Consider the following 56,956-nt stretch of genomic DNA (forward strand, 5'->3'; position numbering starts at 1 on the left):
TGTACACGTTACTGAAAAATAGTAAGGAATTACATTTACAATTACTCGAGGCTAAATTGTAATTTATTACAATTAGAATTACCCTCCCATAAAAAGTAAGTGACCGTTACCCCAAAAAGTAATCCGTTACTTTCGTGGCGTTACTTTCAAATATATTGTCTTCAGTTAAGAAACAAAGGGGAAAGGGTTATTCAAGTTCTTATGGTTGCAAACTGTCCCATTTAATGACCCTGAGTATTTTGAGCAACAGCTGACTTTCGGAAGTCTCGTCAGACATTTTGCGTTATTTCTTACTCAGTCCTGTTTTCTAAGAGAAGATGACAAGTGTGCAGCAACGAACGAGGATGCTTGTGACAATAACACCTTCACATATTATCACATCTCATTTAGCGGATTTTAGGGTAGACGGAGTGTTCTCTCGTGTTGTGGCATTATGAAAATGGTCGTAGTCACTATAACCGAGAAGGGCATTGTGAGTTATTGTCTGTGCACCTACCTCCTCGAGCTTCTTGAAGAGGCACACAGTCACTTGGTGTCCTCCTCTCCCCGTCTTCGATCGCAGAAAAAAAAAGGACTACAAAAGCGGATATAACTTGTCCCCCCCCCCCCCCCTTTTTTTTTTTTCTTTTTCTTTTTGTAGAGATGTTTATTTGAACTTTTTGACATTGTTTTTAGAGTCTAAAAAAATAGATTCAGGGGCTTCGTGCTGGAAAAAAAAAGGCTTCGCGGAACTGAAGAGTGCCAAGCCTGCCTTTTCGCAGGTCAATTCGCATGACAGTGTCACTGTGCCTCGGCTTTACCAAACCAAAAAAAAAATGCTTTAGAAGCGGGGTGGGGGGGTTGGTCCTGTAAAATATGTAACGGATTACAAGGAATCCGTTACGTAAAAAATGTAAGGTAATTACTTTAAAATTACTCTAGAAAATATGTAATTATTCTGTTACTAAATTACTCAATAAATTTAAGGGATTACAGGTAATTTTGTTACTTGTAACGGACTACGTACAAGTCTGGGTAGGTTGGCCACGAGCTTCTTAGTGCACGGCGGAGTGCTAACATTACAGGGGCAAAAAGCGGGCCGAATTTGAAAGTCTCGAGGAATAAAAATTATTAATTAAAATACCGAAATTTCAACTGCGGTGTGTGCTATGAGTCGGCAGCTATTATATTCCTAGGGAACTTTACGATTCTTCAATTCAGTGAGAAGAAATTTAAAATGTTGTCAAAGCGGCCCATAGGACCCAATGCAACAATATTATATCGGGCCCAGGAATAAAAAGTATACAATCCTGAGGTTAAGTAGGTATAAAATAAGAGTGTATTAGTGCCCTTTTTATATATCCCGAGGACCTTAAGGGTTTCTGCAGGAGTTTCGCTGAAATTATCATTTTAGTGCGATTGGCTGAGAATAGCCAAGAGAGGGCGCAAGGAGACCGTGTCCAGCAGAGCCGTATATTGGGAGAGTTTGGCCAGTGGGTGTGGCGACGAAGGCGCTGGAGACGAGAAAAGTAAATGAGAGGGAGGGGAGCGCCGAAGGAGCGAGAGAGAAAGAAGGGAGCAGAGAGGAGACGACCGCCATTTTTTCGCAACCTTGTCGGAGACTGGGCGGAGAAGAGCACTGCTGAGGCTACGCGTCGTCTGCTACGGGCCGACTTCTTTTTCGCCTGAATAAACGTTTGTGGTCATACGTCGAGAAAACATCATTTATTAGCTTTTTAACCCACCGAGGGATAACAGTATATCATTTTCTTGCCAGAGCCAGCGATATAAAAGGAAATAATCGAGATTTAGATGCCGATCCCATGCATTCCGCCGGGGGAATGAACGAAAATGGCGGCCCTCCCCGCTCAGCTGGGAACAGCCGGGAGTTCACGCGCATGCGCTCAAGCCTTTCGCTCTGCGTCGCGTGTTGATTGGCTCACTCGGGAGGAGAGCGTTACGGCGGCGAGATCATAGACTGACCAAACTCTCCCCATATACGGCTCTGGTGTCCAGGAATGCTGGGGATGAGTCCTCGAGTGCGGGCCGGAGCGCTTGGGGGATTTAGTAAGTGGTCTGTAAGCACTCGGAATTCTGAGATCATCGCAACCCCTGTGCAAGAAGCAGGCGAAATTTCACTCCGCATTGAAACCATGGCCGCAATCACGACGGGTGCACAATTCACAGAGCAGCGAAGCCGTTATTGCGGAAAGCAACATCTTTATTCTGCATCAACAAGCGCAAACGAATAAATCGAACCGGATCAAAGAAAATAGTTGGCGTGGGAAATTAGACTTCGACCAGTCCCGCTACAAAGCACGTGCACAGCGCTTCATGAAGGCGCGTAGTTGCGACAGTTGTTTGCTGCAAACTACGTCGGTTTAAGAGATCTTCCCCTAAACACCTTGCAATCATAAAACCAGACAAGCTGAACAAGCTGCGTTTCTTGAGCATGCCGGAAAAGCCGGCAGCCGGGTTTGTTATCGTTTCAAACCAAAACGGAAAAGGCAAGCTCGGGATATTTTTTAAACAACAATGACTCTGTCAAGATTATTTGTTTTTCAAACATTAGAAAAGAAAATATTTTTGGGAACAATACTATGACGGCCACGAAGAACCATTTTTTTCTGGTTCTTCGTGGCCATCCGACCGAGAATTTCCGGTGCCCGCAATTATGACGCGGAAAAGCAAAATCCAGAAAATTCTCATAAAGATCGGTGCTTTTCTCCATATATGTAGTCCATTTTTAAGAAGATATAGACCGAAACGCGTTTGAGTATTGTTCAATCGCCATTTTATTGGCTAGATTGAGTTAATTTAAAATGGTTTCTTGGGCGGAACGTACGGATGGATGTCGAGGGAACCATAAGGAAGGTGCTCCTTGATCCAATCTTGACGGTTATAACAGACGCCATTGACGCAAAACTGCAATAGTGCAAATAGAGTAGCACGCGTTAAAGGCTGCACAAACAGGACACGCTCTCTGGCGTGCAAGGCAGAAAGAGCGTGCAGGCTTTCCAAGAGCGTTGAGGGCTGCACAAACAGGACGTGCTTTCAAGTGTAGACGGCAAAAAGAGCGTGCAGGCTTGCCAATGGCGTTGACGGCTGCACAAACAAGACGCGCTCTCTTGTGTGCATGGCGAAAAGAGTGGGCAGGCTTGCGAAGAAATGAGAACGTTACGGAGCGCGCGTTCGTTTTGAACCGTGCAAACAGAACGACTTCCTTCTCGCTTTGTCGCTGTAGTTCTCTCCCCTTTCGTTTTTTCAGGATGCTGGGGACTGACAACAACAGCGGAGACCTTGACGACGGCAGGCAGAGCATAGGGGAGGCTACGTCCTGGTCCTAAGGACACTGACCTCCCACAAAATATTTTAAAAGCCCCTCCCCCACCCACCCCCCCCCCCCCAAAAAAAATAAAATAAATAAATAAAAGGTTATAGATGGGGGACTGTAGGCACTGTGTGATACATCAAGATTTCCCATTTAATTAAACAATTGATAATACGGTTTGCTTGAGTTTAATCCGAACAAAATTTCTTCTGAAAGAGAGTTAAACTTAGATGTGTGCCGTCTTCACCGTAGATGAGGGGATAATCGTCGTGGTAAGCTGGCTAATTAACTGAAATATGTTAAAGGACTTCTTAATTATTGGTTTTAGGGTTCACATTACAATTGCAGTATTGACAGCAATTACTGTTAGAGGTCAGATCAGTTGAAAATATAATATTGTGAAAATTTGTTTTTAAGATATGAATCGACCTTTTTTAACGTTTTTTCGCTCTATTAAAAAAATGAGCTCTAAAAGAGTGCCGCAAGCCCTGCCCACAATGACGGTTAGAAGAGTGACGTAGTCGTTTCAATCATGACGTCACTATGTCGACAGCGTCTCCTTGGGGATTGCTCCGACGACACAAGCGAAGCTGTGTCTGAAACAACAACGTGCCTCTCTAAGCGTCACTGTAAGAAGGGTTTGTGGAGCCTTTTTTTTCTATATTTTTGCGCAATTATTAAATCGGGTGGGGAAAAACAGAAATAGTCCGATTATTGGGGCCTTTTAGCAAACCGTTACCGCGTACCGCACTACCGGAGCCTTTGAAGCACGCTTTAAAGCGCATGCTTCGCGGTCCCAGTATATCACCCGGGCGCGCGCTTCAATGGCTACGGTAGTGCGGTAAGCGGAACACGGTAACGGTTTGCTAAAGTTCCTAATAGAGACTTTTAGCAAGTCGTTTTTCGGTCCCACGGTTCCGAAATCATGGACCTTGCAGCTGGTTCGTTCGGTGAAACCGTACTTGAAATTTGACATATTTTAGCCAATCGCCAAACTGGCGCAACCGTGTAAACGAGGATGATGATTGTGTTTGACCGTGGCGCCATCTTCTAGTCAACATGTGAAACATTCTGCAACGTGCAAGTCCGTGGCGACTCGTTTTTCCGGCGTAAGGCTGATGCAAACAAGACGGCCGACGTAACATTTGCCGGTCGGAATTTCAAGAACCGCGAAGCTAGATAGAGTAAAGGCCGGTTGGTTCTCACATGCAGCGAAACGCTGATGTAGCGCTGCTTACGTGTGTCAGCTACTTATGGCCTGCCATGATCAACAGTGTTGACGGTGCGATGCAAAGCCGGTGAACGCTCCCGTCAGCACGCGCTCAGCGTGAAGTCAGCGCAATGCTTGTAGCGCTCTGCTGCGTGTGTGAACAGGCCTTAAAACGTATCTGAACGACCGTAAAGGTATGTGGCCTGTCTCCGTCATTTCGAACTTGAACGATCGTTCACGTTGTGTGCCGTCGAACCAAATCATTTCGTCTGCTCGCGGTCGCCACAGCAGCTAGTCTGCCCGCAGATCGCAAACATTTACTAGCATGCGCAGTTTACACCATTCACGATCGCTTACCATTATGAAAAGTCCTCGAAATGATTTGGTTCAGCCTCTCAAATGAAGCAGACTAACAGGATGGCAAATTTTCTCCCGCTGTACTAAGCCTAACGCTCGGCTGAGTCGGCGAAGTCACACGCCACACCGACCGCCATGGTTTTTTGTTGTTTTTTTTACCGAAGTTGTGAACGGTGCTGGCTGCGTTGCGCTGACGACTTCATGGCGGCCGAAATGGGAGAAACGAACGAGAAGAGCCTCCCGACGCCCCGAACGACTCGCGCGCGTATGCGCTATAACGAATACTAGCTATAGACCAGGGGTGGTCAAAGAGCGATTCGCCAGCCGCATGCGGCTTTTGGCGGGTTCTAGTGTGGCTCGCGGCTTCCTGGTAAGCGTGTCCCCCTTCTCCTCCCGTGTTGCAAAGACGAAAAGAGTTCTAGAATTAAAAGAAAAAAGCTCGCAAACTTGGCAGCCTTGTACTACTCAAAGTACATACAGCTGTACTGCTCTTTAACACATAGATGTGTACATACAGTACCCATCCATGTACAGTCTCCGACGATATGAAAGACCCACTGGGAGCGCGTGGCCGAGGCAGCGGCTGGCGGGGGCGCTGCGAGCCCTCCGGGCAATTCCATTCTGCTTCGAGGGGAGGACGCTCACTCGGGGCTCAGCACAAACTGATAAGCGCGCGCTTTAGCTGAGCCCCGAGTGAGCGTCCTCCCCTCGAAGCAGAACGGAACTGCCGGGAGCGCTCGCAGCGCTCCCGCCAGCCACCGCCTCGGCCACGCGCTCCCAGTGGGTCTTTCATATCGTCGAAGACTGTACATACAGCTAAGTACATACAGCTGTACTGCTCTTTAACAGATGGATGTGTCCTGTCACCGTTTTCTTTATTGTTCTAGAATAAAGTTCGAGCCGTATAGGCATAAAGGGCGTCAGAAACACTGGCTGGCTACGAAGCATGCATTCGTTTTTGCTTAGCGTTTCAAGAAACCTTCTGCTGCCTGGTGTTATTTGTTCTAGTGTACGATTCTCCTTGTCGCCACTGGAGAGAACTGTTCCGTCCATTCGTTTCTTGTTAAAAGAGTCCACCCTCCCCCCCCCCCCCCTTTTCTTTTCCTTTTTTTCTTTTTTGTGGCTCTTTGAATTTTTGAATTATTTTTTCTGTGGCTCTAACCGGATGTCACTCTGGCCACCCCTGCTATATACGCTTTAAAGCAGCTGAGCATGGACACCGCCATTACCGACCTTCACGTTTTGTTTTCTCGTATTCCGTTTACTTCACTTGATCACTATCATAGAAGGCCAAGTTATCTAAATTCTACTGTGTCATTATTCTCCCCAGCATTTTTCTTTGTGGAAGCCCGTCAACGCCCATTTCAGTGGCTCGCGGTATCTCGGTAAAACAAGAGAGGGACAGCGATGGCGGCTGTAATCTGGGGCGTAAAAAAGCATCAATAAAATCCGTGTTTTGTGCAGTTTTTCTATGCACCAACACTAACACACCACTACAAGCAAACCCGCGTTGGCCAGCACTTTGTGTGGGCACTGCACCTGTGCAGAAACCAGACTCGCGTAACGCGAATCTCCTGCGCATGCGCAGTCCACAACACCAGCGCCACTACAATGGCTTTACGTTGAACAGTTAAAGGGGCGACGCAACAATTTTCGTACTTTGCGCAAATACCGCTATGAACAGATCCCTGAAGATAATGAACGGTGAAACATCTGGTTCGTTTCTTCCCACACGCAATCGAAGTCGCAGAAAAAATATTAAGCCTTTCCACTCTGGTGAAGAAGGAAGAGCAGCGGAGCTGTACTATCTGCCACCATCTATGAGCCTCAACCGCAGGAACCAGACAACCGGCAAGCCGATTGTCTGGTTGCCGCCGTCACTCATAGATATCGGTAGCTGTCCAGAGTGTTGTGTCGAGATTTATTCATCCCCAGAGGCGAAACTGGGGAAACTAACCCTGAACAACTCCGCTGTAAAAATGAAATAAAAACGAGCAGCGTTCACCCCCTCAACTTGCAGCCAGAGCAAGCGGCCGCATGATCTGGAGCCGATTATAGACGTTTCCACTGTTTACAAAAATCACAGTCCACACGAACTAAATCACAGTCCAGCCAGCGCTCGCGCGCAATCGCGACCAGCCAGAAAGTGCGCGTGCATAACACACAAACACAGCAATGAACGCGCCCTCGAACGCTTTTATGGAAAGGTGTATTAGATGCGGAGCATCTCTTGCTCGGGTCTATGTCCCGCGGCGTCGTAGTCCGCACTCACGCTACGCATGCGCAACTCTCCTCCTTCCCTCTCTCCAACAGCTGCGCGTTACTCTTTCCGCTCTCTCTACCAGCTGCGTGCACTTCGCGTGCGTTCGCTTCTACTCACACCGCGCGCGCATGCGCAACTCTCCTCCTCTAGTCTCCTCTCCTTCAAGTGTGAATATAAGCGGCGGTAGCGCGCTGCGCGCGTTCCTCCTTTGATTTCCTTGCTCTCAAGACTCTGACTGACTGACTGCGCGCGTTCAGTTCACCGCTGTTGACTCCACTTTGTTCTTCCGATGAAGTGGGATGGAAGCAACAGTCCCGTCAGTTAGTGGGTTGGCGCAAGCAAGCGTCAGCACCACCCCACAAACTAACGTAATAACACGCAAGTTAACAACGTTACTAAGACCGTTAATAACACCGTTAATAACGATCCGCGATGCTCCGCATCACCCCATGGTTCCCCTCGGGAAGATGGTGCAATTTTTTGCCGCCAATACTGATCATAGACACGGGCTGGGGTTGGCAAGGCACAGGACACGCGCCAAGTTCCAGACATTGCTATGGTTCGGCTATTGTCGATATTGCAGTGATTGGACACTGGCCACTACCCGAATGCTTCTCGAGCTACGATAATTACGAGACCAAATCGAGTGCCCACGCAATGCTCGGGTCCAATCTATGAACCGCACTCAAATATCGTCACTGAAGGATACTGTAATCCCCCAGTTACACCATCAAGTTTCGCGGTAATTGAATGAAAACACTCGCGTTCGTCCTTGAAATTACACCGCACCAACGTGAAATTACACGGTACCGAGTTCTCCCGATCTCTTCCGACGAGAGAGCACACCGGCATGCTGGCGCCATCTGTTAGATGAGCCTGAAATAGCACTTCGCGACGACGAAGTTTTTGCGGTATTTGCGAGATTAGATGTACGCATTCTCAATGAGATAGGGTCATTTATTACATTATCAAACGTTCGCATGACAAAAGCAGAAAGAATGATGCGCTTAAAAAAAAGTAAATACGTGAGAATACGAGTGTTGCATCCGATAGATGGCGCCAGTGCGTTCTCTCGTCTAGAGTGCCTTCATACACACGCGCGCTTTTGCTTGAGTGGTGACATCTCAGCCATTTTTCCGCCCAATGTCTTTTTTATGCATTTTGAAGTGCGCGCAATCTGGTGTCACTCAGCTCGAGCGCATAGCTTTGGCTAATCCATAGACTCCATTTTACCGCCCAAGTCACGCACCGACTGCACGAGAGCGTCACGCGCTGGCACATTCAGGGCAACAATGGATGTCTTCACCCTGAGACAGACAGACATGCAGGCACCCTACTCTCGTCTAGAGTGCCTTCATACACACGCGCGCCTTTGCTTGAGTGGTGACATCTCAGCCATTTTTCCGCTCAATTGTTTTTCATGCCTTTTGAAGTGCGCGCAATCCGGTGTCACTCAGCTCGAGCGCGTAGCTTTGGCTAGTGCATAGACGCCATTTTACCGCCCAAGCCATGCACCGAGTGCGCGAGAGCGTCACGCGCTGGCACATTCAGTACAACAATGGATGTCTTCACCCTGAGACAGACAGACATGCAGGCACCCTACTCTCGTCTGAAGTTCTCTATCCTGGAAAAAGTGGCGCCATTCATTGTTGTAGAAATGCTCGAAGCACGTGCCGCGTGCCACTACTAGGAAGAACATGGCGTCTGAATTCTAGCTCAGTGCTGCGCTGGGCCGCCATGATGTTCCCAAGGGCTGCACGTTGCACCTGCCTCGTGGATTGACGCACCTTGAGCTACATTTGAAACAGGAAAGGGCTTTACTCTCGTCGTAGGTAAAGGCTGGTTTACACTTGCGACGACTTACGACCGGAGAGACATAAAACCCGTTTTTAAGCCCCTTGCGGCGGCTTACGACCGCGCGGCCGGTCCTAAGCAGTCACAAGGGCCTTCAAAACTGTTTTTTAAAGACTCGTTCACAGTTGCGTCCACTGCGTTGCGCTGCGTTGCGCTGCGTTGCGCCGTGCAGCACATAGTCTCCCTATTGGCTCGTTGGAAGGGTCGCCATAGCAACAGCTCGACGCAGGTGTCTGAGCCGACCTTCAAGGGGCACCGACATCCCGAATGTCGTATTTGTTTTTGTTGTCAAAAAAGATGCAAGTTGTAGTCATGGACACGCAAAAAAAAAAAATTCCCAGAACGCTAAAAGAACAAGTTTCACACGCGCGCGCGCACCTTATAATTTTTGGCGCCTTTTTCCCCCACATCTCACTTCCTTTCTTCTTTTTACTTGTGTACGTAATCGATTATGAAATGTATATGTTTTGTAAGCAACATTTTTATGATATTTAATAACGGCATTCCTAAAACATATTTTTTAACCCAATTCCGAACGCACTACGGCCCTTCTTTTTGAAATACCGAAAATCGTAGTTCGGGGTGATCTCGCCTCTTGGGTTTTTATCCTCCCTCGGTTAACATGACGGCGCACGACGTATGTAGCACTGAGGATGATCGGCGAGCCGAGGAATCGGACGAAGCTCTCTTTTTTAGGTGCCCGACGACCTCTCAGACTTCGAAAGAGATAACGTCAAACGGTCAAAACAACTGGGCTTGCTGTTTCTGTATTCATACTTTTGGTTGTGACTCGGCCGGGGCAGCCCTTGGCGGAGAACCGGCGCGACGTGGCCCCTCGCATCGCTCACAAAAGTTCCACTGCGCGTTCTCTTCGATCTCACACCGTTCCAAAAAAATTTGAAATCATCCGAAGGAGCCCTAAAAGAGCTTCAAACTGGAAAGTGAAGCGTCGTCTGCTCACAGCGATAGGCGGCACGCACGGAGCGGTTGTTTCGCGGGACGCGGGCGAACACGACACGGAGCTAAAGTTGAGGCTTGGGGCGAGTTGGTACATACTTCGGAATTAAAAACAGCGCGGAAAGCCGAGGACCAGACAAAGACGCGACACGGACGTAGCGCTACGTCCGTGTCACTTCTTTGTCTGGTCCTCGGCTTTCCGCGCTGTTTTTAATTCCGAACGACACGGAGGCGTGAGATAAACTCGAGCTGCGGAACGACTCGATGTTTGACGTCACTACACTGGCGCGTATCGCGCGGAAACTTCAAATTTGAATTTTTGGAATTTTTTTTATTTTTTCTATTTCCCACTTGCTGAATTTTCAAGTTTCGAATTCTGAAGGTAATGTCGAGTCATCATTTTTAATCGTTCCAGGTAATAAAAAAAATTATTTGGACCTGTCTGTGCCTCTTTAAATCACGGTCCAAACCCAACGCGTTTTTGTGTGCCCGTAGGTCGTGCGCTTCACGGAAATTGCGTACCTCATGACGTCGCGCTGATTCCTTGCGCCTTCCGGACGCGCATAAGAAAGTTGGATGATTTCGACTTTTTCTGAACGCGCACGGAAACGCGCTGTGACGTAGTGGGGCACTCCTCTCCCGGCCAATCGGTGGAGGGAGTTCCGGCTGCTCGTTTCATCGCCGTCTGGCGCAGAAGCTCTCCGCCGCCCAAAGGTGCACCGTCCTAACTAACGCGCATGGTTCTTAGTTATAAGGCGGAACACCTGTTTAGACCTCACAAATAAGTCTGCGCTCTGGCATTACGGAACGCAAGCATGACGCTCTGCAGTGCGTAATGCCACAGCGCAGACTAGGGTGCCTTCAAGTGCGCTTCGCATAGGTTGATACCAACTGCCCGTTTCCCTTTCCCAGTCCCTCTCCCAGCGCCATTTTGGTTCTCCATTGTTTCGCCGTGCGCTGGAAAGTGGCCTTTGTGTCCATCGGTCCTCCCATCCGAGGGGGAAAACGCTAATCCTCCCTCCGTGGGTTCCACAACGCTGCTCCGAACTTGTGAGATAAGCTGCTTGTTTCCGGGAGGGTTATAAGCCCCACGGATCATCGCCGAGAACCAAGATGGCTGCTGGTCTGTCGGCGAGTGGTACTAAAAAGAATGGCATCACCCTAGCAAAGCGCACATGAAGGCACCGTAGCGCAGACTTCATTTTTAGGCCCAAACAGATGTTCCTCTTCTTCATTCGCTGATCTGATTTCGTAGATCGGAAAGAATGACTCTTTGAGTGTTCTGTGGGTAAGTAGACGCGCAGGAATTTCTTAGAATGTAGTCAAAGGCAAGTGTGCGAACCTTTAACGTCTCCGGTCGTAACCAGACGAAGGTGTGTGAACGCCTTAATACCACTTTCTGCGATAGTCTATTTAGGGGCATAACATAAATTAGGCATGGTCCCCTAAGCATCTTAAAAAAGCAAACATTACATTCATGTGAGGCCCATTTTTCTATTATAATCAGTACCAAAGATCGATTGCCTCGAAACGACCGCAGAGACCACAGAGTGCCGTCGCTCGAGGAGGGACAGGATTCTGCCTTTCCTCAGTCCTCAGAGCCGTTTACACTGAGAGGTTGGCCTTCTTACGGAGATTTTGACAGTCTGGCAAGGACTCCCGTCCGTCATTTTGTGGCTCCGACTCATAGGAACTTTATGCGATTTCTCAAGAATAAGAAAGACAGAAGTAACGCCATTTTGCGTTATCGCGAAATCCGGTATTAGCGGACGACCAGCTCCGCCCATTTGCCAAACTTTGTCAGCATAAACGGCTCTGTCAGTCCTTAGGGTGCATCCATCTGCCTGCGGCTTCCGCTGACAGGGTAGACACCAATGTAGCCAATAGAGCGCCACAATATGGCGCCTGAGGTCAGTATTAGTTACACATTGGGTGTGGGTCCTGTGAGTGTATGTGACAAAGTCGTGGTAAAAAAAACGTTGTGTTTAGCGAAAGTTCTGAAAAGATAGACTCAATATGACTCCGGTGAGAACATCGCACAGTTCGCCACAAAATGGCGGGTATCTCCACCCTGTCAGTGGAGCGACCGGCAAATATAGGCACCCTATCAGTCCTCGTCCAACAACGCCCTATCGTGTCTCGATCTTTGATACCGATTTTAGTCAAGAAATCGGCATAGCATAAATTTAATGTTTTTTTTTTATTTTTTAGGATGCGTAAAGCCCATAGATTAAATCATGACCATAAATAGCCTATCGTATTAAGTTGTTTAGTGTCCTTCTTTTTTTAGTGTTGTCTTCCAGAAAACTATTTTGTCTAGAAAGAAGAGGGAGGAGTTCTGAAAGGGGGCGCTCACCTTATTTTCAACGCCGCATCGAAGACCTTGTATTGATCCAGTTGTATACACTGTGGCCCTTAGAAATTTCTTCTGGATACAGCAGGTTAACTCGCAGTTGTACACTGGTTTGAAGCGGTGCGTCCCAAGGTCTTCTCGTCGCTTCATATCCAAAGGGAAACACGCTAGAAGTCACATTACACGGCCCCGTTTGGGGCGATGACAACCGAACACGTGAAGAGGGCCTTTAATTGCTATAAAAACATTTCCACAAGCTTGATTATGATGACAAAGACTAGGGAGTACCAAATGTGTCTTCCATAACCCACGAATTTCTTCTTTTTTTTTTCTAAATTTAGCGAAGAAATTGAATCATTTTTTTTGTCACAAAACGTCTATCTCTCAATATATATTTAGCGAGGAATCCGGATCTGTGTTTAGGTCATGTGACGTTGATTGCTACGCTAAATTTAGCGAGGAAATTAGATTAATTTATTAGTCGATCGCGTGGCATCAGGTCACGTGACGTCGATTTTTTTAATTTAGCGAGAAAGCTTGATTAATGTAGAGGCCACGTGATGTCAAGTCACGACGTCGATTTCCCCGCTAAATTTAACAGGGAAACTGAATCGTGTAACGTTCCCAGCATGTCGACCGTTCGTGACAATTTTCTCGAGAAAATTAATGTCATGTGACCTGACGTCTACTTGTCTAAACGCATCACGTTTAGACATTCAAGTCACCCGTTAAATTTCGCAGATAAATTGGCGTCACATTTCCTATACACATATTCAGTTTCCCCGCTAAATTTGGCGGAAAAACACATCGTACGACCATGCTCCCGCTGTCTAAACGCATCCCGTCGTGTGATCGTCGCAAGCTTTTATATCTTACATCGTGGTCTAGTTATAGGGAGATCGAGGTGTTCCAGCCCTACCCGCTGGATGGCGCCAGTGTGTGAGCGCAGTCATTCAAAGCGGCTTTAAGCGAGCAAACACTCGATCACATTCGTACGCGAATTTGTAAACCAAAAATATGCCCCTGATGACAGCCGTATGTGGAACTAAAAGTGGTCAGCAAATGTATGGCAGACTTACGAAACAGTGTTCGATCTCCGGTTTGAAGTAATATATTGATTTGCAGTATTTAAACAAATCGATGACGTCGCCAGGCAAGCTCGTGACTTGGGGAACCTCCTGTCCTCTTGGTCGAAAGCAGTCTTGGGGCATGCGGCTTTGAAACAAAGTATAAATACGTGTCAACGTAAAAGTAAGCGTAAATCGCTGCGCATTGAAACTGACTTACTAAAAGCGGAAGGAATATTCTTGTTTAATGCGTTAGCATTAACAAAATGCTCGTTTTTAAGAAAACCCGGCGGTGTCTTTCGTTTGTCAGTTCTCCCGTGCGACGCTCCCATTGGTCCGAAGCGCTGACGTGAGCAGGCGTCAACCTCTCCCTCTCTCCCTGGAGCTGACAAACTGACAGACACCGCCGGATTTTCCTAAAAATGAGCCCCTTTGTTTTCGACAAAGTCAGGCGCACAGCTGGCGTGGAGCTAGAGAGGAGGAGGCACCGCGCAACACCTCCTAGACAGCAAAGCAGCAGTGCTGAATGAGCTGGCTTAATCAGAGAAGGCCAACGCGGGACACATATCGGAAACGAGTGCTGCGTCAGCGCTCGTCTTCGAGTCAAATTTTAGCCAAACATCGACGCAATCGTCTTGTCCAATCTGTAGCGTTGGCCTTCCCAGATGACGCCATCACATTCAGCACTATGGCCTTGGTGTGTAGGAGGTGTTGAGCCCGACGCGGTGGAATGCGGGCGTGCTCAGTTGCCGCTCCGCTGTCACCGGTTGTTCTTCGCTTTGGATTTCGTAGTAGCGGTGCGTGGGCTTTGATGTGTGTGTGTACTTAAAACGCTGGATGCAGTTCATTCCACGAGTGATATGAATCCGGTTTCTTCCGCCAGTTGTATGGATCTGGTTCTTTCAACGAGTAATATGGATGATCGTATACCCAAGGGCGTCGGCGTACTCTGACAGGCAAAGTACAAAAAACGAGTGAAAAAAATTACACTAATATACTTTTGGGGAATCCGTTAGCATGAGCCTTGGAAAACGCCATGCACGCCTCCCTTTGGGAAAGGCTAACACTGACCCCGTAAAGAGGCCAAAAAGAGGAAGCAAAAAATAGATGAAGCCAAAGAAAAACCAAAAGAAAGAAGTGAAGGGATCAGCATTAGCGTTTGCCAAAGGGGGACATGTGTGGTGTTTCAAAGGTACGTGTTTCCGGAGAACCCACCAATAGATCTTCTTGTATTTTGTTTTCTTTTTTCTTGTGAATCGATTAACCAAAAATTATTGACTGCGCAGTATGTACACTGAACAGACCGCATGTTCAATTCAATAAAGACCCTTTTTTAATGGTTGTATTGTGAATTGGGTCTCAATACAGATAACTCAAACTAAGTATGCCCAGTCTGAGGTACAGTTTAACGGGATCGGTAACGAATCTTTTGTTCGCCAACGTAGTTTATCACACCGCATTTATTCGCCATCAAATTCGTATCCTTGTTTACGGTTCCCGTATACGCTGAGGATCATATATGTGCGATAAAAAAAAATTAATCACTTCGTTGGTAAAAACATGCGCGAAAACGTACTCGGCGAAAGTTCACATTTACAAAATGTGCCCCCTCCCCCTTTCCCATTATAAATATCTTTTATGTTTGCTTGTTGTTGTTATTTTTTTTTATTATTATTAGACTACGCGTTGACGCACGTGTGGCAGAAGCTGTGCGCGGTTCTATACTAATTAAAGGAATTCGCAAATAAACAAAAACAACTATATTACACAAACTGGATTACAGGAATACACGGATACACAGTCATTGTTCAGGTTGGCGTCGCCGCGATCTTGTTCGTTCGAGTTCCTTCGTTCGACTGACGCACGCACTCATCTCCCCCCACACACACCGACACTCGCCTAAGCCGTCCCGTCCCGAGACCTGTCTCCCCACTTCCCCCCGGCTCCTCCTCAGCGGGCCCCCACCGCCGCCAGAGCGTCTGGCTCGCAGCTGCAAGTCATCAAAGGGGGGGCCCGCCGACCGGGAAGAAACAGGGCTCACCCGCGGGCCGTCGAAGCCTAAATCGCTGCGAAGGTCCCGCTGGCTGCGTATAAAGCACGAAACACATGTACGACGAAACCGTCCGATCCGACGTCCGACCGCGCAATACGACGGTCGGAGGCGAGGGTTTTCAACGCTCTCCGATGCTACGAAAACTCTCTCCCCCCAAGGTCATTCCGGCAGTCCGCACGTCGGATCGGACGGTTTCGTCGTACATGTGTTTCCCGCTTAAGTGGGGTCTCCCCCTAATGTAAGTTGTTCGCGTATTGTGGAACAGCACGCTCTCTGTATCCACCAGAAGGTAGGCTTACGTTCGACGACCTGTGCCTTTTTCCTGCGGTGCTGCGCTTTCCTAAAACTTCTACACTAGTTCTCAAAGGCAGCTGTGACCATATACACAAGGTTTCCAACAAATTCGTAGGCAAATGAGGGCGAGCAAACAGAAAACGAGTCTTCCAGCAGGCAGCCGCCCGGCTTCTGCTACGCTTCACCCGGCTGACTTCACCCAGGTCCAAGATGGCCGATTCGGAACTTCCGGCGGTCGCATTTCCAAAGCGGGGAAGACCGCATGACAAAACAACATGGCGCTGTGCCTCAAACGAACCGTTGCTGGTGCCGTTGTTGGGGACAAATGCATGGGGGCTCAACTCGAGGTCACAATTTGCCTTATTAAAAGGTTATACATTTTGTAAGTATCGTGTTTTCTCAATATATAATTGTGAAGAGTTTTGTATCGTCTCGGTGCCATATAGCTATTATAAAATCCCGCAATAAAGGTTTACAATAGGTTTTGCCTTGCTGTACTCCGTTCACCCTTAAAGGGGCACTGACACCCCAGAGCTCTATTTTATTTATTCTCTAAAACGATGCCAGTAGTAGTCCTAGACACGCAAAAAAAAAATACCGCATCGCGAAAAAACTTTTCCCCAAGGGTGCGCGCGCTTTTTATTTTTGTTTTTGGCGTTTTTTTTCTCTCTCTCTCTATTCTCACTTCCTCAATATTTTTATGTGCACGTAACATAGCATGAAATTTAGAAGCTTTCTAGGCGACATTTTTATAACATTCGATAACGGCAATCGTATCATGTTTTTTTTTTTTGTTTTTTTTTTTTAACGCAATTCCGAACCCACAGCGACCCTTTTTCTTTTTAAATACCGAAAATTGGAGTCCGTTGTGATGTCGCTCTCTGGATTTTTATCCCCGCTCGAAAAACATGGCGGCGCTCGACGCATGTAGCAGAGGGTGATCGGTGAGTCGAGGAATCGGACGGAGCTCTCTTCTTTAGCTGCCCGACGACCTCTCAGTCTTCGAAGAGGAAATCGTCAAACAGTCAAAACAACTGGGTTTGGCGTTGTGTAGTCATACTTATGGTTGTTACTCCGCCGAGGCAGCCTTTCACGCAGAACCGGCGAGACGTCAAGCGTCGTCTGCTCGCAGGGATAGGCAGGCGGAACGGCACGCACGGAGGGAATTGTTTTTTTTTGTTGGTTTTTTTTCTTCTCATGGTACGCCAGGGCGCCTTTGTCTCCCGCTCCTCACCTCCTCGCTTCGGGTCGTGGCAGCAACGGCGGACAACGCTCACACACACACGTTCGGAGCGGGGCCAGGGCAGGGCCGCTCGATATTTGACGTCACTTCACTGGCGCAGATCGCGCGGGAACTTCAGATTCGGCATTTAAAAATTGTTTTTTTTCTTTTTTTTTGTTTACGAAGACTAGGTTCCCAAGTTTCAAATTTTGAGGGTAATGTCCAGGCCTCGTTTTCAATCGTTCCGGATAATTTTAAAAAATTATTTTGACGTGTCAGTGCCCCTTTATGACCAGCAAATCGCACATAAAGGCACACTATTTATAACTAAAAGCTCCTCCTTCAGCGCGAGCTTTCTGCCCTTGCTAGCACAAGTGTGAACATGCAGGCTCGTGCAACCAAAGCACTGCGGAACACCGCGAGCTCGCGCAGAAAGCCGGGAGCGTAGTCTCAGCTTAAGGGTGAATAGGTTATAGCGGACGACACGACGGCTTCGCGAGCCCAGTAGTCCTTCTGATGGAGTACGTGACTGAGTAGAATTAAGTTGGTGACGAGCAAATAAACTTTTACTCGACTCTCGAGGTGCGCGAACTCGCGAACGCTGGCACGTAGAGGCTTCCGCAATATTTGAGAAGGGTGAAAACACTGTGAAGCCAAATCACGTAGCAGTGGTAACTCTCGACGACAATGCGATGTATAGACTAGAGTGTTCGAAATACCGAGGTTGAATCTAAAATGGGCCGTAAAAATAGGCGTATCCAAGTAGCAATCTAAAATTTTCGTCAAAGGTGTATTTCATAGGCAACACTCTACCTTGTAAAATTCCAAATCATAGCTTCATTTCTTGTAAAAAAAAATTGCCCAAATACTTGCCAGGGTCAACGGCGAGCGGCGACGCAGACGACAGAGTGGCGGGGAGCGTTTTGCGCACGTATTGCTAGATGGCGCTATTTCCTTATCCAGACTGTTTGCGAGAACCATGGTTGATGAATATAAACATAATCTTTTTTGTAACGTACCTTTGTTTTAAAAATTAATGAACAATGATAGCAATATTTGAAAGAACAGAACGAAAAGAAAACGCGGCTGCATATACGGCGGCGCGTCACACGCGTCGTGTGATTTGTTTTGCTGGTCGGCTACACATTTTCACGCAGCCTCCGACGCCATCTATCAACACGTGCGCCAAACGCGTCCCGCCACTCGACTCGGTCGTATACGTCGCCGTCCGCCGTTGACCCCGGCAAGTTTCGTGGCCCTATTTTCTACACTCTAAAAGAAAAGGGTGTCACATTACACCCTTTTACCCCACATACTCCACCCCAAAACTTCAGTTCGACGTGCAGAGCCCTAGTCGAACAGACGGCCCCAAATTTTGCGAAAGGATTTATCACGGTTTGATATAACTTATTAAATAACTAAAGTACGTTTCAAAGACCACAGAAAGAAAACACTGAGGTTTTGCAATAGGGTAAAAAAAACTTTTTTGTTGTTTTTTTTGTAGTCAGTAAGACGTATATTAGCAATTTTAATAAGTTGTGCCGAACGAATATCAAGCATCTCGTGAAAGTTTATACCGTCAGTTGGAACTCTGTGCCTTGTACGTCGAACTGAAGTTTTGGAGTGTCTTATATGGGACAAAGGGTGTAAAAATACACCCTTTTTTTTAGATTGTACAGAGAGGGAGCTACGCTTTGTTATTCTACAGTTTAAAACCCACCTCTGCAATACACCTTTGACGAAGAGTTTAGATTGCCACGTATAGGCGCCGATTTTTAAGGCGCATTTTAAGACCAGCCCAGGTATATTGGACACCCATATATCAACGGCCAAATGCAGGCCTGCAGGGGTTTTTGAAAAGTTACGACGGCACAGAAAAGTTGCTTCAGTGCGCATTTGTGCGGAGAAACGTAATGTCTGTAACAGATAGACACTTCTCTTGTTTTTACCCAAAACAAAAGAATCAGCAGGATCATTTTCACACTGTGATATCGTTACATGACGAAACATTGAGGGTATGCAAGCGGAACTCAGGGTCTTAAACCGATCACGTTAAAGTCAAAATAATTGCTTCTTCATCATATTTCACGTTGACTATAAAATCGGAAAGAGAGCCTGACGCTGCTTTGATATCATGTACTCATCAGATACATATCTCGTCGAATTCTTATCAGGTCTCCATGCCTGTGATCCTTTTGGTCCGACAGTATCTTGTGTCGCACGCAAATACAATATTTTTTTTAAAACCTTATGAGTTTTTTTTCTCTCTTTTTTACCTGCCACGCACTTAATAAATACAAGATCAAAATCCTGTCCTGATACAAACAATTCAAACTTTCGCAAATGACGTACAATGCGGTCATTCCGGATGCATTCGTCGTCTCCTCCAGGCATATCGCGACGTCTCGGCAGTTAACGCCGTAAATATTACAGAAACTGCCTATCCTTGGCAAGGCTTTTGTTGCGGTACATATGGGAGCTACGATTCCCTTACCTATCAATTTTTGACGTTTAAATTCCACGCGCGATTTTAGAACGATCGTTAATTCGGAGATCCGATCTCATGCATTATTCCATAGCAACGCCCCTAGCAACGGTTTGTGTGCACCAGGGACGTCAAGCGTACGGTGTCGGTTGTTATAAAGATCAGCGAGAAAAACCGTTTTAGAATGACGCTCTTTATGGAACTTGTCAACTGATATATCTAAGAACGTTGCGAGTGAATAGCGTTTCAAGAGCCACCAACTGCAACGCCTCCATGGGCAACGAAGAAGAACCGTTTTAGAATGATGCTCTTTCTGCGCAAACGTTTACGCAAACGTTATGCTTACTATAAGCAGAAAGGCATAAAATCACTTTCTTCCCCAGGCAATGTGCATCCAACGTTCCACCGCTTCTGCCGCTTCTGTCCACAAAGAGGGATGATAGCGCAAAAAGAGCACCACCAAGCGGACGCGCCCACGAAAAGACGTGATGCGTTACAAGAAGCTTGTCAACTGACTTGGATCTCGTAACGTCGGCCACAGTGACACCCGGTTGTTCCGGTGCATGAGCACGACCATCCGAGCAGACGAACTTCCAGGCCGTACGGCTAGACATCGGAAAGTCCGTAGCGGATCCGAGGAACGCGAATTTCAGTTACGGCGTGCTGAGGAGGCTCGTCGTAGCAGTCAAGGAACAGATCAGGAGCCGAAGCGGAATCGGAAGCGGGTTCAAGATTGTCGTAAAAATCATCAGAATCGTGTCGTGAAAACAGTACAGGAAAGACACTGGCGCGACACCGAGAGTGATTTACGCAAAGCCTGAGTTGCTGCCGCTTTGACACACATTACGCGGTAGCGTAAGTGCACTCGAACTTTAGTGGTGCATTTTATTTCGGTAAATGTCAATGCCTAGCTCCGTGCTTTGTAGGGGTTATGTCCGCGTCGCTGGAAAGCGCAGAAAAGTGTTTGAATGTTAACTTTGTCTTGTTTTTAATAGTAAAGAGGAGGCCGGAAACTGTACATCCCCAGTATTCCGAAAACGTATTGAGTCATATTTCTATGACCCCCATTTAATTTTTATAGCCCCGTAAACAATTAGATAATGCAATTACTACATAGCGACTTACGCAAGTGAAGCGTTCAGCGCCTCCAAACTGCATTGGTTCGATACAGTAGTATTTCTTACGCATTTCTCGAGCAAATCCTCGTCCAAATTCACGGCCATCCTGAAAAGTTTCAAAACACCACTTTAATGTATCAATCGTGTACTAGAAATGGGAAATATTGAACGTGTTTTAAGCAACGTCTCTGAAACACCACTAAAAATAGACGAATGTCCAAGAGTATAGACGCTTTACACACGCGCCAAATTACAGCCGCCATTGCTGACCTTCTCTTGTCTTACCGAGATGCCGAGCAACTGAAACGGTAGTTGACGATCCTCTACAAAGGCCGATGCTTTAGAAAAGGACACAGTTGAATCTAATACGGCAATAACCTGGCCTGCTATGGTAATGATGAAGTGAAATAAACGAAATAAGAGGAAACAAAAACTGAAGGCCAGTTATGGCGGCGTCCATGCACAGCTGCTGCAAAGCGTCTATATACAAATGTGTACGCATGGCTGGCAATAACGTCCCATATCAGCAGCCATTGTGCTGGCCTTGCTGCTGAGCGCGCACATTCGGCAGCGTTCACTACGCGCCACAGTATTATTTTATTCTCGGATAGAACAACTCAGGATGTGGCATCATGCTGCACGGTGCGATGTCACGTGCAAGCCATGCATTGACGACGCACTCGCGCAACCTAATCGCCCCATTCAGTGGAAACACCCCTCCCACCTCTCTCTACCTTAGAACGGCGAACACTGGAGAGGAGGCCCACTCCTCTCCAGCGTTTGCTCTGCTAGGGTGGAAAGAAATGGGAGAAACCCTGAACTCCTAAAAATACACTAACACCTCTCACAAAAAAAATTTTTTTTTTTTTTTTCATTTTTCGACAGGCGATTTAGTAGGTTGTCAGAATACTACCCAATTCATATTTTGCTACAGAATCACGTACATGTTTAATAAAGCCAAGAAACGCCACTGCTCTGAACCGAAACCGAAACCTGCGCATGGAGGTAAGAGAAATATGGAGGAGGAGAGTGTGCTGGGAGTCACGTGGCTACACCTAATCGTGCACCTTTTTTTCCACCGTTCTTTTTTTTTTTTTTTTTTTTTCTTTGCGCTCTCTGCTGTGATTGGCTCTCCGAGTGTTGTGGTTGGGCTACACCAAACCACAACACTTGGAACGCCAATGAGCGCAACTTGCGAAGGCAGCTCAGCGAATGACGATGGCGAAACATATGTTTAGACCAAAAAACGTTCAGCGTTCCCTCTCTGGTGAAGGAGTAAGAACAGGGAAGCTTTGCTATGGTGGGAATGAAGTAATGGCCGGCAGCAAGTCGGCAAGCCAGAGTGGAAAGGCTTCTGCCATCTATGAGCGACGGCGGCAACCAGACAACCGGCAAACACAACACTCTTCAAAGCTAGCGCCACCTTTGATGGATGGTGGCGAACAGACAACTGGCAATCCCGTTGTCTGGTTGTTGCCGTCGGTTATAGATGGCGGTAGCTGTCCAGAGTGTTGTGTCGACATTTCTTTGCTGGCGGACATGATCCTGGGGAAACTAGACCTTAACAACTCCGCTGTAAAAAACGCACTTTTAGTGACATTAAGCAATGCAAAACGTCACGCTTCCACTGCTTAATGTCGCAACTCCGACTGTGTTTCTTGGTCTAAACTAGGGTGTAAGATAGACAGGTGGGAAAACGGCCCATAGAAGCAGCGCCGTGACCGGATTGTTCACTCGTCTGCTTGCGGGTACCCCCGATTTGCGACAGATGGCGCTGCGGCGACCGGAAAAAAATTAGAATCGGATTTCCATGGAACTCTATGGGAGAGTGCGCAAAATAAACCGAGAGCACGACATTCATTCATTGAAAATCCACGAGAAATCATCTCCGTCAGTTTAGCCAGTCGCCACCGGTCGCCCACCCGGAGTGAGAGTTCGCGGTGCTCCACATAGATGGCGCCACGGTAAAAGAGAAACCCGAGGGGGACACAATCCGGTCGCTCATTTGGCTCTCGTTTCCCCACCTGTCTATCTTACACCCTGGTCTAAACATATGTTTCGGCATCGTCATTCGCCGAGCTGCCTCCGTAAGTTGCGGTGATTGGCCCTCCGAGTGTTGTGCGGGAAAGTAGACACATGGTGATCTTTAGAGTGTATGAGTTGTTTCTCTGGAAATTTCTTGCACATTTTTCTCAGTTCCAGAGGCCGGCTGCTTCGCTCCATTGGACAGTTCATGCTTTCACACTAAAGATATTTTTTATTCGTGTAAAATAAAATTTTCGGCTAGAAATACTGGTTTTTAAGAAATATATCGGACGAGGCGAAAGATAACTATACGATGGCAAAGTTGATTAAAACTGAGAAAATAGAAACTATCGTGAAAAATTGCTAAATACTTGCAGGAAGCTATATATAGGAATGAAAGAAACGTTTGTCAAAGGTATGCGTTCTGGTTCAAATAAGCCGGGGATCGAAAGACAGTCGGCATACGAATTCGAAGGCGAGTCACCTGAGATCCGTGATTCGAATGGCGCGTGGCAATGAGTTAAAGGAGACATTCGCACCACGGATATTGCTCTGGCTCGTGTTTGCAGACTGTCTTATGTACAATGTATGAACAGTGTTAACCGGGCTTTAGGACACACAAAATACACCGATCTGACCGAGCTTTGCCCGCATGCATGACGCCGCCATAATTGTAGCTCACAGGAGGCAGGCGACAGTGAACGGGTCAGCTCGTGCCGACCCGCAGCCTCTAGTTGTCGCGCGTGCAGAAAGACTACAGTTCCCGGGATGCGAGCCGGCGGCGTAGCGAAGCTGGCTGGTGAGATCGGTATACTTGGGCCAGTCGGTTCCCGATCACGTAGGTAAGCGCCAAGAAAACACAAGGACTCATGTAGACAGAAAAGGGCGCCTTTGCGTGTCTACTTCATTGTCCTTGTTTGTTTTTTTCGTTTTTCTTTTTATTTTTTTGTATTTGAAGTTTTTTCATCCGAAAGTTCATCGGGCTCATAGCCTCATACGAATAGTTATACTCCGTTTCGTCTTGAAGCACTACCAATGCTACGAGCCAACGTGGCCTATCAAGCTTCTAGTAAACACTAGATCAAGGGCATTATACCTGTTACGTGTTCGTTAGTGCCCAATCGATCCAATCAAGCTCCAAGAACAACTCATGACAGTGCGTTCTGATCGGTGGGTTTGTGTTTGCGTTGCAACCAGCTTTTAGTTTCGCTTGGACTTAAAGAGAAACTACAAAAGATCTTGAAAAAAAATGACTTAGAGGTGGGAGTTTCAGCGTTTGTGTTCCTCAAAGAAATTGGGGGACCCAAATACAACAAGGTTGGCGTCCACACCTTATAGAATAGGGGTTTCGCAACGCAGTGCAGCGCGCTTACGTTTCCCGCTTGCAGCGCCAACATGGCTAACGAGCGTAATATTAAAAAAAGAAAAATTAAAAAAAAGTACAACATATGCGCTTAGCAAGTATTTTTTGTTTACGAATAATCGTTAAAGTAAATCCCAATCAAGTCGGCTAGCAAAAGAGATAATCTAAAATCAGCATACATGTAGTTGGCTGGATTCAGCCAAAACAATCCAATCCGTAGCACTCCAATTTGGCGCTCGTTCTCCGATTATTCCATGTGCGCTCTGACCGTGTGTTGCCAAAGATTTAGGCCTTCAAGTATGTCGAAACTGAGATGAACGCGGGTGAGCATAGTCTGCGAGCTGCTGCTTTATTTAGATCTGAGCTTCAGCGACTTTGAAGCCTTGAAATACTTGCTTTAACCTCGCTGGTATCATGCCACGACCGAAATCCACTCGGAGTCACGGAGTATAGTGATAGGTTTCCATGTCAACGGTCACCGCGTCTCTTTAGATTTAGGAACGGCCAGAATCGGGGACGATCTTTAAAATGGGACGAGCCCACCGCTCATTCTTTGTAACTTGAGCGAGATAAAGTAAAGCGAAAGCCGGTGGCACCATTTATTGGTAATGAAATTGGCTAATACTGCAGCGACCACGACGAATTTGCTGCGAAGCGAGCGGAAAGGGCGTCGCCATGTTTGCCGACGCAACCCGGCCCCAGGCAAATAGGGGCCCCGCGCTACTTCTCGAACCTAGCGTTGGGGATGAGCGCCAACCCAAAACCCAAAACGGAGTTTGGGTTTGGCGCACGCGCAGTGGTGAGCCCCTATTTTCTTGGGGTCCCAAAGCTTTGGGGCTTGCTATTTTAAAACTCTCCATTTTTGTCACATGAATTCTAACATCACGAGCATTTGACCCGAGCGAATCGATAAAGGCGAGAAAAACCGGAGAACCAACCACCGCGTATGACGTCGTACCCAGAGGTTTCAGCTGCCTGGCGCGTGCAGCTTGTAAAGGAGCGCGTGCAACGGTTTTGACTGCTCGGTTAGGACTTGTGGAAACGCGGAAATGTTGAGATCTCTGTATAATACGTCATATCACCTCACACCGAACTATACGGGAAAGAGTAGCTTCAGCACTATTTTGAAAGCGCTGTTGTGACTACTTGGCGCATCAATCTGAAATATAATTTTGATATTCGCGATCCTGGCGGACAAACAAAAACAATTGAATTTTTTTTTTCTTTTGTGTGTGTTTTATAGATTGCCGCTTTAGGTTGTGTTTGTTTTTTGTTTTTTTAAGATGAGAGGGAGTATAGTGGTTTCATCGAAAGTTTGGACAGAATATTCGCACTTACATTCTTAAGATGTGCTCCGCCAGCTGATCCAGCATGCGGTACATTGCGTGTGGATCGCTCATGAGTATTACTTGATCTCTACTGCAGAATCCAGCAAAGAAAGAGTAGCCTGAAAGGAATGGGAGTATTGCAGTTCAATGATATGACTTTCGCTCACAGGTAGATATTAAAGTGCAAGCAGCCACAGACTGCGCGTACGAAAGAAGCCCCACGTTATGAGGCATAATACCGAAGGCTCAGGTGTTGGCAGATGATGGCATACACGCTTTGTTATACGTTCATAAATCTTTAGGAATGCGTTATGAATAAAGAAAAGGGGTATTTACTTGCCCTCAACACGAACTGTTGAGAAATTAACTTATCGTCTGCCGCTAGCAACTGTTCTATCAGGGCGAAAATAAATGCGGCGAATGGTTGTTTTTAGCACGCGCCTAACAACTCCATAGAGGTTTCGCATTTGTTGCCGAAGAAACTTTACGACTTTGATGGGTCCAGCTGGTTGAAGCTGCTATGAACAATAGGAAACTAATCGTACGACTTTAACCTCCGAGACGCAGTACGCGTTTTCTTTTTCTTTTTCTTTTTTCTGCGGAATTCGTTTAATCCAGAGAGAATTATTTATGCCCATTCCAAATCGGCATGGCCTGGTCATTTAGCTCGCACCAACTCTCAAACCGAAAATGGAAATAAAAAAAAATAAAGCTAAAAACTGTTGCATCGGCAAGGCAGAGGGCCTCGCTTTGAAGCAGGTGCCTGAGCCTTCTCCTTTTTCGGCTCGCGCTCTTCGCTAAACTGAGTCGACATGAAAGTCGACCGAAACACCGAAACCTCCGAAACCAACACCGGGAAAACGTGCCTTTCACGCATAAGAGGATGTGCAAAAAAAAGAAAAAAAAAGTGAGGGAGATGGATCGCTTGTGTTGTCAAGTTCAACCCAGCATTGCTGCGTGCGGATGTTCGGCGTCACGGGCTTGAGGCCGTCGCTGGGCGCAGATTACAAACGAGTGCTGCCTCAGCGTTCATCTGGAACTCCACTCTCGCCTGCTTGAACACGAGGTCCGGAGGCATGCTGCGGCAACACTCGTGTTCAACCTTGGTCCCGCCACGCAGGCCTCTAGCAGCTCACGTAGAAGCTCAGGCACTATAAGCCTTGTTATCCAGGAGGTGAAGGCGGCAGGTTCCCAGAGGGGTTCTGACGTGCCTAGAACGGGTCTCCGACAGCCGTAATTAGGCTCCTATTCCGTCCACGCATCCAAAGAGGTTCCAAAGTGGCAACGAATTACGTCAGAAAAGCCGAAGTGTCATGCTGTCACGGATCCCGGAGGTCGGGCTTAAATGATCTGGCAGATCTACGAGCCCGCGCTTCCCCCGCTCCTGGGCTAGCATGTCAGTATTGGACCAGCTCGCCTGTACAGTTGCTTCAGTTCAGGTCATTATCTTTAAGACTATATATTAATAGGGGATTAGTAACTGAAACACGTCACCAGTTTGAGACTGATCCTGGAAGTAGTACCTGTAACAAAAACAGAGTTTTTAATTTACATCTCGACACAGCCGCGGTGGTGACAACGGATTCTCAATTACTTACTTCGATAACATAACGACGATCGTAGCATTTTCAAACCGTGCCTGGTTTTGCATTGCAAATTTCTTTAAACCCCAGAGAGCACTATTCCCATCCAACTTGCCATATGCATTGATGCTGGTTTCATATATCCTGTCCTGTTCGGATTTCTGAAAAATGCCACATCGTCGCAAACACATGTTTATCATTTTGATGTCAATGTTTCTTTTTAATCTTCTTTTTTATTGTAGAGTTTGGAGTCACAGCAAGCGACATTCCATAAAGCGCGATGCATCACGGCTACGTTCTCGGCAGGCCAGAAGACGAAGTATCACTTTAAAGGCAAAGTAACACTGCTAACACATCGTACAATAGGCAGCCTCCAGACACTGTCTGTGGTGTGGTTCTTCCATGTATGACTGTCCCGCCACATTGGGCATGCAGGGACTGTCTGCAGAGATGTTCGAAGCGTACATTTGTATAAAACAAAGATACTTAGAACATGCTTGAGACCGCAGATAATTATGTCATCGTGTTTTTTGTTTAATGTACGCGCAGCGTCACTGCGGCTTTATGGTCGTCGCCACTAAAGTTATACGTGGGGGACCGGTTTCGGTCTGTTTCTAACAATCTCGAGCTCTCCTCAGACGCGGAATTCCAACAAGAGTTATTCGCAAGTACGCCACTACACGTGACGCATACTTCCGGTTCCAACTTTCACCGAAGTCAACGATGGCACGCTTCGCCCTGTGAGTTTCTACGCGCATAGAAAGTGTTTTTGTTTCTTTTTTCTATTTTGCTCGAGTTTTTTTCTGCGTTGTGCTTGATTGCCCCAGCCGCAGTCGATTGGGTCGTGTCGTCTCCAGTAAGAAAAGCAGAATTTATCATACTCATGACGTCACAGTAAGGGAAACGCTTTTGGTCGCGCTCGCCGCCAGTAGGCCGATCTCACCAGCCTGTTTGGCTACGCCACCGCTGCCGCAATGCATCGAGGGAAACTTAGTCTTTCTGCGCATGCGGGAACTTCCCCGAAGCTCTGCGCATGCAGAGTCGAGAAGGCGCCAGCTGTCTCGTCGGACACTGCCGCCTCCGTTTGAGAAGTAAAGTTATGGCGGCTTCAGGCATGCGCCGAACGCCCATGGTCAGATCGGACTATTCACGAACAAATCACAGTTCGTCAAGTAGGCTGAAAGCGAGCTTTCCAGCACTACGACTCTTGAAGGGGAGAAGGAAGCTTTTCAGGAATACACAGACTCCCGTATGATTACTTACTTCATCCTAAGGTGAACTAGAAAAAATACAAATAATAATAACGCAATTTGCTTTGTAGAGGCTGAAAACGCGCCTGGTTTTGAGAGGAACTTTGACTGGCAGTCGAATTCCATACGTAACGGTCTTTATTTGGGATTTAAGACGAGCCGGTTCTGAAAACGTCGACCCGTGGGCGGCCAGAAGGACTTTAGCAAACGCCGTCAGTGCGAATCTTAAACGGAACAAAAAACATAGTAAGCACTAGTTGATGCGGCCCAAATACGTCCCTGCTCGTACTAATTGAGCTCTGTCCTGGACGGTGCCACTCGCCATGCTCGCGCACTTCGTCAACACCAAAAACGATGCCAACAACTAATCGTCTGCATGGGAACTAACGGGGAAATGAGGTTTTGTGAAACCCGCCCCCATACCGCCGAGGCTGCAACATCACCGATGTATGGTGCCGATCGCCGTGTGCATCACGGTCCAGCAAGTGTACTCGAGTATCTCGAAGCGTGTAAATTCCTCACGCGGGTGCTCCACACTTTGGCTGCTGCAGAAGCGAAAAACGAATATCTTACAGTTAGGCAGGAGATGCCAACGAGCCTCAGAACGAGTCCCAGTTCGTGCGGCAGTCCGCTGTAGGTTGCTCTCAACTGCGGAAACAAACAAATACGAGGACACGTGTGAATTACATCAGAACCTTGCGTATACCGAGACGGGCACAAAAAAAAAAAATTAAAGTCCCCCGTAAAAAGAAAAAAAATATATATATATATATTTATATATATGTAATTAATGACAAAATAAAAATTGATTTAGTGACTGACAACATAAGAAACGCATGGGGTGGATTATTATTGTCACGCTTTTTGCTTGTGATTGGTCGTTCGGCGTTTAATGCCGCGATCTGATTGCCTCCGATAGCCCAGGTAGTAGAACGGGGGGGGGGGGGGGGGGGGGGGGGGGCGGAGGGGCGGGGGGAGGGGGGGGGGGGTTCTTACGTGGGCAATGTGGCCTTTGAAACCTACGTTCGTGTCACGTGGGCCGTGCCACGCCCCCGTGGGTCCCACCTGGGTTACACAAGGTCATGCCGAACCGAGTGGACGTTGTGGAGATGTAACGTAAGATTTCTGTTCAGTGTGATACGAAATTACCGACGAATGTAACTTAAAACGTGAGAGAGAGTGAGACATTTTGGAATTGTAAACCTTTTTGACATACAAATCTTGCTACTCAGCTGGAAAGAGGGAAGCCTTCATGGCATGGAATTTTGTTGCCGGAGAGTTTAGTTTGAAGATTATTTCCATACACCAGCTCTGAGCACGTGGAGCGAAAGCTCGCGCTGCAGGCGATCCTGGGTTCAATCCCCACCCCTGCCCGTTTCGATCTGGATGAGCATCGCACCGGCGTACGGTCGTGTGTCACGACTGCGTGATGCACGTTAAAGACCCCAGGCTAGCGGTTGTACTGCACTGGCCGAATTCCGCATCTACACCTGAGAGCAGAGCTGGCAGTAATGTAATTACTGTAATGAAATTACAGTAATTTAATTACTTGTTCCAGTAATTAGTAATGTAATTCATTACTTTTTGTAGCAGGTAATTTAGTAATGTAATGAATTACTCCAGCGACGGTAATTGTAATTAAATTACCTAATTACTTTTTCGCACCAGGCATATTTTTTGTGTCCACAATACACAAGAGCGCCTTTCTTTTTATTTTACTTTTTCTTTTTCCTCTACACCTTTCCAAAAAACGCTCTTTGGCCGCCGCTATGTTGCTGATGTTAATGCGGCTGGTGGGACTCTCGCGCCCGCTATCAGCTAGACATTTTCTGCCACTCTCTTGAACTGTAAAAACCCGCTCAGCGCGATTCTCTACCTATGTTTTGCGGTTTTGCATTCGACGTTTTCTGGCCCCTCTTGAAAGTGTCCGCTTACTTTTTCTGATGCATGCTGCGTACCCTCTTTGTGTTATCTTCCACTGTGAGAAATAGGGCTGGTAAGTCCCTTCCATTCGAGCTTTTTTGCTCGACATTCTCGGGAAACGAAGGAGGGGAAGTAGGTCGAACTAAGGCCCCAGGTGGAACGGCCCTCGACGCGATTTTGCGAGCAATGACAATTGTTCTCCCCCCTCCCAGAGATAATCCGCGTAGGGTCTTTAATCATCTCCAAAAATAGTTGTCCGGGTTGGTGTGGGAAACGGATCAGTCGCGTGCGTTCCTCTGTCCATCGGTAAACATGTTATTTGTGAGCGTGAAAAATGCATGCCTTTCGGCTATCTTCTGTTGTAAATTATTTTCGACAGCTAAACGCTTTGTCGTTTGACACGCGGCTAATCGAACGGCGCCGTCAAAACTTACCGTAAAAAAAACAAAAAACAACTAACATTCCAGTCGCATTCATTCTCTCGCGCGCGCCAAAAAAAAAATAGTTTACTGCTTTTTTTAAAAATGTTGTACAATGTTTCCCAATGTCCTCGGGAAAATACATGCACCATGAAACCCAAAATGCAGTGGGAAAACACGAGAATTTAGCCGCCAGCAGTGTTTGAAACTGCGCCTACACAGGCTGCGCCTGTGTAGGCGCAGCCTGTAAAAGTATACAAAAGTAATGCGAAAGTAATGTCATTACTTTTAAAAGTAATTTGTAATGGTAATTAATTACTTTCTGGCTGTGGTAATGTGTAATGTAATTTAATTACATTTCAGCAATTTTCAGCGAAGTAATTAGTAATGTAATTTAATTACAAAATGTGAGTAATTTGGCCAGCTCTGCCTGAGAGACAAGTTTTCTTTCGGAGCTGTTTAACTTCCGGTTGTACAAACATACCCACAACACAATTACTAATATTAGGTGAAATCCAAACAAGTTCGTCGGCTCGCGGTATATATTTTCTAAAATGTCGGAGTCCGCAGCCGGTTCATGCTGGCAATGTATTCCAATTACCAGGCCTAGTTCTTTTTTTTGGGGGGGGGGTGGGGGGGGTTGGTGTTCGGTATTTGGTACATGGAAATTATATGAAAATGTACACTGTTTTTTGTTTCATTTCATACACGTGCAATGAGTAATTTATCTTATCTTTTTAGGAAGTTTCCTTCATCTAACAAGACGCGCATATTTATAAAACGGCAATGAAGTCTCATTGTATGCAGGCCGGGAAAGTGTGTGCAACCCCAGCTTGAGATGCAGCTGCGATGCACATCGCCTGGATAAGAACCAAATGAGGCGGAATGAGGCGACCTGCGCGCCGCATGTAGGCTGACCATGTCCAGGATGTCCACAAAGAAACGCTACTGTTTGATTTTTTTTTTATTGAAAAATAAATTCCACATAGCCGAACGCTAAATATCTCCGCCAAAGTGTAGCCTTCAATATTTATAAATCATTTTCAAAACCTCTTAATGAGAAAGTTTCAATTGTCGAAACTCACGAAAACATGGGGATGAATGGCACGAACTAAGGGAATCTGACCCCATTTTCGCATTAAAATTAAAAAAAAAATTATAAATTTCGAATAAGATAACGGTTCTTTCCGAAACTTTTTTTTTTTCTGGTCCGACTGCTATAGCATTTCACTGAGAAGGGGGGGTCGGGGGTGGGGGGGGGCGATACAGTGCTTTTTTTTTTTCGAGGACACGCTGCAGGTTTCGTCAGGAAATCCCAGGTTGGTTGCTGAAATGGGGCCTGTAGGCCCCATTTCAGAGGCCACTTTGTGCTACTTGGGTAGGGTGACCATAATTTGCGGCGTACAAAACGGGGCCGGGGGCGAGGGGGGGGGGGGGGGGGGGGAGCGGGGAGCGGGGCCGAAAAACAAAAAGCAAGCTCTGCTACAACTTAGTTCACTCTACAAACGCACATGGTTACAAATACTTTCGTTTAGTTGCGTACAGAAGCATCTTTTTCTTAATTTTTATACAAATATAATAACATAGAAAAGTGCCCCCAAAAAACGCTTGTGCGAAGAGAACGTATTGACAGATGGAACACCAGAAAGAGCTCTAAATTAACTCTACAAGAAGAAACATTTTATAGTATGTTTATTATTCGAACGCGTATTATGAAATCTTTAAGATTTCTTCCATTCGCTTAGAACTCATTTCGAAACTCTACGCGCAAGTTCACAGAAATACGTGACGTCAAGCTTCACTGAGAAAAAGCAACTATGAGACAGCAGAAACGTACCCCTAAAACGAAACTGCCACGTTCAAAACGGGACGTCTCTTTGCAGGAATGTGTCTCCTTAATTCTCTTCGACTCCATAGATTCTTTCTGAATCCAATGTCAGGCAAGTGCACAAACTTTCAGATATTGCGCTGTCTCTAAAGTTAAAAAAAAGGCAAAGCCTAAAGGAAATCTCTGCGGTCTTCAAGAACAAAACAAACAATCCCAGAAAGCGACGAAGCGTGCATGAACATATTGACCAAATCAAAAGTCTATAAATGTGAAGTTATTTAAGACTTTAGCGGGCGACATAATCTAAGCATGCAGTTTGGCATTTTGTAGATAGCCTAATGAGCGTTGATTTTGACACCTTCCTAAAGCAGAAAAAAAACAGGCAGAAAATCAAAATAAAATAAACGCCTGTCCTTTTCTTTTCTAGTGGTTGTTCATGAGATTAACGGGGGCAGTAAAAAATACACTTTATTATCAGTGACTAAATGTTACAGGTAATATCCGTTGCTATCACTGAAAATACAACAAAATGCACTTTCGTGCACGTTGTTCTATTTTTTACTGCGGGCTAATGCTTTTTTTACTTACTCCGTTTGTCAGAACCTTCATGTAAAGTTGCTGATCTCCGATATCCTTAAACAAGTTGCAATGTGAGTGGTCCGACAGGAGATACAAGTTAACGTGACGCGTCTGCGAAAGAACTGCATAGAAACAGGAAAGAACTGTTAACTTGGTCGGTACCAATGAAATACCACACGGAGCACAAGTCTGTCTGCCTCTTGTCGAGGGGTTGCGCAGACGTCAGAACGCAGAGCTATGATTAGTTCCGATTGGAACAATAGTGCGTAGACCTCAAAGCAAGCTGCCTTGAGGTCTACCCGCTATCCTTCATTCAGAACCAATCAGAGCTCGGCGTTCTGACGTCACCACAACCCCTGCAAAAGAAGCAGACAAACTCGCGCTCCGCATTGTTCAGTAATGCCGAGTAAGTTACCACGAAACCGAAACCAACACTGTCGTCTATAATCATAGCCTGGACGCCATGTTGGAGCCATTCAGCATCTTATTGCGGCATCAGTAGTGCCGTAGAGATATGGCGTTTGCTTCGCTCGCGTTTGAAGCTAAAACAGATTGGTGGGGAGCAGCCAATGGAACACAGGTCAGAATAAGCGTGACTTGCGTTTTATACCCTCAGACGGCACTTGAATGCGCGCGTGGAGTGCCGTCGCTCGGCACTTGAACGCCTCGCAAAACTGTCGTAAAACCGTCAAACGGAAAACAAAACAAAAAACGTTATTTGCTTATTATTTGCGGTGATCGACAACAAAAATTAGTGCCGCTACCTAAACGTCAAATCACGGAGGGATATTGTGCAAAACTTGTCAGCACTGTAGCCAGCCCTCAAGTTTTTCGGCTGGCTACACAGATGAAGAGGGGTGCTGCCGCACAAGAGGTTTCGTCTGCTCTACTTGTCCTAGTCAATCGCACAGAGGTTCCTCACCTAACACGAAGTGCAGTCCACATACGCTTCGTTGGTACGAAGCTTTCCTGTCGAGATTGAGCCGGCGTATTCGTCGGAGCCATTCGTGACGCCGGCGAACGAATTCCTCGAGCGTCGACGGACACCGCTGGCCATAGGTCAATTTCGTCGTCTACTTTTACGCCTGGAACAGCTAAATACGGCGCGACTGACCATTTTAAACCTACAATGAGCGGACAAACCGCAGTGCGAACACAGCCCCAAAGAGCACGAAACATAGCGTAGCAGTAACGAATGCCTCCAACGTGGATTCCAGCGGGTTCCGGTGAGTTTTACAGAACCCTAATACCGTTGCATCATGGTCTCGTGCAGTACCCTTACCCGCATATTTCGTGTTGTCACTTATAGGATGAAAACGGCAGGGCCGCGTTCCAGTTGTTTTCCCGCCTCGAGTGGTCATCTATTATGTGTTGAATCGCAGTATAGCAGAAGAAATTTGCTAAACTTTCAACTTCGTCGTTTCTGTGGCAGTTCAGCGTCCTACCAATCGTGGCATAAACATATGTAGAACTCGCAATGGGGCTAGTTGGTCAATGTTAGGAAGCATGGTGTAGGGCGTAAAAACAACGGACACAAGGAAGGTCTGTCCGTTGTTTTTTGCGCCTTCTACCATGCTTCCTAACATAAACACACGCTCAGGGAATGCCTGTCGGAACGGAGCGACCGGAAGGCTCTCTGGATGCAAGAGACGGCTCGTGTTTGTGAACACGAAACAAGCGTATATGTCTCAAATATCACGAACACCAGAGTCATCAAGATTTAAAAAGGTACTGACACGTCAAAATCTTCTTTTTTTATTATTATTACCCGAAACGATTGAAAACGATGCCTGAACATTACCCTCGAAATTCGAAACTTGAGAATTCAGTATTTGTGAAGTAAAGAAAGCGATTTCCAAATTATATTTCTTTCCCCTTAAAGGCACTGACACCCCAAAGGTCGTATTGTCTATTATTGTATAAATAATATATAATATAATATATATAAATAAATAAATAATTGTATAATAATAGACAATACGACCTTTGGGGTGTCAGTGCCTCTTTAAGGGGAAAAGAAAACCTATACAGTCTCTAATTATTTCAAGTCCGCCCACGCGAATCTCATGAAGCTGAATCTACCTGAGGGGGGCTTCGTAGGCACTGGTGCTGTGTGGCTTTGACACATCTCTGAAAGGAAAAAAAAAAGACATTTGAATTTATTTTATTTTTTCGCGTCAGCACGAAAACAAAAAAACACACAGTACGAGCTCCTTTCGTTCTCAAATCACAGTCATCCGCAAAAGAATAGAACAGCAAGGTTAAAAGAAAATATTAGCCGTTTTTAATTATATTTGTATTGTGTACTGTAAGCGACTTAATTTTCGCGAATCGAGTGTGGTTTCCGTAGCGTCCACACATATTGCCCGAATTGTTCGCGGGACGTATTTTTCGCGAATTGTAGGCGATACGCGAAATTCGCGAAAATTAGGTCCTCGCGAAAATTTAGTCGTTTACATTATATTTATTGTAGATACGCAATAAACACTCGCCTGTAAAAATACAACATATTATTGTTAATCATGTATCTGAAAAAAAAAATGCAATCTCCAAAAAGAGCAGAACTAATCAAGTAATATATTTCTCGATTCTGAATCAAAAATATAATACGCAATGAAGGGGTCGACGTTTGAATTTTCGACATTAGTGGAACGTTGGAATGTTTTCAGTGTTGCCAGTAGAGCCCTCAGCCTCTCAGATCAAAATTAAAACTTGAATAACTTCGCGAAAGCAAAACATTTTTGTTACTCTTCCTGTGTGCTTACTAGTTCAATGTGTCTATTGATGTGTCGGGTCAATATTAGGGCAAATCTGTGCCTATCAATATTTCGCCGGAGTTTACCGTACTTTAACAAGTCACGTGGTTCATAGAGTCATTGGATGTTCCCAGGCCACCGGAACTCACAAGCTTCGTTTCAAAACCGAGTCGCGGCGCTGCAGTCGCAAAGCGCGTACAGTGTAGCGTTCGTTATGGTGCGAAGGCTTAAAGGGACCATGAAATGATTTTAAAATCTAATTTCATCCACCGCACGTCGTAAAAGGTGTGAAAAGAAACACAAAAACACAAAACTAGGGAGCCAAAAAAAATTATTTGCTATAGAACTTTTAAAAGAAAACTGGACTCTTTTGCGACTTCTTTCCTTCGAAAGCTCTGCCTTTTCACTACGATGCATCCGCAGAAACGGAGCACGTCAGCCGAATCCACGTCGCCTATTGGGTAAGAGCCTACCTCACCAGCACCGCGATCGTAAACAATAAATAGCCGGCGAATGTTTCCTAAAAGTTTTGTTAAATAATATTCAGACCCACATTTTGTAGCATAATTAGAGATGTGTGGCGAAAATTGCCAAATTTGATAATGCTGAGAGCCAAGCGCCATCTATCGTGTGGTAAACGAAGCAACTACTGCGCGTCCGCAGTAGGGCAGGGCTGGCAGGGCCGACTTCAGAACGGTTATTTCCTTTGCTTTCCTTCCTCTCAAAACTCTGACTGACTGCACGTTTATTTTTCTACGTGTTCATCTCGCGCGTGCCGACTTCAAGCAGCAAGAAAAAAATGTACTTAAAACAGACCACGACGAACAAGAACGCTAGATCCACAAACACCCGAGAAGAGCGACAACAGCCGCGAATCGCGCTCCGACGAAGCTCTCAGAATATAGGCCTAGCAGGCACTCCGACTCGGCGCAGCGTTGCTTCGTCGCAAGACCGTCTGTCTGCCTGCGACCGGCTGGCGTGCTGAATGGAATATGCCCGCGCTACCCATAGAGTTATTATAATGTACGCTAGAGGTTCAACTGGCGCTAGTGTCTATGCGACTTCCGGGAGGCAAATTGAAGCAGACAGCAACCAGTCTACTTTTGCGGTGCTCCTGTGCAATCCTATGGGAATACGCACGTGAATTTTGTCTATTCGCCGTAAAATAACACGAATAACTTTTGTTATTTCGGTTGTACCGGATAGTATGTACCTTTATTGATATTGTGAAAGTGTAATTGATTGAGTTACAACATTTTTCTTTACCACTGAACGACGTTAAACTTCGCTCTATTTCAGGCTCAAACCTCTGTTCAACAGCCGGTGTGTAAAAACAAGCGACGATTCTAAGCAAAATAACAATCGAAAGGAATGTAGAGTGCGTTTAAGGTTCAATAGCACTTTGGTGGCGCTTATATATTGCTAATATGTCCTTTCTGTCACTATATGAAGACTCCGTCGTGCATCTTTACAGTCTGCTAAAAAAATAAAGTATGTGGGCTATGAGAGGTGTGTCTTTTTATTATTTCCTATGTCGGGCAGTTTTAATCGGGCACCTGTTCTCTGGCTTCTCCCCATTCGCAAAGATCTGGAGCCTGCGGGTGATGATTTGAACCCAGAACATGCATCTTTGCACATATTCATGAGCAGAAAGAAGAAAGCAGTACTTATTTATTACAAATCTGACTATAGTACGTGACTTTCAATTTATTTGATCGTCTGCACGCACAAAGAGTTACTTATCCAGTGTTACTGCGTAAATCTTGCCGTCTCTCTTGGTTTTCCACATGTCCTTCGCTCGTTTGGCACGTATGTCCCTCATGTTGAAAAGTGCCGACGCCGTGTTCGCGCTAACAGTGTCCGACAGTGCACATAAATACACGTACGAAGCGGTTTTAGCATCGTTTTTCGTGCCACGAATTTCAAATGAAAACGCTGTAACTGACCAATTATTTCGTCTGCGTGACTGAGAAAAGTTCCAAGCTACCTAAACGTACGAATTATTCGTGATATTTGCTCTTATAATCGAGCGCAGAGAGAAAATGCACCCGCTTTTTCCCATAGCAATGCATTACCGGAAGTCAATTTCGGACTGGTTGCTGCCTGCTTCAATTTGCAGCAGCACACTAGCGCCAGTTGAACCTCTAGCGTACATTATAATAACTCTATGGCGCTACCCTTGTGGGGTACCCTTGTGGACCCTTTCCGTATAATAGTTTGATCGCTGACCTCAATTTTACGTTAAGAGGTGAGGTCAATCTCTTCCCCTTGTTTTCCGAGGCAGTGTTGACGAACACTCGTCGAAAAGGGACCCTCGTCGATTCTCTCTTCTTGTTTTGTGTGATATAGAGCTGAAATAAACGCTGTATGAATTACCTTCGTAACACGGTATGTACACTTTGTTATTGGTATGCCATTTTTATCCTGACAGACTGCACGTCACTGTCGAGCTGTAACAGTTCGTGGGAGGTATACGTGCAATACCGGTCCAAACTTTCTTTGCCGAGTGTCGCGTCAGTATCGAGTTGCAATCGTAAAAGATCGGTCCCGAAGCGCTTACCAACAGCGCGAATACAGCACTTCCATCAAACGCGCGCGTCCGCTCCGAGTGTGAACAGGTATTTACGTGGCTCTTGCTGACACTCGTAGTTCAAACGTATCTTTTTTAACGTCGGCTCGCTTCTGCATCTCCGAAACCGCGAAAAACGCCCCGGCAATTTGTTTCCATCTACGTCGCTTTGCAAACGACTGACACTGGCCGCCTTTTACCAACAATGACAGTTGGGTTGACTTGTGGAGTCTTCACCGGAAGACTCGCTGCACTTCCCAACAGGCATACCGGCGTATGGGACTAGTCCCATGCTGTCGCTGTAGCGCAACATATTTCATTGAATTTCGCTCAGCTGCGATGCGGCGATGAGAGGCGCCGATTCAGAAAATACGTCGGTGACATCAGCGCAGTAAAACCTACCGCCGCACCCCAACTCGTCGCCGCTAACGCTCCCATCTCCTAATGCCGAGAGAACTTCCGGTTCCGGAAACACTGTACGTCACAGCTTGTTTTGCGGTCAAGAAAAAGTAGATATTTCATTAATTTTTTGTGTAGAAGTTAATAAACCAAGACGAAAACGGATGCCTGTTCGGCATTCAGTGAACATTGACGGTTTAATGTAAAAGTTATCTGGAAAAAGTAAAAAAGTCATTTCATGGTCCCTTTAATCTCATGAACAGACACTGGAAAAGAAAAGAGCAGACGTTTATTTTAGTTTGGATTTTCCAGCTGTTTTTGTTTTTTCTTTGCTTTAGAAAGGTGTCAAAATTAACGCTCATTAGGCCATTTACAAAATTCCAAAACTACATGCTTAGATTATGTTGCCTGCTGAAGTCTTAAATAGCTTCATATTTATGCACTTTTGATTTGGTCATTATGAACTTTCAGGGTTCGTCGCTCTCTGGGATATTTTGTTTTGTTTTTGAAGACAGCAGAGATTTCCTCTAGGCTTTGCCTTTTTTTAACTTTAGAGACCCCGCAATATCTGAAAGTCATTGCACTTGCCTGACATTAGATTCAGAAAGAATCTATTGAGTCGAAGAGAATTAAGGAGACACATTCCTGGGAACAGACGTTCCGTTTTAGGGGTGCATTTCTGCTGTCTCATAGCTGTTTTTTTTTTTTTTTTTCAGTGAAGCTTGACGTTACGAATTTGTGTGAACCTGCGCGTAGAGTTGCGAAATGAGTTCTAAGCGAATGGGAGAAATACACGTTAGAATAAAAAACACACAATAAAAAATGTTTCCTCTTTTAGAGTAAATTTAGACCTCTTTCTGGTGTTCCATCTGTCAATACGTTCTCACAAGCGTGTTTGTTGGGGGCACTTTTCTATGTAATTGTATTTGTCTAAAATTAAGAAAGAGATGCTTTTGTACGCAACTAAACGGAAATCTTCGTAACCATGTACATTTGTAGAGTGGACGAAGTAGTAGCAGAGCTTGTTTTTCTTTTTTATGGCCCCGCTCCCCGCCCTGCCCCCTGCCCCCCCCCCCCCCCCCCCCCACACACACACACACACACCTTTTCAGTGAAATCCTAGCAGTCCGACTAGAAAAAAAAAAGTTTCAGAAATAACCGTCATCTTATTCAAAATTTATAAATTCTTTTTTTTTTTTAACTTTCAATGGAAAAATGCGGTCAGATTCCCTCAGTTTGCGCCATTTATCCCCATGTATTCGTGAGTTTCGGCAATCGAAAATTTCTCATTAAGAAGTTTTGAAAATAATTTATAAATTTTGAAGGCTACACTCTGGCGGAGATATTTAGCGTTAGGCTATGTGGAATTTATTTTTTAATAAAAAAATCAAGCAGTAACGTTTTATTTTGTGGACATCCTGGACATGGGCAGCCTACATGCGCCACGCAGGTCGCCTCACTCCGCCTCATTTGATTCTTATCCAGGCGATGTGCATCGCAGCTGCATCTCAAGCTGGGGTTGCACACACTTTCCCGGCGTGCGTACAATGAGACATCATTGCCCTTTTATAAATAGGCATGTCTTGTCAGATGAAGGAATCGCCTTAAAACGAAAACATAAATTGCTCATTCTACGTGTATGAAATGAAACAAAAAACAGTGTGCATTTTCATATCACTTCGATGTACTAAATACCAAATACCCCCCACCCCCCCCCCCCCCCCCCCAAAAAAAAAAAAGAATAGGCATATATATATATATATATATATATATCTTTTTGTATTTTTACGGAGGAATTTAATTTTGTTTTTTGCCCGTTTCGATATAGCCAGAGTTTTGATGTCATTCACACGTGTCCTCGTGTTTGTTTATTTCCGTCGTTGAGAGCAACCTACAGCGGACTGCCGCACGAACTGGGACTCGTTCTGAGGCTCGTTGGCATCACCTGCTTAACTGTAAGATAATCGTTTTTTCGTTCCTGCAGTAGCCCACGTGTGGAGTACCCACGTGAGGAATCTATACACGCTTCGAGAAACTCAAGTATACTTGCTGAACCGTGACGCACACGGCGATCGGCACCATACATAACTGATGTTGCAGCCTCGGCGGCATGGGGTATTTTGCCTAAACGCCATTCGCCCGTTAGTTCCCATGCAGGCGATTAGTTATTGGCATCGTTTTTGGTGGTGACGAAGTGCGCGATTACGGCGAGTGGCACCGTCGAGGACAGAGCTCAATCAGTACGAGCAGGAACGTATTTGGGCCGCATCAACTAATGCTGTTTTTTGTTCCCTTTAAAATTCGCACTGACGGCATTTGCTAAAGTCCTTCTGGCCGCCCACGGGTCGACTTTTTGAGACCCGGCTCGTCTTAAATCCCAAATAAAGACCGTTACGTATGAAATCCGACTTCCCATCAAAGTTCCTCTAGATACCAGGCACGTTTTCAGCCTCTACAAAGCAAATTGCGTTCTTATTATTTGTATTTTTTCTAGTTCACCTTAGGATGAAGTAAGTAATCATACGGGAGTCTGTGTACCCCTGAAAAGCTTCCTTCTCCCCTTCAAGAGTCGTAGTGCTGGAAAGCTCGCTTTCAACCTACTTGACGAACTGTGATTTGTTCGTGAATAGTCCGATCTGACCATGGGCGTTCGGCGCATGCCTGAAGCCGCCATAACTTTACTTCTCAGACGGCAGGCGGCAGTGTCCGACGAGACAGCTGGCGCCTTCTCGACTCTGCATGCGCAGAGCTTCGGGGAAGTTCCCGCATGCGCAGAAAGACTAAGTTTCCCTCGATGCATTGCGGCAGCGGTGGCGTAGCCAAACAGGCTGGTGAGATCGGCCTACTGGCGGCGAGCGCGACCAAAAGCGTTTCCCTTACTGTGACGTCATGAGTATGATAAATTCTGCTTTTCTTACTGGAGACGACACGACCCAATCGACTGCGGCTGGGGCAATCAAGCACAACGCAGAAAAAACTCGAGCAAAATAGAAAAAAGAAACAAAAACACTTTCTATGCGCGTAGAAACTCACAGGGCGAAGCGTGCCATCGTTGATTTCGGTGAAAGTTCCAACCGGAAGTATGCGTCACACGGAGTGGCGTACTTGCGAATAACTTTTGGTGGAATTACGCGTCTGATGACGGTTCGAGATTGCTAGAAACAGGTTTAAGCGGTCCCACAAGTAGAACTTTCGTGGCGACAATTATAAAGCCACATTCACACTCCCTCGTACATTATACAAAAGACACGATGACATAATTATCTGAGGGCGCGACTAAAGAATGATTGTATCTTTGTTTCGCACAAATATACGCTCCGGACATTTCTGCATCTCTGCAGACAGTCTTTGCATGCCCAATGTGTCGGGACAGTCATACATGGAAGAACCACGCCTCAGACTCTTTCTGCAGACTGTCTTTTTTAGGATGTGTTAGCTCTGTTACCTTGACGTTAAAGTAATTAGTCGTTTTCTGTTCTGCCGAGAACGTAACCGCGATGCATGGCGCTTTATTGAATGTCGCTTGCTGTGTACTCAGCGTACACAGAGACTCCAAACTCTACAAAAAAAAGATTAAAAAGAAACTTTGAGATCAAAATGATAAACATGTTTTTGTTACGATGTGGCATTTTTCAGAAGTCTGAACAGAAGAGGATATACGAAACCAGCATTGATGCAGATGGTAGGTTGGATGGGAATAGTGCTCTGTGGGGTTTAAAGACTTTTGTAGCGCAAAAACAGGCACGGTTTGAAAATGCTACGATCGTCGTTACGTTATCGGAGTATGTAATTGAGAATCAGTTGTCACCATCGCGGCTTTGTCGATATCTAAATTAAAAACGCGCTGTTTTTGTTACAGGTACTGCTTCCAGGATCAGTCTCAAACTGGTGACGTATTTCAGTTACTGATCCGCTATTAATGTATAGTCTTTAAGATAATGATCTGAACTGAAGCAACTGTACAGGCGAGCTGGTCCAATACTGACATGCTAGCCCAGGAGCGGGGGAAACGCGGGCTCGTAGATCTGCCAGGTCATTTACGCCCGACCTCCGGGATCAGTGACAGCTTGACATTCCGGCTTTTGTGACGTAATTCGTTGCCACTTTGGAACCTCTTTGGATGCGTTGACGGAATAGGAGCCTAATCACGGCTGTCGGAGACGCGTACTAGGCACTTCAGCACCCCTCTGGGAACCTGCCGCCTTCACCTCCTGGATAACAAGGATTATAGTGCCTGAGCTTCTACGTCAGCTGCTTGAGGCCTGCGGTGCGGGACAAAGGTTGAACACGAGTGTTGCGGCAGCATGCGGCCGGAACTGGTGTTCAAGCAGGCAAGACAGGAGTTCCAGATGAACGCTGAGGCAGTACTCGTTTGTAATCTGCGCCCAGCAACGGCCTCAAGCGCGTGACGCCGAACATCAGCACGCAGCAATGCTGGGTTGAACTTGACAGCACAAGCGATCCATCTCCCTCACTTTTTTTCTTTTTTTTTTTTTTTTCGCGCATTCATTTATGCGCGAGAGGCATATTTCCACGGTGTTGGTTTCAGAGGTTTCGGAGGCTTCAGTGTCTCGATTGACTTTCATGTCGACTCAGTTTAGCGAAGAGCGCGAGCCGAAAAAGGAGAAGACTCAGGCACCTGCTTCAAAGCGAGGTCCTTCGCCCTGCCGACACACGTTTTTATTATTTTTTTTTAATTTTCATTTTTGGTTTGAGAGTGTGTGCAAGCTAAAGGACCAGGCCATGCCGATTCGGAATGGGCATAAATAATTTGCCCTAAATTAGGCAAACTCCGAAGAAAAAGAAAAAAAAAAAAAAGAAAACCCGTACTGCGCCTCGGAGGTTAAAGTCGTACGATTAGTTTCCTATTGTTCATAGCAGCTTCAACCGGCTACGTGCTTTAATGGCATTGAAATGCAACTGGACCAATCAAAGCCGCAGTGTTTCTTCGCCAACAAATGCCAATCCCATACGAAGTTGTTGGGCGCGTGCTGAAAACGAGCATTCGCCGCATTTATTTTCGCACTGGTAGAACTGTTGCTAGCGGCAGACGATACGTTTATTTCTCAACAGTTCGTGCTGAGGGCAAGTAAATACCCCTTTGCTCTATTCGGAACGCATTCCTAAAGATATATCAACACACAACAAAGCGTATGTCCCATCATCTGGCAACATGTGGGCTTCCTTTAATGAGAAGCAAAAAAGATAAGTTCGGTATTACGCCCCATAAGGCGGGGCTTTCTTCTTTCGCGCAGTCTGTGACTGCTTGCTCGTACATATCCACCTGTGAGCGAAAGTCATATCATTGAACTGCGATACTCCCATTCCTTTCATGCTACTCTTTCTTTGCTGGATTCTGCAGTAGAGATAAAGTAATACTCATGAGTGATCCACACGCAATGTACCGCATGCTAGATCAGCTGGCGGAGCACATCTTAAGAATGTAAGTGCGAATACTCTGTCCGAACTTTCGTTGAAACCACTATACTCTCTTTCATAAAAAAAACAAAAAAAAACCTAAAGCGGCTTTGTATAAAACACACACACAAGAGAAAAAAATATTCAATCGTTTTCGTTTGTCCGCCAGGGTCGCGAATATCAAAATTATATTTCAGATTGATGCGCCAAGTAGTCACAACAGCGCTTTCAAAATAGTGCTGAAGCTACTCTTTCCCGTATAGTTCGGTGTGAGGTGATATGACGTATTATACAGAGATGTCAACATTTCCGCGTTTCCACAAGTCTTAACCGAGCAGTCAAAACCGTTGCACGCGTTCCCTTACAAGCTGCACGCGCGAGGCAGCTGAAACCTCTGGGTACGACGTCATACGCGGTGGTTGGTTCTCCAGTTTTTTTCGCCTCTATCGATACGCTCAGGTCAAATGCTCGTGATGTTGAAATTCATGCGACGAAAATGGAGAGTTTTAAAATAGGAAGCCCCAAAGCTTTGGGACCCCAAGGAAATAGGGGCTCACCACTGCGCATGCGCCAAACCCGAATTCCGTTTTGGGCTTTGGGTTGGCGCTCACCCCAACGCTAGGTTCGAGACATAGCGCGGGGCCCCTATTTGCCTGGGGCCGGGTTGCGTCGGCAAACATGGCGACGCCCTTTCCGCTCGCTTCGCAGCAAATTCGTCGTGGTCGCTGCAGTATTAGCCAATTTCATTACCAATGAATGGTGCCACCGGCTTTCGCTTTGCTTTATGTCGCTCAAGTTACAAAGAATGAGCGGTGGGCTGGTCCCATTTTAAAGATCGTCCCCGATTCTGGCCGTTTCTAAACCTAAAGAGACGCGGTGACCGTTGACATGGCAACGTATCACTATACTCCGTGACTCCGAGTGGATTTCGTTCGTGGCATGATACCAGCGAGGTTAAAGCAAGTATTTCAAGGCTTCAAAGTCGCTGAAGCTCAGATCTAAATAAAGCAGCAGCTTGCAGACTATGCTCACCCGCGTTCGTCTCAGTTTCGACATACTTGAAGGCCTAAATCTTTGGCAACACACGGTCAAAGCGCACATGAAATAATCGGAGAAGGAGCGCCAAATTGGAGTGCTAGGGATTGGATTGTTTTGGCTGAATACAGCCAACTACATGTATACTGATTTTAGATTGTCTCTTGTTTTAGCCGACTTGATTGGGACTTACTTCAACTATTAATCGTAAACAAAAAATACTTGCTAAGCGCATATGTTGTACTTTTTTTTTATTTTTCTTTTTTTTAATATTACGCTCGTTAGCCGTGTTGGCGCTGCAAGCGGGAAACGTAAGCGCGCTGCACTGCGTTTCGAAACCAACCTTGTTGCGTTTATGTCTCCCATTTTCTTAAGGGAACACGAACGTTGAAACTCCTACCTCTAAGTCATATTTTTTTCAAGATCTTCTGCAGTTTCTCTTTAAGTCCAAGCGAAACCAAAAGCGGATTGCAACGCAAACACAAACCCACCGATCAAAACGCACTGTCATGAGTTGTTCCCGGTGCTTGAGTGGATCACTTGGGCGGTAAAGAACACGTATAATGCCCTTGATCTAGTGTTTTCTAGACGCTTGATAGGCGACGTTGGCTCGTAGCGTTGGTAACGCTTTAAGATGAAACGGAGAAACCGATGAACTCTCGGATTAAATGGTTTCAAATTCACAAAAAGAAAAAAACAAAAACAAAGGGAGAATGAAGTAAACGTGCAAAGGCGCCCCTGTCTGTCTACGTCAGTCCTTGTGTTTTCTGGCGCTTACCTACGTGATCGTGAACCAACTGGCCCAAGTAGACCGATCTCACCAGCCAGCTTCGCTACGCCGCCGGCATTCATCCTGGGAACTGTAGTCTTTCTGCACTAGAGTCACTAAATAAAGCTACGCTTTCAGAGTACCGAAACTCCCAAACAACGCGTCTGAAGCGCATCAGGCGCCGCCATCTTGGGTCCACGCGCAGATGGAGGGGCGCCTGTAGCTGAGCCAAGCCGAGCTGTAGCCTTAGTTTGCACCAGCTGCCGTATCCGCTGCTGTGGCAGCGAATCAAGGTCGTGTTGTTCTTATCTCGACATGAGAAGGAAAAAGTGCGCGCTCAGCGACGGACTTTAGCGTGCGCGCGCAGTAAACAGTAAAACAGCAGCAGGCAAGGGATCGCTGGACCCAAGATGGCGGCGTTGAACAAACGCGATGATGATGATAGCGACTCACGTGACTGCCGCTGTCCAATGATGCTGTAGCGAATTAGAATGTTGTTGAATAGAGCGACTGCATTGTCGGCAAAGTGCCAAAGAAAAGGAATGCGGTACTCTAAAAGCGTAGCTTATTTAGTGACTCTATTCTGCACGCGCGACAACTATAGAGGCTGCGGGTCGGCACGAGCTCACCCGTTCACTGTCGCCTGCCTCCTGTGAACTACAATTATGGCGGCGTCACGCATGCTGGGCATGCTCGGTGAGATCGGTGTATTTTGTATGTCCTAATGCCGGGGTAACACCGGTCATAGATCACACAAAAGACAGTCTGCAAACACGAGTCAGCGCAATATTGCCGCGCGCGCAGCTGGCCAAGCAGGCAGCACGCGCGTGGCCTAACGGTTATCCCGCTTGCTTCCCACGCTGAAAGCCAGGGTTCGATTCCTGGCTGCGATGGCTCATTTTTGTTGACACTGTAATGTGATGTTCTCGTGAATTCGAGAACCGTCTTGCTGATTCGAGGTAAGAATGTTCCACGCGCCGAACCTTCTACGCCGAACGATCCAGAAACCCACGAGGGTACATAAGGGATTCCGCAAGGCGAGCGGAGTCAATCTCGCCCCAGCGTTTGACTCTGCTGCCACGCCGACTTCGGCGCCCGCGACGCTCTATTACTATCTTTTGTACCTTTTTATTTTTGGCACAAGTTCGCCACATTAAACGTTTATTTATTCCTGTTTATTTCTTGTTTATTGGTCACTACCCGTGACATTTTGGTAGAGGTGCGGGGTAACGCATGCCCCTGCCGCGTACCCCTCCCAGGGCCCGCAGTGCAAGTCCGACGCCAAGCCCACGAAGAACCAACGAAGGCACTACCGAGATCCGGTTCAGTCGTCGCACCCAAGGCCTACACCCGGAATTCGGACTTCTGCCGCCCAGGACCAAGCAGCCAACGAAGCCGACGATGGCCAACCAGTCGCCGACCCCCGCCGCTCCTGCCGTCGTCTACCTGCCCGCCGCTCCTCGTACGCCGACTCCCTTCCACGGCGAGATCCATGAGGATGTCGAAGACTGGGTCAAGCACTACGAGCGTGTGGAGCGGCACAACGGATGGACTGCGGAGCAGTGCCTCCAGAACCTCTACTTTTCGCTGGAGGGTACTGTGAGGCATTGGTTCGAGAATCACGAGGCTTCGCTTACGTCGTGGGACATCTGTGTGGCCGAGTTGCAGCGGACGTTTGCCACCCTACACCGACGGGAGAAGGCAGAAGATCTCCTCCGAATTCGAACGCAGGGCCCCGACGAAAGCGTCACAAGCTTCGTAGAAGATGTCCTCCGCCTGAGCGCCCGTGCCGACCCACGAGCCACAGACGACAAGGAGCTGCGGGTCCTCATGCGCGGGGTGAGAGACGACATCTTTGGAGGCCTCGTGCGCAACCCGCCAGGCACTGTCGAAGCCTTCGTCACCGAGGCGACAAACATCGAGCGCGCCCTCCAAGCGCGCGCTTTCCATTACCAGCGACATCCAAGTGTCGCTGCAACCGCTCTGCTTAGCGGCGAAAACGCTCCTGGTACGGACATCCGCGAAATCATCCGGGAGGTCGTCCGGGAGGAAATCCGCCGGTTGCTGCCAGCTGCAAACCGACCAGCGACGCTCTCCATCGCCGAGGTTGTGCGGGAAGAAGTTCAGAGAGCCATCCAACCAGAGGCTCCCGTCGCCGTGGCAGCCACCGAGGAGCCCACGTTGACTTACGCCGCAGTGGCCCGACGGCCACCGCCTCCTCCTCGAGCCTATGTTACGCCGCCCCGACGTCACTCTCCTGCGCCGCAGCACGACCGACGCCGCGACGACCAGCTCCAGTACGCCAGTCAGGAGCCCCGTGCACCCCGGAAGACCGATGTGTGGCGAACGCCCGACCGACGCCCTCTGTGCTTCCATTGCGGGGAAGCAGACCACACCTCCCGCCGATGCCCATACCGTCGACTCGGGCTGCGCGGGTTCCACCCGAACGACCCGCGACCCCGTTATGGTGAACGGCCTCGGGAAATCGACGAGTACCTGCGACGACCTCAGTCCCCCGAGCCTGCGTCCCGCCGAGAGTTCCGGTCGCCTTCACCACGACGTCCAGCTTCGCCGATGCACCGACCCCGACGTGAAAGCCTGTCGCCCCTCGCTCCACGCCGGGGAAACTAGGCGCGGCAACCCCTGGAGGTGGAGTTGCCGAAGACGACCGACGCCAAGATCCTCCAAGAACGCCGGAGCGCTCCCACTCTCCCGACGCCACGCATCGCTACGACGCCTCTGCAACGGTGTCCAACAACCTAAACGTCGTCATCGACGGCCACGACGCATCGGCACTCGTGGACACCGGAGCAGACTACTCAGTCTTGAGTGGGAGGCTCTCCCGCCGCCTTCGAAAAGTCATGACGCCGTGGGAAGGACCCCAAATACGAACGGCCGGAGGACATCTCATCACACCAGTCGGGAGATGCACTGCTCGCGTCGAGATGCACGGCGAAACGTGCCCTGTCAAGTTCGTCGTTCTGCAAGACTGTTCGAGGGACGTTATCCTCGGAATGGACTTTCTCTGCGAGTATGGCGCCGTCATCGACCTCGGAACAAACCGGCTGACGCTACGAAAACCTGCTCCACCAGCGGAGGAACCCCAAGCGACGTCACCCACGGTCCGAGTCCTCGCAAACCACGTAAACCTACCACCGCGGTCGAGTGTTTTCGTACGTGTCGGGATTGATGAAGCTTCATGTGGCGAAGTTCTTCTCGAGGGAAGCCTCCAATTGCTCCTGGGAAGAGGCATAGGTGTCGCAAGGGGAGTAGCTGAACTTCAGGATGGGCGGACTGTGGCCCTCGTGACGAACTTCCGAAACGAAACGCAACACCTCACGAAAGGTGCAGCCGTGGGCCACGTCGAGAAACTCCGAAACCCCGCCAAAATCACCGCGATTACTGACGAATCCTCGCCGCCCCAGCAAGACAGTATGTCACCAGCGCAGCTCGACATTGACCCTAAGCTTCCGGACCCTAAACGGCGTCAGCTGGTTAACCTCCTCGCCGAATACCGCGACTGCTTTGCGACGTCATCGAAGGTGCGCCAGACCGCGGTTGCCAAGCACCGCATCGTTACCGAGGACGACGCGCGCCCTGTGCATCGATCGCCGTACAGAGTCTCCGCTAAGGAAAGGGAGGTGATCCATCAGCAAGTTCAAGAGATGCTGAATGACGACATAATCCAACCTTCAAGCAGTCCATGGGCCTCTCCAGTCGTGCTGGTTAAGAAGAAGGACGGAACACTTCGGTTCTGCGTGGACTACCGGCAGCTCAACACGGTTACGAAGAAAGACGTCTACCCACTCCCCCGCATCGACGACAGTCTAGACCGGCTGCGCCACTCTCGATACTTTTCATCGATGGACCTGAAGAGCGGCTACTGGCAAATCGAGGTCGACGAACGGGACCGAGAGAAGACAGCCTTCGTCACGCCGGATGGACTGTACGAGTTCAAGGTGATGCCCTTCGGACTATGCACGGCGCCAGCAACTTTCCAGCGTGTCATGGACACCGTACTGGCAGGGCTGAAGTGGCAGAGTTGTCTCGTCTACCTTGACGACGTCGTAGTATTTTCAGCTGACTTCGACGAGCACTTGAGACGACTCCGAGCTGTTCTTCAAGCCATTCAGACCGCTGGACTCACACTCAAGCCGTCAAAGTGCCGGTTCGCCTATGACGAACTGAAATTCCTTGGCCACGTGGTTAGTAACGAAGGCGTCCGCCCAGACCCCGAGAAGACTCGCGCCGTCGCGGCATTTCCAGCGCCGACAGATAAGAAGGCCGAGCGAAGATTCCTTGGACTTTGTACCTATTATCGACGCTTCGTTCGGGATTTCGCAAGAATTTTCGCACCACTTACGAATCTCACGAAGGACGCCGAGAAGTTCGAATGGGCCGAGGAGCAACAGCAGGCATTCGACGAACTGAAACGACGACTCCAGACTCCTCCTGTGCTTGGACATTTCGACCAGGATGCGGAAACAGAAATTCACACGGACGCAAGTAACGCGGGACTGGGCGCAGTACTAGTCCAATTGCAAGAAGGCATCGAGCGAGTCATCGCCTACGCAAGTCGGACATTGTCCAAGGCAGAGAAAAATTACTCCACGGCTGAGAAAGAATGCCTTGCGGTCGTCTGGGCAATCACGAAGTTTCGTCCGTACTTGTACGGGAACCCGTTCCGTGTAGTCACGGACCACCACTCGCTCTGCTGGCTTGCGAACCTGAAGGACCCGTCAGGACGCCTCGCTCGATGGAGTCTTCGACTACAAGAGTTCAACATGGCAGTGGTCTATAAGTCAGGCCGCAAGCACAGCGACGCCGACTGCCTGTCCAGAGCCCCCGTCGAAACCCCTTCCGGCTGCAGCGACGACAATGACGACGAGTGCTTCCTAGGAGCAGTGAACACCGACGATATGGCACGACGTCAACGGGACGATCCTGAGCTGCGCGCATTAATCGAGCACCTGGAAGGGGGCAGGAGTACCGTGCCACGTGTCTTCTCACGAGTACTGCCGACCTTCGCCATCCGACAAGGTGTACTCTACAAAGAGAACTTCGGCGACAACAACACACCGTGGTTGCTGGTAATCCCAAGTGACCTTCGAGAGGAGGTCTTCCAAGCCTGCCACGACGACCCGACATCCGGACACCTAGGTTACATCCGGACACTGGCCCATATTCGTGAAAAGTATTACTGGCCGAAGCTCCCCAAGACCGTCCACCTATACACACGATCATGCCACGAGTGCCAGCGACGCAAGAAACCGCCGACGAGGCCGGCCGGACTTCTGCAGCCCATTTCTCCTCCAACTACACCCTTCCAGCAGATCGGAATGGATCTACTTGGTCCTTTTCCGCCTTCGACGTCGGGGAACCGCTGGATCATCGTCGCTACAGATTATCTCACGCGGTACGCCGAAACGAAAGCTCTTTCCTTCAGGGACTGCTGTGGAAGTCGCCAAGTTTTTCATCGAGTCCATCGTCCTCCGGCACGGCGCTCCCGAAGTTCTGATTACAGATCGCGGATCTTCGTTCATGGCCCAGCTGACGCAAGAGATCCTTCGTCTCAGTGGCACCGGCCATCGTCGAACCACTGCACACCACCCGCAGACCAACGGGCTGACCGAGCGACTCAACAAGACAATCGCCGATATGATCTCTATGTACGTCGACGTAGAGCACAAGACGTGGGACGAGGTGTTGCCCTACGTCACGTTTGCCTACAATACGGCGGTTCAGAAGACCACTGGATTCACCCCTTTCCAGCTGGTACATGGTCGGAAGGTAACGACCATGCTGGACGCAATGCTGCCCCATGAGCCATCTGACAATGAGAGCGACGACGCCCAGGCGGTTTGTCAACGCGCCGAAGAAGTCCGCCAGCTCGCCCGACTCATGATTCAAGACCAGCAACGCGTCGACGCCGGCCGCTACAACCTTCGTCGCAGGGACGTTCACTTCCAGCCCGGAGATAGGGTGTGGGTATGGACGCCCATCCGTCGCCGCGGCCTCAGTGAGAAATTGCTGAAACGATACTTTGGACCCTACAAAGTGCTTCGTCGACTCGGAGATCTGAACTACGAAGTGATGCCCGACGGAACACGGACTTCGTCACGCCGCCCTCCACGTCCGGAAGTCGTCCACGTCGTGCGACTGAAGCCGTACTACGCTCGATAGGACTGTGGACCTTATGTGTTCCAAATGACTCTTTAGTTTTCCGTTATTTTTATTTGTTTTGTTTTCGGATTGCATCGGGACGATGCACTTTTTAAAGGGGGGAGTAATGCCGCGCGCGCAGCTGGCCAAGCAGGCAGTGCGCGTGGCCTAACGGTTATCGCGCTTGCTTCCCACGCTGGAAGCCAGGGTTCGATTCCTGGCTGCGGAGGCTCATTTTTGTTGACACTGTAATGTGATGTTCTCGTGAATTCGAGAACCGTCTTGCTGATTCGAGGTAAGATTAATGTTCCACGCGCCGAACCTTCTACGCCGAACGATCCAGAAACCCACGAGGGTACATAAGGGATTCCGCAAGGCGAGCGGAGTCAATCTCGCCCCAGCGTTTGACTCTGCTGCCACGCCGACTTCGACGCCCGCGACGCTCTATTATTATCTTTTGTACCCTTTTATTTTTGGCACAAGTTCGCCACATTAAACGTTTATTCATTCCTGTTTATTTCTTGTTTATTGGTCACTACCCGTGACAATATCCGTGGTGCGAATGCCGCGTGCTAAGTTTGCTCCTTTAACTCATTGCCACGCGCCATTCGAAGCACGAATCTCCGGTGACTCGCCTTCGAATTTGTATGCCGACTGTCTTTTGTATGATGTATAGACACTTTCAGCGCGCGTGAGATTGAGCCGGCATAGCCGACCTTCTCTTGTCTTACCTAGAGTCACTAAATAAGCTACGCTTTCAGAGTACCGCATTCCTTATCTTTGGCACTTTGCCGACAATGCAGTCGCTCTATTCAACAACATTCTAATTCGCTACAGCATCATTGGACAGCGGCAGTCACGTGAGTCGCTACCATCATCATCGCGTTTTTCAAAGCCGCCATCTTGGGTCCACCGATCCGCTGCCTGCTGCTGTTTTACTGTTTACTGCGCTCGCACGCTGAAGTCCGTCACTCAGCACGCGCTTCTTCCGTGTTACGTCGAGGTACGAACAACACGACCTTGATTCGCTGCTACAGCTGCGGATACGGCAGCTGGCGCAGGCGACGGCTACAGCTCGGCTTGGCTCAGCTACAATCACTTCTCCATCTGCGCGTGAACCCAAGATGGCGGCGCCCGACGCGCTTCAGACGCGTTGTTTGGGATTTTCGGTACTCTGAAAGCGTAGCTTTATTTAGTGACTCTAGTCTTACCAAAATGCCGAGCCACTGAAGCGGGCGTTGACGAGCTTCGACAAAGGTCTATGCTGGGGAGAAGGACACAGTGACACTGAAAATGACAATTACATGTCCTGCTGTGGTAATGATGAAGTGGAGCGAACGGAATAAGAGGGAACAAAAACTGAAGGTCGGTTATGGCGGCGCCCATACACAGCTGCTGCAAAAGCGTCTATGAGCAGTGCGATCCCCGGCTTATGTGAACCAGAACGCATACCTTCGACGAACGTTTCCTTCATTCATATATATATATGTAGCTTCTTGCAACAACGAGGTAGAGGGGCTTAGAGCGATAAACCGGGGTTCTGGTCTGCACTCGAAAGTGACCCCAATAAGGCGGCTGCCATTGTACGCAAATTTGACCACTCGTCACATGACCAAAACAAATACGTGACGCCACAGGAAAGATGGCAGCGCCGATGCAGCGACTGGCCCCAGCTGGGCCGGAGCTTGTCGGGTGCTTTGTTGGTTCTCGTTCGCCTCGGCGAGTTGATTTCAGACGCGGAAGCTGTCATATGAGGCCGGTCGAAAGCGACTTCAGAGTTCAGCGTGGTGTCTGACGTGGGTATAACGTGAAAACACGGAGGAACGGTGTGCATGTCGCTGGTTACCGACGGGGATATTGTCAAGGAAGAGACAATCTGCCCTGCGTTCCTCGGACCTCGGATTGATTCTGATACCGCTAGGATAAAATTTAAGGCTACGTTTCTGTGCTCTCGTTGACCATCGGAATCTTCAAGGTCTGCAGTGATTGTGTGCAATATATTTGGATACACAGTTTAGCATGTTGAATATACCTGAGACTGGGGTAGAAAGCAACATAAAAGTCGAAGAAACAGAACGGGACAGGACAACGTCTCAAACTCAGCTCGAGCAGAGTTTGAGACGTCGTCCTGTCCCGTTCTGTTTCTTCGACTTTTACCCCCAGTCTCAGGTATATTCAACATGGTTAACATCCACCTGCTCGCCTGCACCCTTACTATTGTAACACAGTTTAGCGACGGAAATTGCGTGAGTCGTGCTTGGCAGTGTGCAATCCTGCTGCAGCTTCGTTCAAATGACCGAAGGCCCAGTTTGGCTGTGCGGCGCACCGGAGAGCTGCCTTGAAGCTGGTAGTTCCCGTGCCGTGTTAAATTATGCTTTTCAGCTTCACAAATTGTTCCGGCGTGGACGTGCACTTTCACAGAGCACAGGTGTGCGGCGCACCGAAGAGCTGCCTTCAAGCTGGTAGTTCCTGTGCCATGCTTTAGGTGATGCTGTGCTGCTTCCCTAATTGTTCCGGCGTAAACGTGCATTTTCGCGGAGCACAAGTGTTGCAGTTGATATTGATTCCGCTGGTCTCTCGCACGCTTCTTCGACACAAAGGTTTCATCAACACTCGTTACGCGAATTGCAAGCTGTATCGACATTTCATTGCGCGTGTTCCTACCCAGTCCACCCGCTCACGCCGCTTTGCGACAACAGTCTGCAGCGGCTCATTACCATAAAAGTGGTCCCACATCCATTTCATTTCAGTTCGCCCACGGCAGTCGCCAAACCCCGAGGGAGAGAATTTATTCGGACAGAATGCCACTAAAGCAATGCAGCTTCTTTAGTGGTCAGCGTAGTCTCTCTTCTGTCAGTTTTGTTATATTGTCACGGGTGCTTGCTCCAGTGCTATCTTCTATCAATATTTACTAATCTGAAAAGTTCCAGGTCATGCTCAGCTGTCATCGTATGTTTTGGTGGAGGTGCTGGGTACTTTACCCATAGCCCTTCACTCTGTGTGCACTTTGACGGCTTCTCAGCCGAGTTGCCCGATAACGGGACACGGGTGGCGGACTATCCGGCGTCTTAAACCCTTGGTGAGCCGTGAACCGATAACTATCCTGAGCCCAGCAGAAAGACCGCAAGACGAGCAAGTACCACAAGGACAAACCTCAAAAATACACCACGAAGAACCTGAAATCCGAGTCCGTCGCTGCTACGAGCAGGAACCACCGGAATTCGGTCTTTTGCCAGAAAAATCCGAAGCTGACTAAGCCAACAATGACAAACCTGTAATAGTGAACCGCGTCCACTCCCACCATTGTTTGTATGCCCGTCGCATCTCACACTCCGACGCCCTTTCACGCATGGTATATGAAGATGTTGAGGGCTGGATTGAACAATATGACCGTGTTGCCCGCCACAGTGGGTGGACAGACAACCAGCTCCTGCAGAACCGATACTTCTCGTGGAAGAAACAGTCAGGCACATGTTTAAAAACCACGAATCCTCCTCAACGTCATGGGAAGTTTGCAAGATCAAGCTGAAGTGCACGTTCATCAGCCAACATTGACGAGAGAGAGAGCCGCGCGGGGACATGGCCTTAACAAGAGCGATGCTGCCTTCGTGGAGGATGTTTTGTGCCTGATCGAACACCCACGCCAACCCTGGTGCTACAGAAGACGAGAAAATAAGAATCCCAAGTCCTCATGCTAGGGACAGCACCTTTGGCAGCCTTGTCCGCAACCCCACGACAACAGTCGAAGGGTTCGTCTCACCGAGACTTCCAACATTGAATGTACACTGCAGGCAGAGCCTGTCACTATCAACAACTCCCCAGCGTCTCGGCACTCGAGTCTTTCAGCTGCAACTTCGACGCCAGACTCCCAGGCATCCGTTGCATCATCCATATTGTTGTCCGGGAGGAGATCAGGAAGTTACTTCTGCCATCAGTTGCCTTGCTTCTATTTTGATTGCAGAGATTGTTTCGGAACAAGTTCGACAGGCATTTCAACTGAAAACTTCTTCAAGCAAAGAGGCATCAGACGAACCTAGGGTGACTTATGCCACAAAGTCACGACGTCCACCACCGGCTACCAGTTAATATTCAGTGCCAATTCAACAAGACACCCCAATGCCGAAGCATTCCCAACATCGGAAAGAACCAGTGTAGGTTCTTGCTGAACAACGTACACCGAGGAAAACGGAGGTGCTGGAAATGGTCGACCGAACACCACTCTGGTACCACTGCATGAGGCCAACCATGTCTACTGGATGTGCCGGCACCAATGAATTGGCCTGCAAGAGTTTGTGCCGAACGACCTTCGACCACGTCTCGAGGAGCGTCCGCGGGACATTGAGGATTATCTTCAGCGACCTTTGCCCCTGGTGCTGACGTTACCCCGAAGCTCCTGCTCCCCATCACCTCGACAGGAGGTAAGCACGACAAAGCAGGTGAGTGGCAATGCAAGGACAGTTGATTTGGTGTTGGTTGTTGTCCAAGGACAATACCTAAATATTTGCCGACACCATTATCTGTGTCCATGCAATGAAGCACACAATTTCCAACTTTGACGGAGAATGCCGCTGAATGACTTGAAGAAATAGAATGGTTGGTTGTTCTCAAAAGTGGACACCAAGCATCACCCGACTTCACTTTGCCACACGAGACTTACATAAGTTGCAGTGGTCGCGGGATGCAGAAAAAAATCGCCTTTACGAAATGGAAGTGAAATGGCTTGAATAGCAAACAAACACTGTTGCCTGTTGCCAGCCATCAAGTCAACACTACAGCAAAAGGCACAGCCACGTAAGCACTACATGCCCGAGCTTCCTGCATTGACGCAGAGAACTACCAGGATTAGAAGCCAGCTCTGCAGCTTCAGTGCATCAAATGTCAGTGACCGCACACGACGTATGATTACAAGGGGGCATCTGTCGGTTCAAGTTGCCACTCGACCAAACTGAGCACCAACGTGCAGGAGTGTCATCCGACAACAGGGAGCACAGGTACTACGACTGGGCG

The 56,956-nt window shown here is 47.8% G+C and overlaps 1 protein-coding gene across 1 annotated transcript; it reads right to left on the minus strand.

Moving 5' to 3' along the window:
• Positions 1 to 2,796: 2,796 nt before the first annotated feature.
• On the minus strand, positions 2,797 to 34,969 carry LOC115320795. Its single transcript, XM_042293253.1, has 10 exons — positions 34,924 to 34,969; positions 32,851 to 32,963; positions 28,666 to 28,740; positions 26,858 to 27,003; positions 26,754 to 26,782; positions 25,270 to 25,378; positions 20,551 to 20,649; positions 13,384 to 13,519; positions 12,308 to 12,448; positions 2,797 to 2,904 (listed from the first exon to the last, which is right to left on the minus strand). The coding sequence occupies exons 1-10, from the start codon at positions 34,967 to 34,969 to the stop codon at positions 2,797 to 2,799; spliced, it is 1,002 nt and encodes a 333-aa protein (XP_042149187.1).
• Positions 34,970 to 56,956: the final 21,987 nt, after the last annotated feature.

This window comes from Ixodes scapularis, unplaced genomic scaffold (assembly GCF_016920785.2).
Source record: "Ixodes scapularis isolate PalLabHiFi unplaced genomic scaffold, ASM1692078v2 PGA_scaffold4__175_contigs__length_147842914, whole genome shotgun sequence".
Classification (NCBI taxonomy): domain Eukaryota; kingdom Metazoa; phylum Arthropoda; class Arachnida; order Ixodida; family Ixodidae; genus Ixodes; species Ixodes scapularis.

Excerpts from the sequence above, each read along its gene's own strand:
- LOC115320795 (XM_042293253.1), bottom strand. The coding sequence starts at position 34,969 with ATGTGTCAAAGCCACACAGCACCAGTGCCTACGAAGCCCCCCTCAG. Across the intron at positions 27,004-28,665 it reads TTGGCATCTCCTGCCTAACT|AAATCCGAACAGGACAGGAT; the intron begins GTAAGATATTCG and ends GGCATTTTTCAG. Across the intron at positions 12,449-13,383 it reads CGGAGATCGAACACTGTTTC|CGACGAGAAGACCTTGGGAC; the intron begins GTAAGTCTGCCA and ends TTGGATATGAAG.